The sequence below is a fragment of the Prosopis cineraria genome, unplaced genomic scaffold (assembly GCF_029017545.1).
Source record: "Prosopis cineraria cultivar Desert tree isolate PC_DT_omini unplaced genomic scaffold, ASM2901754v1 PC4, whole genome shotgun sequence".
NCBI classification, from domain to species: domain Eukaryota; kingdom Viridiplantae; phylum Streptophyta; class Magnoliopsida; order Fabales; family Fabaceae; genus Prosopis; species Prosopis cineraria.
In genome coordinates, this window is record NW_026555335.1 from 8,525,229 (window position 1) to 8,597,317 (window position 72,089).

Here is a 72,089-nt window from a genome sequence, read left to right on the forward strand (position 1 = left end):
TCAGTAGTGACATACATGTCGCCACTGAAAGTTTAGAATCAATGGCAACTTTCTAGTGTCGCCACTAATTGTCAGCATTTTTATAATTTTTTTAAAAAATTATGTTGCAAGTTTCTGTATGTCGCCGCTCAAAGTTTAGAATCAGCGGTGACTTTTTAGTATCGCCGCTAATTGTCAGCATTTTTACAATACTTTTAAAAAAATTATGTTGGAAGTTTCAGCGGCTCAGCGGCGACTTTCTAGTGTCACCGTTGATTGTTAACCTTTTTATAATTTTTTTAAAAAAATTATGTTGTAAGTTTCAGCGGCAACATAAAAGTCACACTTTCTAGTGTCGTCCCTCATTGTTAGCTTTCTTATGCTTTAGAAATTAAATTTTATGACAAGTTTAATTTTTGTGTTTTCAAAATTAGAGTAAAGTATTTTCCATAGGAAAAAATATATTTTTGTTTTACCAATTTCATGATGTTCTTTTTATTTAAGTTTCAATTTATTTTCATTTCTATTTATTTAACCAAGTTGCATGTATGTATGTATGTATAGATACAAATACATATCTTGTAATATTACAAGTAGAGAGAGATTTATATTAAGAGATAGAGAAAGGGCTATTTAACTCAATGCCTGCAAAATAGAAAGTCTTCTAATTTTATAAAAATTTAGAAAAATCATGGTTAAATTAGCTCTTTTGATTTGCTTCACTTAATTACCTTTTTTTTTGCTTAAATTATTTCTTGACAAGATTCAACTCTTGTTTTTCTTTTGCTTTTTCTTTTTCTTCTCTTGTCATATTTGTTTTTCACCCGTAATTTCTTGTGTCTTTTTCTATTTCAAAAAGAATTTGAATATTCTGCACAAATATCTCTTTCAAATTTTTCTCTTATTTAATTTATTTTATTTTCTATTTTTGAGATTTTTATTTGTTCTTCAATTCTTTTATAATTTATTTCTTTATTTTTACCTCTTCTACTTTTCCTTCAGGTTCACTATTCCTATTTGGCTATAAACTAAGACTCTTAAGACTTATCTTATTCTTCTTTTTTAACATAGATCCTAATATCTTATCGAACTGTCTCATATTTCTATTTTTACAAGTTTTATTTTCTATTGATATTACTCTTCCTAGGTTTAATAGGAACATCACTGCCTAACTTTCCTATTTTTTCACAAGATTTTTGAATATTATATTTCTTGAATATTCTCTGTTTGTTACTAAACTTACTTGGCAATATCATTTTTTTATAAGTTATATGTGATATTATGTTCATATATCGTTGTTGATTTATTTCAAAAGGGGTGTTATCTATTCCATTTTTTATTTCTTTTTCTATATTTTCTTCCATTTTTATTTTACTAGTTATACCGAAGAACAATAAATTCTACTGTTTTAACATATGGACAAATAATTAATATTATAAAAATAGAGTTAGAAAAATACAAGCCCCTTCTAAGAAAAATAAAAAAAGAAATTATATATAATATTATTATAAAAGATATATGAGACATAAAAAAAATTTCCTAAAAAAACATAAAAAAATATTTAGAAAAGATAATTTTAAAAAAGATAAAATAGAAATAGTTTGTTATAAATGTGAAAGATTTGGCCATTTTTATAATTTTTTTTAAAAAATTACGTTGTAAGTTTCAGCGACGACATACAAGTCGCCGCTGAAAGTTAAGAATCAGCAATGAATTTTTAGTGTCGTCACTGATTGTAAGTATTTTTATAATTTTTTTAAAAAATTATGTTGTAAGTTTCAGCGGCGACATACATGTCACCACTGAAAGTCAAGAATCAGTGGTGACTTTTTAATGTCACCACTGATTGTTAGTATTTTTTAATTTTTTTAAAAAAATTATGTTGTAAGTCACTGCTGAAAGTCGAGAATCAGCGACGACTTTTTAGTGTCGTTGTTGATTGTCTACATTTTTATAATTTTTTTTACTAATGTATAATCATTAGTGTTTTTACTATGTATTCTTAGACATTTTTATATTATAATTATAAAAATGAATATTAAAATAAATAATATAACAACCTCAAGAAGTAAAAAAAATTAAAATAAATAATACAAATTATATTGTATCAATTATATTTATAGTTTACTTTAAAAAAATAAATAATATAATTTGTAATTTTATAAATTAAAAGAATTAAATTGAAGTATTTAAGGAATAATGATATTTTATAATATTTAATATTTAATATATGTGTGTGTTTGTATAGTTTTATAATATGTGTGTGTGTGTGTGTGTATTTAATTATGCAATAATAGACTATAAGTTCATTCCAACTCAGTGACAAAATGGTTGGACACAAAAGGAGGAGGTCACAGGTTCAAACATTGAAGGGGACAACTTTCAAAATGAAAATATAAATTGATGATATGATGACACATGGCGTGTGATGAGAGCAACACATGGAGAGTGACATGGTGCCACATGGCGTGAGGTGAGGGCGACACCTGGAGGATGACATGGCACCACGTGATGTGAGGTGAGGCCTTATGTGCAGGGTGACATGGCACCACGTGGTGTGAGGTGGGGGGCCACATCGACTGTGACGTAGTGCCATATGTGTAAGTGAACCAATTTTAGTGGTGACTTTTTGGTAGCTTTCATGGTGACAAATGTCACCACTGATACTTAACATTCAGCGGTGACAGAAATAGTTGCCGCTGATGTGTGGTTTCTATGGTGACATTTATCGCCACCGATTCTCAACTTTTAATGGCGACTTTTATTATTGCCGCAGATTGAATTAGTGACAAGAGTTCTCACGGCGATATTGTGGTGACTTTTTATTGCCGCTAAAAACTTTTAATGGTGACTTTTTGACTTTCGACAGTGACAAATGTCACCGCAGATTCTCAACTTTCAGCGGTGACTTTTATTGTCTCGGCAAATTGAATCAACGACAAGAGCTCTCACGGTGACATTGTGGCAACTTTTTGTCGCCGCTGAAAACTTGTCGCCGCTGAAAGTCAATTTTTTTATAGTGAGAGTTGATGGGGTCTCAAATTTAGAGATTTAATTTCCATGCATTCAATTTAGCTTTGTTGGCTTGGGCTGGAGTATTTGTTAGCTTTTGATTCATGTTTTAAAAGGTTTATATTTTCCTAAATGTAGTTTCTTTGATGCTAAAAAAGGTGGCAAACCATATTTGAAAGATCGTACGGTGTTGGGAATTGGTTTTCTTGCTTATCACAGAGATGAGCACCTGTGATGAGATTTGTACCATCCAAATTTTGATATGGATGGTTCAGATTTAAAATATTATTATATATTATATTTATTAAGATAAAAATTATAAAATAATTTTAATAAATTTTTTATTTTTAATATAGTTTAAATTTAATTTAGAGGGTTTAATTTAAAATTAAAATTTTTATAATTGATGTATATGGATTATTTAGATATACCCTACACAATCCATATTAATATCATGTTAAATTTGAATTGCGTGGAGTACATCTGAATTGTCAATATATAATAATTATAAATATTTTAGTATTAAATTAGACCCTCCAAATTAAATATAGATCAAATTAAAAATAAAAAATTATTAAATTTATTTTATTATTTTTATAAATTTTTATTTTAATAAATATAAAACAAAAATATATAATAATACTTTAAATTTGGATCTTCAGGTTAAAAATATGGATGGTCTAGATCTCATTATAGGATGAGCACCACTTGTGATGAGCAGGGGAAATCGGGTCCTAGGGTGTTGGAGGGTCGCGTTTTGTTCAGCATTGGTAATGGTGATAATACTAGACTTTGGAAAGACGCGTGGCTTCCTTCTATTCCAGGCATGCATATTTCTTCCCCGTGTCCCTTTGAGGAATGGAAGGATATGAAGGTTAGTGCTGTGATTATTAATAATTGTTGGAATATGAATTTAGTTTCTAATTGGATGTCCCTTGCTGAAATAGAAGCCATTTTACAGACTAGACATGCTTTGTCTGCTAGAGAGGATAAATGGGTTTGGGTTGGGGGTAAGAGCCTTTGCTATGCCAATGAAGATGGGTATAAAGTTGCGAAAGATCTTGATCCTGTTTATATGGCTCCTAAAGCTTCTTCCTCGTTCTCTATTAATCAGGATTTGTGTGGAAGAGTATTTGGAATTTAAAAATCCCTAACAAAGTTAAAGTTTTCTTTTGGAGGTTATTGTTAAACGCCTTACCTAGCTTAGAAAATCTTCAAAAAAAAGGGGGGGTTGCAATATTTCAGACATTTGTTGTATATGTTCTTCTAAAGTGGAATCTCTTGAGCATATTTTATTGTCGTTTGACTAGGTTAAAGTCTTGCGAGTTCTTTATCTCTAAATGTTAATTAATATATATAATGTTTCATCCCTGAACAAGTAGATTGTTGGTTGGTTTTTGGACAAGGGTTTTGACTCGTGGCAAAAAACTCTCATTGATTGTATGCTATGGTATATTTGGAAGGCAAAGTGCTCCTTTCTTTATGAGAAGGTCATGATCGACCCTTGTGTGGTTAGCATGAAAGCTTCTGACATGCTTTTGAACTCTGGAGTGTGAATAATTGGTTCAGTGAGGATAATTGTGCTGCAGGTCAATCTGCTTCTGATTCTATATCAAAATGGATTGCTCTTGTTAGAAATGTATTGAAGATTAATTTTGATTTTGCCTTTGTGAATGATTATAATAGTGCTGCTATTACTTTTTTTGTTAGGACAACAACGGTTGGATTATTGATGGAGCTCATGAAATCTACGAAACTTCCTTTGCTTTGGAGGCAGAATTTTTGGCCTTAAAGAAAGCTATTACTTTTGCTATTAACAATGAGCTTGTGGATGTCTGTTTTGAATTAGATTCAAGAGTAATGGTCAATTGTTTGACCTCAAATTCATCACTTACTGATTGGAATTGCCTCTCTTCTTTTGAGAATATCCTCTTTATGAGGAACTTGGTTCGGAACTGCAGGTTTTCTTTGGCTTCCTAGGAGTACAAATCTAGTGGCTGACTGGGTCGCTAAGGCTGTACCGAACGAATTGTGTCCTTTGGATTGGGTTGTTATACCCCGCAATTCCTCTTTTTAATTTGCTAGACTTTGATCGTGTCTGTATTTGTGAACCTGGTTAATCTTGTTTTTTATCACCTTTTGTTTTGTTTTTTTGGTTGTATTGGAACTCTTGCCTTTTTCTTTTAATAGAATAGAACTATCCTTTTGTTGGCAAAAAAAAATAAAAGATATTAATTAAAGGGGAAATTTTGTAGGGAATCCGAACATTGGATAATGGCAGATATGACAAAACCATATACATAGTAAAAGATGAAATGAACTTTATTCCACCATGGACTTGTACTTCACTCCATAAACTTACAGTAAATACATAGGTCACACCTAATTAATTAAGCTGCAGAAGACCTTAGCGTACAAATATTTGCAGGTCTTCGAGCTACTTGCTACATGATATATCATATAATACAAAGGCTCGCTTACTCACATGAAGCTAGGGTTTAGTATTTCAGTAACATAACTTGGCCCAACGCGAAGTCTGAGGTTTTCCCTTGGATGTGGTCGTGTAGTTGACAACGTTGATTCCACCATAGATACAAGCAGCGTCTCTGCTATTGATACAACCCTCTGTAGCTTCCATTTCATCCCCTCTGATCCGTCCTTGCCTCCTCGGAGCTGCTGCTGGAACCACCGCCGGTCGTCCTCGTCGGCCGCCTTGATTGGAGCACTTGTCTATCAGATAGAATCCTTCTAAACCGATCTCTCTCAGGTCCGCCATGTTGACGCTCGATCGATGAAAACGGAGATCCTTGCTACGTACACGTACACAGAAATATAAAGCCTAATTAAGCTTTTTAGTTTTTCTTTCTCTTGTGTGGTGGCCTTACTTTGCTTGAAAAAGGAACAAGACGAAGGTCCCTTTTATAGCCAACATAAGTGACTTAGCTTACTTTTGCTTATAATTAATTTGATTTCTTTATGGTTTATTCTTTTCTGTTCTTAATTGATAAGCATGATTATAAGGGACGGAATATATTCGTCTTTACCTCCAAAATAGCAGGAATTGGATAGAAATTAACTCGAAGCTCCTTTGTAACAAGTTCTCCAATTAAATGACGTGTCCTTTTGGCCAAAAGAATATTAAATGACTTGCAGTTCGGCGCTTAATTTCTTCGGTCCGCTATAATGTCAGTCCTTCACGTTGGTTACCCTTAATTTGTCCATATAGAGCAGCTAATTAATTTTAGTTAAAAAATAAATTATAATATAACATCTTTAAATATTTTATGAAATCACATGCAACACATTTCTTATTTTTAATATTTTTGTATTCATTCGCTTGATATCATGGGAAACTTGAGATATCATCACCGTCATTCAAACTAATCCGGACCCGCTATGTGACATCATTTTTGAATGACTACCTTACAAGTACTTGAGAATGCATTCAACATTTTCATTTAACGCATCTATATATCTTAGTATTCAAATCCAAAACTTTAAAATAAATTGATTCAACTTCCTCAACCAATGAAACAAAATAGCTATCCGTTATTTTTCTCAACTTCTACTATACACACGCGATGTGAACCTACCTTTAAAGTTATATTCCATCTGCTGAAAAATATAAAATATTTGTTGAGGAGTTGAATGTTCAAAAATGTAAAGTAGTTTTAGTCTTTTAAGATGTAATTATTACGGTTTTTTTTAAAAAGTGGACCTATTGATGAATAACTTTATATTTATTGTAGGGTGTTTAATAAGAAGTAAATATAAAAAGATGAGGTTAGTTTAAAAGTAGGTAACTACTTTATTAAGAGGTGAGTTTAGTTACAGAGGGAGTATTTTTTTTTGTCCATGGAGTTTATTTTTTTTTATACAAACATGTACACACACTTGTATGTATATATCATTGAACTTTTATTTCAATACTCGATTATATGCCAATACTTTATGCCAAGTTTAAGGTCAGCCATATCATCTATTACATTCATAGATGATGATGAAGTTTTTATAGATTTTAAATTTGCCCATAAAAATTACATTTATTTTTAATTTTGAAAAAGAAAACCAAGATTTTATTCTTCATATAAAAATATCAATAATCAAGTAAAATTATTTTTCAAAAAGAACACTCATTGCGTAAAATAGTAATTCCAATCATTAAAAAAATAATTTTGAATAAAAAATGAGTGGGACATTTATGTAAAAGCAAAATTTATAAAAAAGTTCTATAAAATTCAGAAACCATTGCCAATTCTCTTAGGACTTAAGTGTAATTTAAAAATAAGGTGAAAAGATAATAATATCCCTATTAAAAATACATTATAAGTTTAACATTAATTATAAATTATTTGATTAATGTAATATACTAACAAGTTTAACACAGTATTTATAACTACCTCATTAATAATTTATAACTATTAGTTTAACAATTAAATATATAAAATTATAGTTGTAAAAAGTTGAAGTGGTGGTTATAAATTACTTATGTGATAATATCAACCTTGTAACACGTGATTAGTTTAATTATTGTGCACATAAAGTTACAGTTGTAAAACATTAAAGTAATGGTTGCAAATTACCGATGAAGTTTGTGACTAATTAGATATACAAAGGTATAATTATAAAAAGCTTAAATGATAGTTGTACATTATTGATGAAATAGTTATAAGTTACTTGATTGATGTAATATATTTTTAGTAGGGGATATTATTTTTTTTTCAACCTAATTTCAAATCACACCCAGGTCCCAAGAGACCTAGCCATAGTTTTTGAATTTCGTAGAATTTCTTTGTACATAAATTTGCTTCATGAGATTTATATGTAATTTTTAAAAAAAAGATATTCAACATATACTCCTTTTGATCCTATTTATAAGACACTTAACATGTTTCACTAAAATAAAAAAAACTTTAAATTTCATTAATTATGTCATAAAATGTAATAAGTTTTCACTTCTACTTCTAACAAGGACAAACACAAATATTTTTAATTATTTTTCTTAGCATTTAATAAGGATAGAAAGGTAAAAATAAACATATATAAATAGGATCCAAATTAATTTTCTCTCTACTCTATAAATGTGACAAGAGGAGTATACTGTTAACTGTTCTTCTTTTCTCTGGCTAGTTAATTATTGTTTAGCATTCTCTTAGCAATAAAACAGTGTTTATTGTTTAGCATTCTCTATATTATTTGTGTCCGATATGAAACACAACATGGGTTGGAATCCATTAGGTGGTTCGTGCTCCGTGAACTTTAGTGCCGTTAACTCTAACCGAAAAGAAATATATCATGAGTGAGAATATGATTCTTTCCGGCCAAGATTTATCTAGAAAGCCTGGTTCCGTAAAGAATATGATTCGATAAATATGTATTATTTTATCACTTGGTCCTTTTTCCAAGCATCTTAACTTTAGCTTTTGTAAGGCAATCATGAACCTGGATGGCCCACTTTAGAACATTAGCCATGCCTCTATAAATGTATTACGTAAAAGTTTACTTGAACGTGACGATTTCTTGCTGAGCTAAACACAAAGGTGTAATTTCTGGGGCGATAAATTTATTTATAAACCATATGTAAGTCATTTTGAAGCCTGAATATAATTTAATATTGAAGTACAAAGACAATATGACCTTATGATTTTGCTTTTACTTACAATTGCAAATTTCACAATTCACAAGTAAAAATTCGTAATTAGCAAATCAAATTTCACGTTTAAATCTTGATACTTAGTATAACATGAAGTCTACATGTAATTAATTAGACCTACTTAATACTATAATTATGGAGTGAGTTATGAATTTTACGGATTTTTACTTGCAAGTTATGAAGTTGCAATTGTAGATAAAAGCTAAATTAGTCGTCAACAGCTTTATTAATTAAATATAACTTTAAACAAAACTCATAGGCTAAATAATATAAGTCCCAAATGAGCTTTATTATTTTTCTTACATCCCAATAAGACCAATTACAACCATAAGCATGCATAGTTAATTTCATAGAGACTCCATGTTATATTAAGTGTTAAACAAGAAATTTGACTTATAAATTACAAATTTTTACTTGTAAATTGTGAGATTATAAGTAAAAACCAAATTAACTTTTAATATATAGCTTTATTAATTAAATATAACCTTATTAAACAACCAATAGGTTAAATATGTAAATTCCAAGTGAGTTCTATTATTTTGATCCTTACATCCTAATTAGATCAATTATAGTCTTAAGTAGGCATAATTAATTCCATAGAGATTCCATGTTATATCAAGCATCCACATTAAACAACAAATCCAACTGGTGAATTACGAATCTTTACTTATAAATTTTGAAATTACAGTTACAAGTGAAAGACAAATTAACATAGCCGTTATTATACTCCAATCACAAATTATGGCCTTAGCTATAGTTTTTTAATTTTGCATGACTTATTGATAAATAAGTTTATTATACAGGAAATTGTCATATTTTTTTCCCTTGTTTAACTGCACTTCCAGTTAAAAAAAGAACGGATGCAAACTGTTGTTCTTTTTTAAGAAACAGTAAAATATATATGCTGAGCAGTATATGCTTCGTGAGGTCTAGCTAGTGCTTGATATGATCAAGATTCCCATGTTACACTCCAAACTCTACAGTCTTCAATTATTTAGCATTGCACGCTACGGCTTAAATATTCTTGGAAAAATTACAATCAAGGAACAATGGGGATAATTAATTACACTACAGGATTAAATAATTTTGATATTACTCTACGAAACCAAAGGACCTAAATGTAATTGAAATTTATTGTAAAAAGATAAAACTACTCCTAATATATATTGTTGTGATGGAAAAATTGATTATTATTAAAATAAAAATGAGACTTTTTTTTTTAATGAAAACTTATTCACCAAATTATAAATATTTTTCTCTACCAAGTTAATATTTTATAGTTGCTAATAAAGGAATTGATTGTTGTTAGAATGAAAATGAGACTTGCTCGCCAAATCACAATACTTGTTCTACTCCACCACCAAGTTAATTTTTTGAAATTGTTAATAAAAGAATTGACTATTGTTAAAATGAAAATGAGACTCATTTTTCCTCAAATGAAGACTTGTTCATCAAATTACAATATTTGTTCCTCTCCATCACTAAGTTAATTTTTTAAAGTTGTTAATAAAAAAATTGATTATTATTAAAATAAAAATGGGACTTTTTTTTTCGAATGGGAAGTTATTGTTAAAATAGTGTGTGTACATACATATGAGATGTAGTTTTGTTTTTTTACAATAAATTTTAATTCAATTTAGGTTCTTTGATCTTGTAAAATAATATTAAAATCATTTGATCTTGTAGGGTAATTAATTATCTCCAATGATGCTTGATTATAGATTTTTCCAATATTCTTCGATGAAGATGATAGAGAACCTTTTTTTGGGGGCGGGGGGGGGGGAGATTATCGTTCTTATTTGATTCGTTATTTTCAATTGGAATTTACTTAGTCAAGAGGCTCTCCTTTCGGCCAGTCTGGTACAAGGTAATAATATTGGACAATAACAAATGAGATTTTTGTCCCAGGCATTGGGCCCATACGCTTCAATTAATTTCAACACACACACACACATACTCCTCGTATCTCACTTAAAAAATAATATATTTTGTTCTTTGCTAGAAAGAAATGTAAAGGAATCTAGTGCATATGATAAGAAACCAAATAAATATAAATATATGGAATTACATACATGATTTAACTGCACTAACCAAGATACATTAATTTAATCAACCTAGGCCTTTCTTTATTTAACTTGTTGAGAATTACGTGGCTTTTGATAGGGAAGCACACGCTGAGTTAGGGTTAGGGATGAGATCTAGTTTATTTAATAATCCTTATTTAAGTAAATCTTGTAATAGATGGGCCCATTAAGGATGGACGATAGTGTTGCTTTCAATAATATGGGTGCGTTGTTGTTCCGTCCATGATGGCATGGGAAAATATCCTACGTTGGGGGAAAACTTTTACAATAGAATAATCAAAATAATAACCAACCAAAAGTAATAATCAAAATAAACAAATGGAAATATTATATGACATGTGAACCTCAATGTGACCTGATACCCCCCACATTTTCTTTTTTTAATTTCGCTATTGCTTGGGTTGGCGCTAAAGTTTGGTTGATATTTATGAAGAAATTAAATATGGAATCTTTTCATTATTATATATCCTAGGTAGAATTTGTAATTAGTTTTAATTTAATTAATTAAGAAGAGTAGAGATCCGATAAAAAACGAATTTTGATTCATAACACTGGATATTCTCTTTTATTTCTATCCACATTCAAGATGGAAAGCTAGTTTATTTAATTTAGTATTCAATAATTAATAATCTACCCAACTTCCTGTTAATTTTTTTAAAAAGGAGGAAATGCATATTATTAGGAGCATCTTTTGCTGCAGATGCTGTCTATTATTCATTATTTATAACTAAAGCTAGCATTAATTATCATATGCATGAATGCATCAGAATTTACATGTACATCAAATAGAATTTATTTGTTTTTCAAACACTATAATAGTTAATAAGATATTATAAGTCATGTGGTTTAAGTACTGTGGTTTTATATATTTAATTTCTTCGCTTTTATTTTGTTATTGAATTTTACGCTCTGCTCATTTGATTGAAATTATTCGAGGCGCCTTTCTTGTGTGTATAAATAAGTGCGCGCGCGCGTGTATATATATAATATAATATGAAAAATAAATCTTATTGAGAAAATTGAAAAGGGTTATTTTGAGTATGAGTTACTAATCTAGCATGGGCGTCGCGTGTTTAAAAAAAAAATGAAAACTCGACTTCAATTTTTGAGCTACCTGTTATCCAATAAATTTTACAATGAAACTAGCATTAGAATTATTAAATTTTATACTTTAATTCAATAATCTTAAAAATTTTATCATTAAATTATAGGTTTAGAAGTATTTAGGAAGAGTCTAATTTTTTTATGCAATTTTACCCTCAACATTTTAAAATGTCACGCTATATATCCTCTCCTATATATTAATTACAAGGTAACTGTCCGTTACTTTTGTGTTGTGAGGCTCCCATTTATTTCATATAATCTGGCGGACAGTATTCTTTAATTAACAAAAGGGGCATATTGTGAAGTTTTTAAATTTTGAAAGGCAAAATTGCACAAAAAAATTTAAGATTCCAGGTGCTCTCCACTGGCCTTATAATTTAAGGGCAACATTGCCTAATTATGAATCTTAAAAATCGTTTAGTAAGTTTCTTAACACTTGTAATAATAATAATTGTATAATATAATCACAGCATTAATTCTTGGACTTGTGCATGAACGATGTGCTAGCTATATACAGGATGAGAAATAGAATAAAATTCACGAATAAAACTTAATTTTAAAATGAGTAACTCTTTACTAAAGCATTTTAAACAAAGTTTCACACTTATTCATGCATAACTTAGAAGTAATAGTAGTATATAGACTTGTAGCATAACAAGCAAAGACTCTAACACAGGATGCAAGTTACAAGCAGTACCACCTATGGGTGTTCAACCTCATACACCAATAATACGACATGCAGTCCATAAGAAACCATAAGTAAACGAAGCGACACCAAAAAGAAGACGCACGACAGGATGGTTCTTCAGCGTTTGAAAGCTTGGAAGAAGACACCCCAACGGCTCTTAGGCTTTGGCTTTGGCTCTGCCTTGTAAAAGCGCTGCTCAACGTTAATTCCGTGGTACTTGAGAGCTGCTTCTCTGTGATCGATGGTCACTAGAGCTGCCTCTTCCTTGTTCTTGGTGTAGTAATTATAATTACTAGCGTTTTCTTGTCTTCTGTAGCACTTGCATGCATCTATCAGACTGAACCCTTCTCTTCCAATCTTCACAAGATCTGATGCCATCTACACACAACAAGCTCAAGCTAGCTGCTTTTGATGATTTTTGTCTGTGGTTTGATTTTGCAACAATGAGCTCTGTATTTATAGGCAAGGCCGTGAAGTGGTTCTTTGCCTGTCGTCGGACCCACCGGTATATTTATAACAACACACCTATAATGGTTTGCTTTCCATCGATTCTTTCTTAGGCTTTTTTAGTTTATATAGCTAGTAAGCTAGATACCAAATTTATATCACCGTATATTAAAGTATTTCATCTAGAAAGAGCATTTTTATGCTTTATAAACGTAGGCACACATATTTTTTTGGTAATAGTGGTACACGTACTTTAGTTTTTTTAATATAATATTTTAATTTTTGATAAAGTAATACGTATTTATAGAAATAAGCTTTGTTCTTCGGTGGGCCGAGTTTTCGACCCATGCATGCACCCAATACATGGATATTAGCGAGAGTCGTACATTTGTGGTCGAAGCAAAGCATTGAGATGATTTGGGTTCTGTGGGCAATCCAAGTCCACTACTTATTCAATGTGTCTCTTACACAGCAACAATAAATCGAACGACTGCCGGAGATTTGTTATATAATACTTATAAAATATTAAATCTCAAAAATTTTAAGTGACAATATACATATAAGGAGTGGTCTAATTATGATGACTGTTTTAAATTTTTATAAAAAATATTATATTTTTATAATTTTCAAGTATTAATGAAATTTAATAGTTATAATTGAAATACTCTCATTGAGTAAATAAACATAAGCCACTAAACGAATGTAAATCCGGTATATATCCATAATCATCATAATAAGAAGTCATTCTTAATTATAATATTGATTCATCACTTAATTTTTTATATGTACAGGTGGAGAGCGCTTCCCCTTCAAGTCCAAGATTATATAAATTGAGAGAGACAAAGTTGGCACTTAAATTATTTTTTTCCCTAATATGGTGCATTTTTTCTCATGCACGTGCGTGTCTTTTTTCTTTTTTTAATGTTAAGATCCGCAAACATGATTGAGTAAATATAGCATGCCAATATGCTAATTATATACATGCAAAAGCCTTATCACAAAGAAATTAGATAGACCCATTTCAAAGCGATGTAATTTGCCGAAGTTGGAGATTCATCCTTATTACTCAAATTAATTACAACCATAATCTCCTGATATCACCATTCAAATTAAATGGACCAAAAATAGTCAACGGCTGTACATATTTGCAGTCAGGATTTTAATTTATATGCCGAATTTAGTCATAATAATTAATAATCACACACGAGGTTCCCAGATTAGGACGCTGTTTCACGAGAGGTCTTCCTCAACTTCCGTTGCACAAACAAAATTTGATGTTCAGAGATCAGAGAAGAGTTCTATATAAGTCACACCAGAAAACGAGATCCAACAGCAGATCAACGACCAGCTTTGGCCTTTCAGAAACTGCTCAGGCAAGAGAGTGCCAACAATATTCTAAGTTATACTCTTATTGTTGGTATCTCTTCATATTGAATAATACACAAATCTATATTGTAGATTAGATAATAATATAAATGTCTAACGGTGACCATGAAAGGAAGAAGAAGATCGCCGTTATTTCGGTATCTGGGATCCTTCTAGTGGCTATGGTGGCGGCCGTGGGCGTCGGTTTATCTGGCACCGGCGAGGAAGCCTACGATGCGGTCGCGTCCGCGGAGGATGACGGTGGTGAGAAGAAACAGATTTCGGCGAGTCAAAAGGACGTGGAAATGCTTTGCAGCTCAGCCCAATACAAAGAAACCTGCAAGCACAGCCTCGCAAAAGCAAACAACGGCACCACCGACGTTAAAGAACTCATCAAAACGGCGTTCCACGCCGCCGCCAAGGAGTTCAAGAAGTTCATCGACAATTCCACCCTCTTCGACGAGCTGGCCAAGGACAACATGACCAAACAGGTAATATTATATATGTATTGGGTCATTCAGTAATTAACTTAATGAACGAATAATCCTAGAATACTTCAACAGGCTATGGAGATCTGCCACGAGGTGCTGGACTACGCCATAGACGACGTAAAGAACTCGATCAATAGCGTGGAACAGTTCGATATAAGCAAGCTAAGCGACTACGCCTATGACGTTAAGGTGTGGCTCGGAGGCACCATTTCCCACCAACGCACCTGCTTGGACGGCTTCGAGAACACCACCACTCACGCAGCCGAGACCATGGCCAATGTGTTGAACACCTCCCTGGAGCTCAGCATGAACGCTTTGGACATTATTTCTGGCCTCTCCGATGTGGCCGAAGCCTTCGGATTGGCCGGCCTCGGTGGCCAGCAAGATCATGGCACTAACAACACCTCCAGTCGGAAGCTTCTCGAGAGTTTGCCGTCCTGGGTAGGTGATAGCCAACACCGTCATCTCCTCGCCGCGGCAGCTGCCGGTGCTTCCAACGTCAAGCCCAATGCTGTTGTGGCTCAAGATGGATCCGGGCAGTTCAAAACACTAACAGACGCTATTAATTCTGTTCCAAAGAATAATAAGAAACCCTATGTGATTTACGTGAAGGCCGGCATATATAAGGAGATTGTGAAGATTCCCAAGCAATCCAGCTATATCACTATCGTCGGAGATGGTCCCACCCTCACCAGATTCACCGGCGGTCTCAACTTTGCCGACGGCGTCCAGACTTACAACACCGCAACATTCGGTAAGTTTTTGATTTCAAGATACAAGTCATCCATTAAAATTAAGAAACAGAACTGCTAATGAAGAAAATTGTGGGTTGTGAATTTGCAGGCGTGAATGCTCCTTACTTCACGGCCATGCACGTAGGGTTTGAGAACTCCGCCGGAGCAATTAAGCATCAAGCCGTGGCGCTCCGAGTGACAGCAGATAAAGCTGTCTTCTACAACTGCCACATGGACGGATACCAAGACACCCTCTACGCGCAGTCTCACCGCCAGTTCTACCGAGACTGCGTCATCTCCGGCACAATCGACTTCATCTTTGGCGACGCCGACATGGTCTTCCAGAACTGCACGCTGGTCGTGAGGCCACCTTTAAGCAACCAGAACTGCATCGTCTCAGCCAGTGGCCGCAACGTGATCAACAGCCCCAGTGCCATGGTGTTCCAGAGCTGCCGCTTCACTGCCGACACGCTCTACCTCTCCGATCCGGCGAAGAAGCCGGCATACCTAGGACGACCGTGGAGGGCATACGCCAAGGTGGTGATCATGGATTCTGAGATCGACGGAATCTTCGCTCCCGAAGGTTACTTGTCGTGGATGGGAAGCATCTATCACTTGACCAGCATCTTCAATGAGTATAACAACAAGGGTCCCGGCGCCGATACCTCTCATAGAGTGAAATGGCCCGGTGTAAAGGTGATCACTGCTTCACAAGCTGCAAATTTCTATCCTCGCAAGTTCTTTGAATTTCGCAATGCAACAACAGCTGAAGACGATTCCTGGATCTCCGCGTCCGGGATTCCGTATTCCGTTGGCCCCATGGCCGTTCCTAATTGATCATTGATCAATTTAATTAATCACGCTTCACCTTATTGTCAAAGCATATGATTAATATATGTATTCATCTTATATATATGTGTGTAGGAGGTAAGTAGGCGTTGGAGTCATATCCGTTCTGTTCTGATATCCAATTCGATCGACTAGTGGTGCACTAGCTCCTTGGTTAAATTATCTTGAGTTCATTTTGTTGGATGTTTTGTATGGCTTGATTATCTCAAAATGAATTATTTCGGCAACCTGCAAATCATTATCATGGCGAAAAATCCATGCGATGCAACATTTTCTACATTGAGCATCACTTATAATACATGCGCCTACAAAATGTAAGCCAACTTTTTTTATATAAATTAGCAAAATGTTAAATATAAATTAAAACACGTTCTTATTACAAACTCTATGGTTCTTGTTACGTTGAACAAAAGGGGCCATAATTTTTGGCTGAGAGAGAGAGGCTAGAGCAGGGACAAATATAAAGAAGAAAAATATACATGGGAAATTAAATAGATGATAATTTCAGAATTTATAAAAAAAAACTGTACTCATTCCCCCATCATTCAAACTTACTAACATATGAAGAAAAAACATTAAAGAAGTTTTTTTAAGAATTTAACAAAACTTAATAAAATGTAGGGACAAAATATTGGAGAATAAAAAGTTACTTGCAGTTAAAACGAGTCCAAAATTGATGGATTTATCAATAATAGCATGATAATATTGTTATTTCCTATAAATTTGATATTTTATATCAATGTTGATTTAAATATATATATATATATATTAAATAAACTTATGGAACTCAAATGAGGTTTTAGCCTTGGTTATAAATATTGCTATTCAGTTTTCGTGGTTTCTGCAATCCCAATATCCCATTCACCTGAGCTTGTTTTACTAGAAAAAAATTATTGCTATTTTTCTAAGAAAAAAAGTTGCGAGTAAGTATTTGATTTTCCCTTGTTGGGTTTATATTATTAATCCTAATGTCAACAACTAATTTGCCACAATTGAAGATCTAATTTTCTGCCATTAAACAATAACCACAATGTTATAAGTATGCTGCTTAAGCATGGGCATAAATAAACAAGGTAATGAGAAGTCAACATTAATTTCATGTGCGTGTTTGTGCTTCTTAGCAGAAAAGAAAGAAGAAACGTGGATTCCAATTGAGATTGATTCTAAATCTTTGTAAATTTTAATACTATAAGTATATATATGTCTGATATGTTTTGGGTTTCTTTGTTACGTTGTTGATATGGTTTATATCTGAGATTACTTGATGATAGAATTATGCATAATTGTACACACACACACACACACATATATATGATAGAGTTGTTGATGAATGGTTAGTTATTATATATATATAGGGTAACAAATACTTTCTATTTTGGTCAATTTAGCAAATACTTTCTAAAATAAGAAATTGCTGAGGAAGGCTCTTTACGGAACTGGTTTCTGATGTACTCTCGAAAGATACCTCCGGCATTTCAGTTTTCAGGATAGTCCAAGTCTTCATCTGATGGTATATGACATTTGCTATATCGAATGTAGAAAAGGCCAAAAAGGGGGGGAAACGGTTTTCAACTTCCAAGGAATAAAAAACTTGGATGGGCTATTTTAGTTGTTATGATAACCTTCAAGGGGCAAAATATTCTCAGTTAAAAGTTATAGATCAATATTAGAAAATTAAATCCTAGCATGAAGCAAAATCATTGGCAAGGATACCTTGCTCAGATTCTAACCATTTTTAGAGAGAAAAAGAAAGTGGCAAGATTCCACTTGACAGCTACGAAAAAAAGGGAGGGTGAAAAGTAACTTTTCAGCACAGAAATGACTTTTTCGCATATGCTTGTTCAAACCAAAATGTTAGTCCATCCGTTAAAAAATATAAAATATTTTTTGAAGAGTTAAATATTTAAAAATAAAAGATATTTTTAATTTTTTGAGGTGTAATCATTACTTTTTTTTAAAAGTATCCTTATTGATAATAAATTTATATTTATTGTAGGGTATTTAACGGGGATAAATATGAAAAGATAGAATTATTTTAAAAGTAAGTAACTACTTTATTGGAGTGATATTTAATTAAAAATGTCTTATATTTTTTAGGGGAGGAAGTAGCTGTGAATTGCCTTCTATCCTGATGACAATAAGCTATTTGTAGATGAGAGATCATGAGTTTGATTTCACTTATAACCTTTGACCATTAGCGTCTACCCTTCTAATTCCAATAAAAATATTAGCTCAACATCACTTGCTTCAGCCAAAAGAAGACAAGCAGTAAGCTTATATGAAATGATTAAAAAAAAAATCAAGTATATTGGGTATTTTTACTAACAAGTAAATTACACCAACTGCAAGACTTCGACCAAGGGCTGTCCATCAGTCAAATTCCTCGACAAGCACATCCACATAATTATATATTTTAAATGGTTGTGGATATTCAAGTACTCTCCTAATGCACTTGTTCGACACGACTGTTAGTTTGGTGACATTGTCATCCAGATACATCAAAATAAGATCCAACGACCACATTTAATTTGACCAGAAATCTAAAAATACTTTCAAATTTTGACAGTGTTCAAATATTGAAAACAATTTTCATATATATTTGAGTACCCAAGGTGGGAACCGAAGATTCCTTGGTGTACCAAAAGCATAATAACCGCTAAGACAATGGTAGTTCTTTATTATATATAGTGCCAAATATATATATATATATATATATATATAACATAAACTATACTTTTAAACTAAGACTAAATAAACTTGTTAATAATATTACTTATTAATTCACAAGTGAAACTTGTTAACAATACCCTTTACACATTTAATTCTAGTAACTTGTTAAAACTCTAATTTAAATTACTAATTTACTAATATCACTTGTTAACTTATTAGTGAAACTAGTTGTTTATACCTTCTACATATTAATCGCATGGTGACTTGTTACAACCTTAACTTAACTTGTTAATTCACTAATGCTACTTGTTAATCATTAGTGAATATAATAAATAAGTTAGAGTTTTAGCAAGTTACCAAATTGAATATGTAGAAGGTATTTTCAACAAGCCTTTTTTTCCTCTATTAATTTTAATCATGTTCATTATTTCACCTTCGCCTTATGTTGGGCCGCAAATAACATGATTTCATGACCTAATTTAATTAAACCTGCCTGAAAATACACAAGATGAATTTGAAAATAATCAGATATTGATTTCTTGTTCAAATTGCACTATTTGGTCTTGCATTATTCCCTTGCTCCTTTGTTTCTTCCAGTGAATGTGATATAAGTCATTGGCAGGATGAATCAAGCCAGAAGGACTTGAATCACAATTTGAGCAATTTTGACCACGCTGATATATTGAAATTAGTGACAAAATTTTTCATATAAATGTATCTTTTTTATGGAACAATAAGAAGATTTTAAATGACATAAGATAATTTCAACGCTAAATTTAGTCAAAATAATTAATAATCACACACGAGGTTCCCAGATTAGGACATTCACGAGAGGTCTTCCTCACCTTTCGTTGCACAAGCAAATTAAAATTTGATGTTGAGAGAAGCGTTCTACATATAAATCAAACCAGAAAACGTGATCCAACACATCAGATCAACGACCAGCTTTGCCCTTTCAGAAACTGCTCGGCAAGAGAGTGTCAACAGTATTCTAAGTTCTACTTCTACTCTTACTACCGGTGGTATATCTGCATATTCAATAATATACACGTCTATATAGTAGAATAGATATAATAATAAATATGGCCAACGGTGACCATGAAAGGAAGAAGATCGCCGTTATCTGGCTATCTGGGATCCTCCTAGTGGCCATGGTGGCCTCCGTGGGCGCCGGCGACCTGGAAATGCTTTGCGGCTCAGCCCAATACAAAGAAACCTGCAAGCACAGCCTCTCAAAAGCAAACAACGGCTCCGCCGACGTTAAAGAACTCATCAAAACGGCTTTCCAGTCCACCGCCGAGGAGTTCAAGAGGTTCATCGACAACTCCACCCTCTTCCAAGAGCTAGCCAAGGACAACATGACCAAACAGGTATTATCATGTCTCGGATCATTTAATGAATAATTATCCTAGAATAGTCATGAGAGTATAATATATGTTTGTCAAATTCAACAGGCTATGGAGATCTGCCACGAGGTGCTGGACTACGCCATAGACGACGTACAGAACTCGATCAATCGTGTGGATCAATTCGATATAAGCAAGCTCAGAGACTACGCCTATGACGTTAAGGTGTGGCTCGGAGGCACCATTTCCCACCAACGCACCTGCTTGGACGGCTTCGAGAACACCACCACTCACGCCGCCGAGACGATGGCCAAGGTCTTGAACACCTCCCTGGAGCTTAGCATGAACGCTTTGGACATTATCTCTGGCCTCTCCGAGGTGGCCGAAACCTTTGGATTCTTTGGCCTCCTCGGCGGCCAGCAGGATCATGGTAATAACAACACCTCCAGTCGGAAGCTTCTCGAGAGTTCGCCGTCGTGGTTAAGTGATAGCCAACACCGTCATCTCCTCGCCGCGGCCGCTGCCGGTGCTGCCAACGTCAAGCCCGATGCTGTTGTGGCTCAAGATGGAAGTGGGCAGTTCAAAACACTCACCGACGCTATCAAGTCTGTTCCGAAAAATAACATGAAACCCTATGTGATTCACGTGAAGGCCGGCGTATATAAGGAGATTGTGAATATTCCCAAGCAAGCCAGTTATATCACTATCGTCGGAGATGGTCCCACAGTCACCAGATTCACGGGCGCTCTCAGCTATGCCGACGGCGTCCAGACTTACAACACCGCAACATTCGGTATGCTATTAATTTCCTGATCGATCTAAAGATACAAGTCATCCAAATAAAATTAAGAAACAGAACTGTTAATGAACACAAATATGATCTTCTGAATATGCAGGCGTGAATGCTCCTTACTTCACGGCCATGCACGTAGGGTTCGAGAACACGGCCGGAGCAATTAAGCACCAAGCCGTGGCGCTCCGAGTGACGGCAGATAAAGCCGTCTTGTTCAACTGCCACATGGACGGGTACCAAGACACCCTCTACGCGCAGTCTCACCGCCAGTTCTATCGCGACTGCGTCATCTCCGGTACAATTGATTTCATCTTCGGTGACGCTGAGATGGTCTTCCAGAACTGCACACTGGTTGTAAGGCCACCTTTAAGCAACCAGAACAGCATCGTCTCCGCCAGCGGCCGCAACGTGGCCAACAGCCCCAGCGCCATGGTGTTCCAGAGCTGCCGCTTCACCGCGGACCCACTCTACCTCTCGGACCCGGAGAAGAAGCCGGCATACCTAGGGCGACCATGGAGGGCATACGCGAAGGTGGTGACCATGGATTCTGAGATCGACGGAATCTTCGCTCCTGAAGGTTACATGTCGTGGATGGGAAGCATCTATCACTTGACCAGCATCTTCTACGAGTATAACAACAAGGGTCCCGGCGCCAATGCCTCTCACAGAGTGAAATGGCCCGGCGTGAAAGTGATCACTGCTTCGGAAGCTGCAAATTTCTATCCTCGCAAGTTCTTTGAATTCCGCAATGCAACCACAACCGAAGACGATTCCTGGGTCTCCACCTCTGGGGTTCCCTACTCCTTTGGCCCCATGGCCGTTCCCAATTGATTAATTTAATTAATCACGCTTCGCCTAATCATCAAAGCAAATTATTAGTATATATATATATATATATCTAGAGAGGGTAAGTACATCGGCGTCGGAGTCATATCTGTTCTTTTATGTTTTGGTATCCAATTTGACAAGTGGTGCGCTAGCTCTCCTTGGTTAAATTCTTGAGTTCATTTTGTTGATTGTCTGACTTGATTATTTCAAAATGAATTATTTTGGCAACCTATAAATTGTTATCAAGGCCAAAAACCCATGCAACGCAACGTTTCGTTCTTTGGGCATGACCTATATTTACATGCACCTATAAAACATTAAAATGCAAGCCAACTTTTTTCCATATAAATTAACAAAATTTTAAATATAAATTTAAATACGTGCTCATTACAAACTCTGCTGTTCTTATAACCTTGAATAAAATGGGGCTTTTTTTGGGGGGGGGGGCTTTGAGAGCGAATAGGGGAGGGATAAATATAAAGAAGAAAAATATATGTGGCAAATTAAATAGATGATGATTTCGTAATTTACAAAGAAAAAACTGCATTCATCATTTCCCCACCATTTAAACTTACTAAAGTATGAAGAAAAACATTAAAAAAAATAAAAAATTGACAAAAATTAATAAGATGTATGGACAAAATATTGTTATTTCATATCAATATTGATTTAATATAGAAAACAAAAAACAAATAAATTTATGCAACTCAAATGAGGTTTCAGACCTTTTAGCCTTGATTGTGAGTTGTTTGATATAAACATCAGCATTCAGATGTGTAATAAAATTCTTAATAAACATTTCAACTCATTTTTCAAGGCAAATGCAATACACATAAAAAATTTTGTTTTATTTTTCCTTAAAAAAACTAGTTGCGAGTCCACTGTTTTTGGGCTGATGTTTAATCCTAATATCAACAAATGGATGGTCTGAAGAAAACGAATGAAGATTGTTTGGGTCAACAGATAGCCCAATGCTTTTATGTTTTTGGGAAAGCCCAATGGATTTTATTAACAGATGGCCCGATTCATTTCTGAATACTATCAAACAAGCGGGAAAATGGTCATTGGCACTTTTTGAACTCTATCTACTGCTCCCCCCCAGCCGGGGCGCTGCTGCCTGGTGTTGCAGCAAAGCACCATGGATAACAGAAGCTTCAGATTTGTGAATGCAGAATACCCGCTTTTCCATTTCTGGGGAATTCGAAAACCCTGATTATACTTTTTCAGTACTGACAATTTCTCACCGGGAACTTGAAACCCTAGGGTTTCATTCCGGAGGATATGACCAACGACAAGTTGGAACCGGGAAGCAGCAGTGGTGAGTTCCACTCGGTTCACGCAGAGCGTGACCTTGAATCTAATTGGGAAGTTAACCTCTCCAAGAAGCTTGAGGAGTATTTACTGAAAATTTGCTCCGGTGAGATCACGGGGGTGGAAGAGGAGGATCACATTTCCATAAACTTTGCTGAAGGTTTGGCCAATCTCATTCAAATTCCGTTTTCCGCCTTTTCTTTTATATGCTCATCTGAATTGGCTGTTTCTCGGTAATTGTAGCTGCTCTGCTGCTTCAGGGCTCAATACAGGTTTACAGTCGGAAGGTGGAATATCTTTACACATTGGTGTTGCTTTCGAGTTTCTTTCTCAGAAAAGGTTTGATTTTTTAGTTAAAGTTTCGGGTTTTTACTTGCTTGTTACTTAATCTTCAGCTTTAGCTTTACCCGAACTGAAGTCCAATAGAAAAGAAATTTATGTTCTTCAATTTTGGAAATTTGCGATCTTAATATCATGCATTCATGCTAGAAGCAATATTTTGCGCAAGCTTTACTTTGCTGGCCGGTTGCTATTCATGTGTCAATCCATGGTGCATAGACATTATACAGTTGATGCTTTATGTTGAAATCATGGGCAAAGTAAGCTTGACTCCTTCAAATTTCTATAAAAAAGTGGTTTCTGGATATTAAAGACTTAGCAGATAAATCAAAGTGAAAGTGTTTACTGAAATGCCTACTGGCATTTGATTATACAGCAACAAATCTTAGGCGGAATTTTTTCTTTTTGGCTGAAATAACAGTGAAAAGGAGATGCTGAATTTTAATTGGGTTATGTATTCGGTTGGTAACCAGATATTCTTGATATCTATAATTCTATTTCTAAATCATAAATTTGTTAGGCCAAATGTATTTCATAGTTTGAGAAATGAGTCATACTATTCATGATTCCTGAATACCTGGGCTTTTTATAGATTTTATAGTATATATTGATAATAAAGGTGCAATATATATTATATATCTTTTTTTTTTTTTTTTGCAATGAAGTGGGAATATTTCACCCTCATGCGCCATGCATACCAAGATGGGAGCATCAAAATTTTCAAGATAAAAAAGGAAAAACAAGCCACATCTGGTTGGATTTTATAAATGATATTAAGGCTTCAAAATGTCGGGCTAATTTTTCTATCAAACCAGTGTCTTGAAGTTCTGAAGGGTTTTCCTTTTTTTCCCATATATATTTTTTTAATCTTGTTCATTTTACCTTTGGCTTATGTTGGGCTGCAAATAACATGATTTCATGACCTAATATAGACCTGCCTGAAAATACATAAGATGAATTTGCAAATAATCAGATATTGATTTCTTGTTCAAATTGCACTGTTTGGTTGTGCATTCCCTTGCTCCTTTAATTCTTCCAGTGATATGGTCATTGGCAGGATGAATCAAGCCAGATAGAAGGATTTGAATCACAAAGCAAGCAATTTTGAGGACACTGATATTGAAATTAGTGACATGATTTTTCATATAAACGTATCCTTTTGATGGAACCATAAGCAGATTTTAAATGACATGAGATAATATCAATGCCTCTCTAAATAACCAGCATGTTTTTGTTTTTATTTTTGTGAGTGCATGATTGAATAACGGTTTGAACCTGAGGCCTCTTACTAATGGCCTCCAATCCGGCATCCTCACCACTAGACTATACCTTGTGGCTTGAGTGTACTATGTTTAATTTTGTGCAAAATATTTAGTATTTGATCTGACAGTAGTTTTTGGGCAGACTGCAGGATCAATTAGATGGGACAGGGCCATCAGTCCAACCTGAAGAAAGTGGTGCCCCAGCTGCTGCTTGTGAAGAAAATGATCAATTTTGGTGCTTAGATGAGATCCCAGGTAGCCTTTTTAATGTAGAATATTTAGTAATTATCAAACATGAACATGGCACAAAGGAATTTTTTTTTTTTGGGGTATAAAAGGGATTGTTATTATTGCAAAGTTTTTTTTTTTTTTATTGTTGTTACTTCAGATTTTTAGTATTAACCAAGAGGTAGTCAGAATGATATTGCAATTGAACTTGGGATTGCTGGTATATGGTTTGAATTGCTTTTGGGTTTCATGATTTCTGGAGAACAAAGAATTATTGAGGGTTTTCACATTTCTGGCTTCTTCTCCTTTGTCATCTCTTTTTTGGATTCTTTGATGTCTATATCTTCCACATCCTTCATCAATAGCATTAAAAAGTTATCTTCTATATTGATGTTGCCATGTCTTCCTATATAATCTGTATATTATTGTTGTATTGCAGTGGAAGAAAATATTTACTTAGATAGTACACCAGGAAAAGCAGTCAATTTGGATCACTTTGTAAAGCCTCCTGCAAATCTAGTTGTTCTTGAAGGTGACTGCTTAGATGCTACCGGTGATGGTGGGGAATTGGAGTCTTATTTGGTACCATGATTGCTTCCAGTTGTTTACAAAAGGAAGCATTGCTAACTTCATTTTATTCACTGATGATATGATGTGTGTTTGCAGTTGGCCACCACAGACTTGTATTGTGATTTTATTCTCTTGGACACTTCTGATGCTGTTGCACTTAATGAGTATCTCAAGGGAAACAAAGTAGAGACCGAGCACAATGGCACCTACAGAGGGAGCTCAAATCGCAAAATCTTTCATTCTCCCAGAGGATGTTCTACTGGAAGTGCACATAAAAATTCTGCTGCAAAGAGTCAGCATGCTAATCCCAACTGTACTTCTCAACCTAATTGCAGATTTGATGCTGATAACATTCTAATCAATCCCCCTGCTTCTGCTGGTTTTGATAACTGCAACACTGGACTTCATGTGGATGATGGATGTGATGCATATGACTCAAACAATTCAAGCGATGATGATGATCCATGGAAGCCTTTAAATCCTCATGAGCCAGGCAATCTGAGAGTGAAGCCCTTTAGAAAAGGTTTTTCCTCCCCCTTTATCCCCTTATTAACTTGTCTTATTGCATGATTACACCTATTATTGCTATCCCCTTTATGTTTATGCAGTGAAAGCTTACAAAAGCAAAGGAGTCAATTTAAACAGGCGAGTCTCTATGAGTTCCTTGTTTCCACCTGCAAAATTGCATGGACCTATCAAGCCAGAGCTCATGCACATATGGGAGAGTCAACGTTATGCCAACAAAGAACAAAGGGATGCCTCATCACCTCCATTGTATGAAAGGGTACTTTCTCATGGATTCTCTGTTTACCTTCTTCCATCTTATGACAATTTATAATATTCAATGAATGAATTACAGCTAAGGCAATCACTTATTAAGGGTGGGGGTGGAATTGCTGGCACGTTTCTGAACCCTGAAAATTGCAATGATGACAATTCATATGATAGTGACAACCCTGATCTAGAAGTTCCAGAGAATGTCAATGTGAATGAAGATATGCATGCTTGCAGTAAAGAGGTTTGGAGACCAGTAATTTTATTGTCTCGTGCTCCAGATGGAAATTTCCGTATAAGCTTATCCACTTGATTTTTTACAGCATGACGATGGTGATGCTTATGTTGAAGTTGATGAAGCTATAGGGAATGAATATCCAAATTCTCAGGCAAGTCTGGAAGATCTCTGTCGCTCTCACCTGGTAAGCGCCAATTGTTTTTCATTTTTAGTGTCAAGTTTTTATTTCTTTTATCAAAAGAAAAAAACTTGCACCCTATCTTTTGTAGTTCTGTTGAAGAACTGATGTAAAATAATGCAAGGGCATGAGAGTAACAGTAGGGTGAATTCTGCGTTGCTTGTTTTCCTGAAATGGTAAATCTTTTGCTTAGATGATTCCATAACCTTCAATTCACCACACAGGATTCTCTGCTAGCTAGCATAGCTCAGACTGAGAAGCAAACTGAAATGGCAGCTCGGGTTTCTACGTGGAAACAAAGAATTGAGCACAAGTTGGAAGAACAGGTGAATAATCCTTTTTGGTGCCCTGTGTTTAATGTTCACCTTTTGCTTTTTTGTTTGGTGGGGCAGGGGGGCAGGAGGGGTTAATGGCATTCCATAGTTGGACGTCGTACATATCTCTTCAAAGTTTGTTTTGCTTCAAGTTGATTTGAATTAAGTTGCCTGACAGGAATTACATCCGCCATTTGATATCCATGACTACGGGGAGAGGATCCTGGACAAACTTTCATTTGAAGCACAAGAAAACAGTGAATTGTCCTTTTCTGATGTGGTCAAGGGGCAAGAGAAGTATGACGTGGCTAGAAGTTTTTCTGCTTTACTTCAACTGGTACTTTATCCCCCCATTTGACAGACTGCTCTTTGATTGTTACCATATTTTGTGATGTTGGATGCCTCGAGAGTTGTCTAAATTGGAGCCAATCCAATTTTTGAACTTTACACGACATTTCAGGTAAACAATGGAGACGTACATTTAGAAAGAAGTGGAGATAATGGCAAATCTGTGTGTTACACAGGCGTGAATCCTTTCCATGTTAGGCTCCTAAATCATGAGAAAAAGGGTGGTAATGCACAACTACGTTTGATCAAAAAGAGAGCAAAGTCTCCAACCAAAAAGGCATTTACAAAAGGGAAAAAGAACAAAACTTCAAGGGTGAATTCTCCTAACACAGATTCATCTAAAAGAGGGTTGTCACCTCCATCATCAAATTGCAAGTTCTCTGTGAAGCTTGCCAAGTCAAGTGCCATGAGATGCACTCCAGAAGGAAGAGGCGACGAAGGTCTCAATATGTTGAACCAATTAACTTGCATTCTGCAGGGTAACTCACTCGACAATTTGCAGCTTCCACCTCATGGCCAACGTTGATTTTGATTCAAGCCATCCACTGGATGTCACTTAGTAATTAGTAGATCAGCGTATGAAATCATTGCAGTCCAGGGCTTCACTAAATACTAACAGCTCTCGTTCTGCACGATGGCTATATCCCTGTGAATATTAATGTATCTATGTACTGATGCGACCTTGTAACCCCATATGTATCTTTTCAACGAAATGATCATTCTTGCCCAGTAGCTTTATTCATTTTATTCGGAAACTTGTTCCCCTCGTCATTTTAAGGAAGGCATGTGTTAATATAATCAAAACTGAAGTATGATGATTGTCAATGGTAATTGGGTTGAATAGAAGTGATCCAGTGTTCTTCAAACAAAGTCAAGAAGAAAATCACGTTTAAGATAATATCAAATGTTAAGTCTGTTTAAGATAATAGGCAAACAAATGTTCATTGTTGAGAGGATCAAAGTCGAGCTGCATCTCACAGAATGAAAGTAGCATCACTGAGCCACAATGGCTTTAGTAGAAACTAACTCAACTTAAGTAATGCCACATTGTTGAGGACTGCAATTCCCTATAAATTATTAACGACATCAAATCATTCATGGTTGTATTATATGAAAATATTTGAGATGAGGCTTTGCAACGTGTGTGAATGCGTCAAAATGTGTGGTCCATTTGATGAAGTGAAAAGCTGATGCAATGTATAAATGAAAGGGGACAAATAATATGATCGCAAAGTGTGGGCGAGGATCAAATTATTCAAATATTTGTGTGGCGGTGTGGGACCCTATTGTTGGACTGGAGCGTCCTTCACTCAATCCATTCATTCCTTCCCACCCTTCCTCCAATTTATTATCATAATTCACACCCCGTGCCTTTCATCAATTTTTTTTTTTAAATGGACCAATTTCTTTTATATATTATTAGAATCTGAATATGAACTTTGTTTGTATACTATCTCATTCTTATGATTTACACTGATCTGCTGTGGCTGTCATTCATCTATTTTATAAAATGAAGATGTCTGTCCTTGAAGAACACGTTTCGATGACAATGAAGAATTAGAATTCTACATTTATGTCTATTAGAAGTTATCTTTTACTATCTCGCTCACTCAAAATTACCTTTATCAGAAACTATTAAAAAAATTAAGAATTATGTTATGAGAAATCAGATAATCACCTTCCATCATGTATTTAGAGGGAAAAAATAAATATACTGATCTATTTATTTATTAAACATCTCAAAATAATTTATTTTGTTTTATTGCATAGATTTTCGTGATTTTATATTAAAAAAATATCTTAATAATTGAGCATTTGAGCTCGAGTGATTGGACCAAATAATATTTTAAAAATTAGTTTGCTTAAAATACTAAACTATGTTCAATGAATGATTATAATTCACATGTGATATAGCATTATACTATATGTAATAAAATTTCTCATAAATTGCGCTGTTGTCTATTAGAAGTTAGAACCGATTGCAATGCATGATAAGCATGGCTAATTTCATAGTATATATTAATTTAACAAATTATGTTTTCATAAAAAAACTTATTCTAATGTTTCAGCAAAGGGTTAGATTTTTAAAATATAACAAAATAGCGCCTACTTTACTATTCTCTAAAATAAAAAGAGAAAGAGAATAATTTATTCAGGATTCAGTTATGTTTTTTTTTTTTTTTTGGTTCTCGACTTTAAATATTCATTTCACTGATAGAGTGTCTTTTTTGGAAGTGCAATTTGGTCTAGAAATATTTGAAACCTAAACTTATTTTTTGTATAATATTACACTCTAACTTTTGAAAATGATGAAATATTGCATCTATAATTAACAAAAGATAAATTTAACTAGTAGTTGATTAAAAAAATAAAAATAACATAAAGAAACCTCAAAAATTATAAACAAGGATCCAAAAATTACATAAATTTCTTAGCCATTTTTTATTATTTTGGAGGTCTTTTTCTGTCATTTTTAATCAATCAACAATTAAACTTAATTTTTGTAAACAAAGGAGACGATATTGAACCATTTTCAAATTTTTCCCTTTTAAAAGTATCAATATATTTACAAAAATCATATGAGATTTTAAATGAAAAATAAAACTCATGTACTTAACTTTATATTCAAGATTATTGTTTTCAATTAAATTAAGACATGCATATTATTTATAAATTATTTATTTTATAATAAATTTTTGTTATTAATATTATTAATACATTAAAATTTACTTGTTTTGATTTAATTAGATAAAAATACATTAAATATACAAAGTTAAGAACATAAATCTTATCCTTAAATAAATAATATACCTTATCTCAAACTATGAAAAATGCCCTGTAACACTTTAATTTTATTAACGCAATTAAAACGTACTACAAAGTTTTGTGTTATAATTCTATTTAAAATTCAATTACTTAAAAAATGGAGGAAAGAAACCAAAACACATCAACAAATGACGGGTGTATATATTCATATAAGTCGTAAAATTTGAACGGGCCACCGCACTGTAGTTGGCTTGCATCTTCTCATTTAGAAAACAATTTTTTTTTATAATTTCATGTACAAATTTAATAATAAATATATAAAAAATAGGAAAAGAAAAAAGAAAAAGAACTAAAACACTAATTAGCAGACCAAAAAAAAAATTATCAACAAGATTCACATTCGTAACAATCGTGTCTGCATCGTATCAAACACAGAATCGCTCCAGAGTTACACGGCTATCCGAGTCAACTCATTGACTCGTCTCTGTCTGGGTCACAGAGCTGCATCCTGCGGCAGAGTTTTCCGATGATAGGGATGAAGGACTTACTTTCCTCTCTCTGCTCAGTATTCTCTTGAACGATAGTAAACGACCCCCCGGTGACCTAAACGACGTCGTCGACCCTTCAGCCTCTCTCCCGAAGCTTCTACTCATACTCAATGGCACGTCAACTGTCACTCCCACAGACGACGGCTTCCGCCTCAACCCAATCGAAGACGACGAACTACAGAGCCTCCGCCCGCTCCGGTTGTCTTCTTCTCCTTCCTGGTGGCACCCCGAACTCGAACCAACATCGATCACCACTTCCGGTCGGGGCAGGTCCCCAGGTCGGACGGGTTTCAACCAAAGATCTACAGAGCGGACAGGTTGAGTGGGACTGGAACCACATGTCGATGCATTCGACGTGAAAAGTGTGGTTACATTTGGGCAAAACCCGACCCGATTCGTTCTCTTGGAACTCGGACAAGCACACGGCGCATTCGGCGGGGTCGGAGTGGGCGGAATAAACGAAGACAGGAACAGACTGAATGACAGAGGGATCGAGGCCGATGGGCGGGGGGGCGTCGGGGGTGAGGGAGTCGACGTAGAAGACGAGATGGGAACGGCGGCGCTGGCGGTGACGAAGGCGGGCACGGCGGAGGTACCAGCGGGCGTAGAAGTGGAGGGAAATGAGGAGGAGGATGAGGAAGACTAATATGAGAGTGACGGTGAGGAGGATGTTGGAGGTGAGGGCGTAGCCGTTGGCATTAAAGGGATTAGAATTGGAATTGGGATGGTCGCCGGCGGCCATTTTAGAGTTGGATAGGAATGGGGGAAGAAGGAAGGAGGGTGAGGTATATGGGGAGAAGAACTGGGATTTGAACACCATGTTCTGCTTTACTCACACTGCAGGAACGCGGCTTGATTCCCATTCCTTAATTTGGTTTTGCAATCTCAGTGTTGAAGGCAGAATCAGAAGTCAAGAGTCAATACAATCCTAGGAGCCCCACAAGGAAATCAGTAGCAGTTGTAATAATAGGATCTCAAATGCTAAACATCACCTCATTTGTGAAAAAGAAAAGAAATCACCTTCCTCCTAATAGAAAGGATTATGTTGATTGGAGACATAAAATATTTGTACAAAATGATTAGAAATGCTAGAGAAAATAGCAGGATGATGGTATCCAGAGTTAACATATCAAGTTCTAACTCAAAATTCCAATGCTTTAATTCAAGGTCCTTTCGACTTGTTATAAGGGGTATTATACAAGTATATATTAAATCTAACTTTATTGAACGCGAGACCTGTTCACATCAGTCGTTTGTTTAATTCTTAACATAAGATATGTGAATGGTTGTTTATTATTATTATTTTTTAATTGTATGCTTCATCTATGTATCACTCTTCCTATTTTTAATGAGAATAAAATTGGAATTTCCTTTAATTTTAAAAGATATTTGTGAAAACAACTTGTCACGCAGACTGATGTTTGAACATGCTCGGTGCGGCCGCGTGCGTCACGGCAGGAGTGAAAAACTTTGATCAAACCACCAACTGGCTTCGTCAAACCAGTCGAGGATTGTAGGAGGCCGCTTAGCTTTATTTCATTCCCAAATAAACAAATAAATAAGAAAGATTTTGATCAACTTTCTTGCTCGCCTTACCAATTTTCCCTCTTCGCGCTGTCTTCTATTTAAATATTATCAAAAATAATTCCTTTGTTTTAAACAAATAGGATTGTTTGTGTTTGAATCCTACTCCCTTCATGAGACAATTATATTAAATCTCACATAAAAAAATTAATTATTATAAAATTTATTAACAACTGAATTAAACTGTATTGCAACACAATTAGTTGTCAATACAATTTAATTAGTTGTTAATAAACCTTATAATAATTAATTCTTTATATAGAACCTAACTGTCCCTTATATATATATATAATTGTATCACACAGTTAAAAAAATTAATTAATCATAATAATTATATCTGAAAATAAAAAAAATAAAATGCTTAATGTTAATCAACATAAACATGTATTAATTTTTTATTAATATAAATTATAAGAGTAATTTAAGAAATATAATAAATATTTATTAAAATATGTGCTTTTGCTTATATAAAAAACAGCAATAAGTAATAGTTTTTCTTATAAATAGAAACAAAGGAGTACCAACTAATAGATCAAAAAAATACTTAGGTAGATTGGATGCATTATATCATTTGTGAATGCAATCTATCCAACAAAAACATAACATTTCAATTATATTAAATATAAATTAATTTTAATATTAATGATAGTAGAGAAAGAAAAAGTAATAAATTTTTTTTAATCACTAAAAAAAGTATACAAACAGAAAAAGTAATAAATTAAATGTACATTATGTTATAAGAATAAATTCAATTTAAAAAATGTCACACAAGATTCTATTTAAATTATTTTAAGTATTTTAATTGAACAGATCATAATAACATGATGCATCCAATTTATTTAAATATTTTTCAGTACATCATATGTTCTTAGAAAAATAATAAATCCCTATAAAATTTTTGTTGGGGGTTGCTGCTCTGAGTCTGTTAGTTTCATTTAAAATTAAGCTTTATGTCTCATTTAAATTTTGTTATTTAAATCTTGTTTACTTTTTTATTTCCGTTTTATTATAGTTTCTTAATTTCATTTGATTGAATTTTACATTTTTCAATTTTATGTTTTGTCCCTCTTAATTTCTCTTTGTTTTAAATTTGTCAGTTGTTTCTAAAAAATATTCACATATTTTTCCTAGCACCGTCAAATTAAGAAATAAAAATACTTAAGATAATGTTGCGTTACTCATCAACGATTTAATTGAGGTCAAATCATAATAATTTTTTGTGTGCCCGAGGACAAATCATAATAATTAAATCACACCAATAAAAAGTTGGGAACATCACAATCAAAGTACCACTAAACAACATTCATGGAGATACAAGATGAACCTAAATGTAATTAAATTTTATTGTGGTAAGATAAAACTACCTGACATACACATGCTCTTTTTTTTAACAAAAAGTTCTCGTTTAAAAAAAATAATTTTTATTTTTATTTTAACAATAATTAATTCTTTCATTGACAACTTTAAAAATTAATTTGGTATGGAGAAAAAAAAATATTGTGATTTAATAAACAAGTCCTAATTCAAAAAAAAAATAAGTCTCATTTTTATTTTAACAACAATCAATTTTTTTATTAACAATTCCAAAATATTAACTTAGAAGTGTTGGGATTCATTGAACAAGTTTTTATTCAAAAAAAAAAATAAGTCTCATTTTTATTTTAATAATAATCAATTCCCCATCATAGCAAATATATATATATATATATATATATATAAAGCAGGTAATTTTGTCTTTTCACAGTAAACTTTAAGTATATTTAGGTCTCTTGGTCATGTAGAGCAAAATCAAAATTATTTAGTCTTGCAGTGTAATAAATATTGTTCAATGATCCTTAGTTATTATTTTTCCAAAAAAGTTTATATAATAGTAGTTTCTTTTTACTTGATTTTAGGGAGAATGATATTTAAAGCCTTTTCAAGAGAATTTATGGCAATAACGGCTCGTAAGTTTTGAATCATATATTATCATATGAAAATATGTATATATTATTCTTAAAAATTGAATCTTAACTTGTTAAATTTTTAAAGAAACTTTAATAAAAAATACACAAGTCAAAGTTTAGCTTTTAACAACATATATATGTTTTTGCAAGGCAATATTCGATATAAAATTTATGGGCTCTTATTGTAATAAATTTTTTAAAAGAGCCTTAAATTCTCCCTTGATTTTACTTGAAGTACATCGTCACAGTAATCAAACATATCCTAATTGCAATTTGCTTGATAGTTTTTATTGGCAGTAACAATATAAAATTTATTTTAAGTCATATTTAAGAACATTGTTCTTAAAAGTAATTCTGGCATAGTTGTTGGAACTCCTCGAGATTAAATGGAACATTTCTATAAAAATAAATAAGATGAAAGAATATAATAAATAATTAATTAATGAAAAAGAAAAATTGAACTCGAGAATAAAACACAAATGAGGAGAAGAGCTGCCCAAAAACTTAAAAGGCTCAGCACCAATCTCATGCACACACGGATATTTATAGGCATAAGCCCCACAATATCGTTGGTATCAAAGTAAAGGGCATTAACCCACCACCATTTAGAGAAATAAAATATTATTAAAACAAACTCTTGAAGGAACGGTTTTGGATGCTGGAAGATTTGAATCACACGGTAATCAAAAGTGATATATAAATAGACTTGAAGGCAAAGCCTAACGTTCTTGCATTACTCCAACATTTGAATAAAATAAAATGGTATTAAAGTGGGCATTTCTATGCCTAAAAAGGGTAAAGTTAATTTGCCTATTCAAATGTAATAATTTAAGGGAATCCGCTTAGTATTAATTGAAATAATGCTTGATTAATGAAATTAAAGTTACGGTTACTTTCTAGTAGAGAATTCGAATTTAAAAAAAAATTCAAAGGATTTTCCAGTTAAATAAATATTTTTTATTTTGAACAAAAATATTTTCACAAAAAGTGCTAAAACTGCATCTACATCATACTCATGAGACCTCTCTTCATCATGATTTATTTACTATCCCACTTTTCTCTTGAGTGCTTTAAACTTAAAACTTGAAGCCTCTTTCACGTAAACAATATGAAACTCATATTTTGATATACTCACGGAGCAATTACAACAGTTTTTTTTTTTTTTTTTTGGGACGTGATGGAATTGGCCATTGCAATAAGCTTTGACCAGTTCAAATCGAAGAGCCGAGCCAACACGGATGTAATACAGTAGTTATATATCAGTGTGGAAGTGGGTTGGAGTGGGAAATAGTCTTTTCATTACAAGCATGTCAGGTCAAATTGATTTTACCATTAATAATGACAGAGAAAAAAAATTAAAAAAACTCGATTTTAAAAATAAAATTATTAAAAATAATAATATATAATATATTATTTAATTAACTTGATGTAATTTTGTTAGATAAAATATGGATGACATGATATATTGAATTTATGTAAGAATTTTTCATTCATATACTAGTATATTACCAACTATTTTGAAGGAATTTAAATAAAATAAATCTAAATCCTCGTTTGACCAAAATCAAGCACTTTTTATTTGACCCATATCCCCTAAATCATACTTTTAGTTTCAGTAAATTCTTTAACCTTAACCATTAAGAATAGCGGGTACTGGTCACCCTCAACCCCGATACCCATAGGCTGAAATCAATGAAGTTGGCCTCCCTTCATTTTTTATCCTTTTTATTTTCTCTTCACTTTCCATCTCAACCATTAAATTTATTTTTCAATAATTCAAATTTAATGTTTTATAAAATTATTATTAAAATGTAAAATTTTATGAAAAATAAATATAATAATAATTTTATAAAAATTAAATCTAAACTATTAAAAAATAGATTCAATAGTTGAGATGGAAAGTGAAGAGAAAATAAAAAGAAAAAAAATGAAGAGAAGTCGGGTCCGAAACCAATATTGGGGCTGATACATCATGAAGGATGATTTGCTGTCATAATACTCCCTCTAGTTTTGAAGATAGAAGCTAATTGTGAGGTTAGCTTTGATCCTAAATGGATTTATTATTTTTTTTCAAACTACTTGTATTGATACTTCAACAATAATGAACCACAGCAATGCTTTAAATATAGCCATTTTACAAAGAGGTATCTTAGAAAAATCAGGGTACATTTCCTACAATTAACTAATTTGCTATCTTTAATCTATACAAATCAGTTAATTAGCGCCCATATCTAGAATAGTAGAAATATCATCATGAGACATGGACGTTGTGGCCAACCTCGATCCCCGCAGCTAGGGATCCATCATTGCCAATATCATATGAAGTTTCCGACACAGCATGGTCAGGCACAGGCTCTTAAAAAAACAATTACCCAACAATCTTGAGTATATATTTATCCTTTGGGTACATCTAAAAAGAAGACTTCTAACTTAATCTGTAGATAACTGTAGATAACTTATGGAGAAAGATATGCAAATAAGCTGGACTAGAAACAACACTACCACTTCGATTGATTGTACTGACTCAATATCCACAAATGGAACACAAACTGACAAGTAGTTTATTGCCTTACAAACTCCTCATAATGCAAGAGTTAGGCTTTTCTTTTCTTTTTCTTTTTTCTAAAATAAAACCACAAGGGGTAATGAATTACGATGGCCCAAAATCAAGGATCACCAAGCCTTTTTCTTTTCTCAACATTGAAGTGCGCGTCCACTAGGCCTGTAATGCCTGCAGTGACCTTTTGACCTGGCTTCACTGGACCAACCCCAGGGGGAGTGCCTGCACAATCACATAAACTATGTCAACGAAGTTAATGTTTCAAAGATTCGCGGATAACAGTGTGATAAATGGCCTCAAGGGGCATGACACTATTTAAGACACTGTTCTGTTTCATGATAGTATAATGTATCGCACAAAATTATTATGGCAGATGAAGTACCAGTAAGTATCACATCTCCTTCAAAGAGTGTAAAGACGGAGCTTATGTGGCTAATTAGAAATGGTATCTTAAAAATCATGTCCTTGGTTGAGCCTTTCTGCCGTATTTCATCATCTACCTGCAGCAACCATTTCTTGCAATCACTTTAAAGTTACCATTACACATTAAATGGATCAGAATTCATCGATATGAGCAGATAAATTATAACTAGCTCAAACCTTTAACCATAATTCTATATCATGGGGGTCTGGCACCGCAGTCTTGGGCAACTGCACACAGTAAACGTTGAATAAGACAGACAGTAATATACTTTAAGAATTTGGCTTAAGTTACAAGTTTGTAGATGAACTGAGATAGAAATGTCAATAGGCATTTTACTACTACAATTAGTTTGCTTTGATTCCCTAGAAATTCATACAGAACCACAACTTCTTGCATGCAAGTTATTCAACTTCTTTCACGGAAGCCCCCATTACAAGTGAGGTGCTTCTCTTAAATCGCATGTGCAGGTGTGAGCATATTAAATTATGAAAGCCATCAATGGCTGAACCTTGCAATGTCAGATTCGGTTCTCTGAACTTCTCCCATACTTCTAAAGTGAACTACCTCTTGCTATATTCTTGTTTTTCAGCATAAAAGAAGCATTAAAGGTATCCTATTTCTTACAACAGAACTAATTGGTGTGAAAGTATCCTGTCCTTTGGCCAAACTCCATGGAAGACCTGCAGACTAACAAATTCCCAAAAGAAAAAGAAACCGCATAAATAACTAGATAAAAAGAATAATAAATTATCACATTTAAGTAAATCTTATGAGGATAAAGATACAAGAACATGTACACAAATCAAAAGAACATAAATAATTCTTACTCTTCATTTGTTCATGTCCCAAAAATTTTAATATCCCAATTCTTTTAACTCCAAAGTAACATCAGACTTGCATCTAGCAAAGCGAAGATGTATACATTAAAAAAACGGATAGGAAAAACTCCATCGTCCAATGGAATCTTCTTGGCTTAAATACCTGCTTCTTACAACGATTTCCTCCAGCAGCCTCACCATTTCATCAATGAGAAAGAAAGTTACACAGCACCATAGACTAGGAAACTATGTTCGTTGATAAATAATAGGGTAAAATTCATCAATGTTAAGACTGATTTGTAAAGTTGAACTCTAACCAACAACTTATTGTTCGATAAATTCTACAAAAAGTGTCTTACTCCTAATTCAATCAACGTTCTTTCGTATTGCCATTTACCACAAGCTTATATGAAATGGACCAATAATTAATCTCTCTCTCACTCACTCACACGTTTGAACAAGTAGTTCGTGTCCACTCAGTTCATTATCTACGACTTTAATTTACACCCAAAGAAAGGAAGAACCAAAAACGCTTACCTTCGCAACATCTTGGAGGTTCCTGGCAGTCATATCAAGTGCAAGTGCATAACCTGATAGACCAAAATGCAGTTTCACTTCTTTTATAATATCAAACAGATAAAGAACAAGCATATAAGGCTGTATAGAATAACAATCATAATCATATTCCCCTTTTCAACAGAGATATCTTTGATGACATGGAACTCGATCACAGCTGATGTTCTCAAAATTCTCTCGAAAACATCAACAGCGTAAGGTTATAAAATGTAAGTGGCATTTCATGGGAGAAAGAGCATTGCCTCCAACATAATCCATAGCAGAAGACTCGGGCACATCACGAGCCTTCTTCCCGATCACCACTGCCAACTCGACCTCATGATGCAGAGAATCCACGTTGTGTGGGATTTCGATTGTTCCGCCATTCTCCAAGTAGGACGATGTCGGTTTCAGAAACAAGACGGGCTCCTGAAAAACACGAGGACTCAGGTTTCTGACAGAGTAGCCTAAACTATTTAGCTCTAAATGCGAAAAATTACAACAGAAGGACTGGATATTGAGTGAAATTAACATTCTACAGCATGGAGATCGAATATTACAAGTCGAAGGGGCAGCTCCCAGTTCCAGGATTTTCCCAAGGAACCAAACAGAAAATGGAGAGCAAAATACCTTAGGAACGGCGTTGCCGAGTTCCTTAGCGTGAGCAGCATAGTTTCTACCAACAGCGACGATCTTAGTGCCAACTTGCAGCAGCTTCTGGTAAGCTGTCGTTGCCATCGGTCTGAACTGGACCGGCTGCTTCGAAGCTTTTGCCTTCAGCTATTTCGGTTTCGGCCGCTGATCGCCTGCCGCAGTAGACTCGTGGACTCCGGGGTCGGTGTTATGGACCATTACCCGCGACATGTCGTTTTACGGCCCCTTACCCGCGACTTGTGCTGTAAATAATAGGAAAACTCACATCTAGGCCCTTTCTAGAGAATTAATTACGTATAAAAGATTAAGAATAGATTATTATTAAAATAAAAATATAATTTTTTTAAAATAAAACTTATTGTTAGTTTTTATCTGTAATTAATTTCTTTAAAAAAGACCTAAATGCAATTCTCCTTAAATAATAAGCTGATTAAGCTCACATTGCTGCAATTATTTGTAATTTTTTTTGTATATAATAATTGGTTGCCGGCCTTTGTTTGAGTTGGACGTGATATTAATATGGGAAAATAGCAGCGAGGACCACTATACCAAATTAATATCAGTCAAAAATTAATTAACTTTAAAATTATACTCCAGTCATTTGATCTTGACGATATTAATTTATTAGGTTAAATGATGAAATTACCTTTAAAGTAAAAAAAAAAAACCCTCTATTATCACCAATGCCGGACTAGAGGTTGTTGAAGTCCCTACCACCAGCAAGTTCACCGGAGCTTTGGCACTAGCAACATTTTTAAGCAAAAATAATTAGTTTAGGCAGCTAATGAAAGGTTTAATCCCATGATCTCTTTGCCATCTAAAAAGGTTGATGGCCACTTTAATTATACATGGCAAAAAAAAAAAAAATACAACTAGTAAACTAAGCTTTTAACTACTTACATATTATAACATAATAGAGTGTTGTTACTTCCTAAATAACATTTATTATTTTACTAATATTACTTGTTAATCTGACATGAATAATTATAAATTAAGAATTTTAAAACTTCATGCATTTTACTTGTTAAAAGTCCAAATGTATTGTTAATTATGAATAGGTTGTTGTCAAAATCCAAACTAATACTTTTTGATGAAGGACTAATATTTATATAATTAAGCACATCTAATCTGTTTTTCAAACATGTTAAAACCCGAATCATCTGTTGTTAATTTATAATGAGTTGTTGTTAAAACATGAATAAATACTTGTTGATGAAACATTAACAAGTGCAATTATACCTATGCTATATGCTTTTCTTGCTTGTTAAAACCTGAATGGACTATTGTTAATTTGAAATAAATTGTTCTTAAAAGCTGAATGAATATTTACTGACGAAAGAATAGCACATGTAATTATGCCCATTTTATCTATTTTTCTAACTTGTTAAAGCCTGAATGAAAATTTCTTAATTTTAAATGAGCTATTGTCAATATCCAAATGAATGCTTGATGTTGATGATTAAATAACAAGTCATTCTAAATTAACAACAGTTTATTATGGCTTTAATAAGCTAGAAAAATATATATGATGGGCATAATTATACGTGTTAGTCCTTTATCAATAAATATATATTCGAGTTTTAATCACTTATTCTAAACTAACAACATTCCATTCAAACTTTAATAAGTTAGAAAAATGAATGAGATGAATTTAATTGTATAAGTGTTAATCTTTCATCAATAAGTATACATTCAGGTGTTCACAACAGTTCATTCAAAATTATCAAAAATTTATTCAAGTTTTAACTAGTTGGAAATACTAATAGGATTGGTTTAATTGTATGTGTTAGTCATTCATTAATAAGTATCTGTTTTTGCTTTGACAATAATCTATATGTGATTAACAACAATACATTCAAACTTTTAACAAGTAAAATACATAAAGTTTTAAAGATTATAATTTGTAATTGTCCCTATTAAATTAACAAATAACATTAGTAAAATAATAGTGAAGGTTTTTTTTTTGTTACGTTAGGGGCATTTTGATCTTTTAACTTAATAAATTAATATTAATCAAGGACCAAGGGATTGCAGTATAATTTTAAAGTTAATTGATCTTTGATCGATATTAATTTGGCACCGCAATTATTGGCTTCTTTTTTCCCTATTAATATTAGAAGCAAGATACCATGTTGGTGATTAATAGAAAATAAACTTATTAGTCAAGGCTTATAAAGGAATGATAGTTACGGAATGAGTTACTGATTACTCCCTCCTATCCATAATATAAGGCACTTCTTATTGAAAATTGTTCCCTGGCCAATCATTTTTATTATAAACAATGTAATTTATAATGAATTTTTTTATTATCATATTATTTGCATATTCACTATGGTAATTGCATCGGAGGATAAATCATAACGATTATCTTAAATATCCTTGGTCAATCATTTTTATGAAACAAAGATGAAGTAAGACTAGTATAATTTTAATTGATGCCTAAAGATACGAATTAAAATCATAAGCATTCATAAGAGTATATAACGCTGGACTAACTTATCATTAAAAAGCTGTATGGATCAAATCATAAGCATATCTCATATGTAACTATGTCACCAAGCAATTTTAATATAAGATTATCATGGATCCTTACGTGAAGATTGCTAAGCTTTGACTTAATCAAAAGGTACTTTTAACTAGATGATTATAAAGGCTATAATTCAGTTTTGTGGATTTCATGCAGAGGAATGTAAATAGTTGAGATGAAATTTGTCCCTCACGATAGTAGAGAGATGTTACCAAGCCTCTCGATGGGCGAGATTGAAAAATGCATAGCCATCCTGTAATGGAAAAGGGTTTTCATTTTTATAGTCAATCTACTCAGGGATTGAGAAAGTAATGATCACGTAAAGGAGGATGACATTTTCATAGTTCATACTTGACCGAAATATTACATGATAAAAGAGATGCAATATGATTGTATGATAGGCTGTATTAAATTACTGATCCCTATATAATTTGGATAGTTGCAACATCTTGCTAGAGATTATTTACAACTTGGGAACTAATAATGCTATTAGCTTACTGCCAACTTCATATAGACCTACATGGTCGCATACAAGAATGGCCCAATTTGAATTGTAATATCTAGATTTACTGAATCTAATTTGTGCCTAGATTCAATGAATACAACTAATATGATATATTTTATGTGAGAGAGAGAGAGAGATAAAGATAAATATTTATATGTATATATAATCTAAAATTTAAATTTAATATTATATATGTGTATATTATAATATTATATAATATTATATTATATTAGTATTAAATTTATTTCTATAAGATAGGATAAATTTAATAACTAATATGATATAGAAAGATATTATACAAGTTTTAAAATTTGAATTTATGAAATAAAGTCAAGTTGAAAAAAAAAATCTTATAAGATACGATATCTTAAAATTAATTTATAGAAATAAAATAAATTGTTTTATATTGGCTCTTAAATGAATTAAACAAATAATTTAAATTATTCTATTGGATGGATTTAAATTTAAACTAACCTATTTAATCTAATTTTGAAATTGATAAGGATTAATGAAGAAATCAAATCTTCAAAATTAATCCTTATTAAATTCAAATATCTTTTTAAAAATTAGATAACCAACCTCTATATAAGATATAGCATAAGATTTTTTTAGAAAAAAGCTAATGAAAAGTAGAGACTAGAGAGAGTCATTCTCATCCTAAGAGAAAAGAGAAAGATGTTGTATGAGAAAAACAAAGAAATCGTGATTTCTTTAGGCTTAAACAAACATTATTGTTCGAGTAAGAAAGTTGTTTGTATGGATACTGGTAGAGAAAGTTGGTCATGGAGAATCAATTCCTTAAATTCAAATGAAAAGATCCTTAAGATTGTAAACATAAAAGCAAAATTGTATCTACTTTAACTTAAACAATGCCGTCCACTTTGTGAATGGGATTGAAATTTTTAAATTTTAATTCTTTTGCTATACCTCTAATTCCAACACTTCTAACCCCCTTACTAAACCAAAGAGGAGTGGTTAAGTTATTTTGTGTGAAAATATAATAAGCTTTTCAATTTTTTTCTTTTTTAAATAAAAATTTTTACATTTACATTACATTGTCTGTCATAGTTAATGAATTTAAATAAAAATAATATTAAAAAACACAATTAATATCTCACTAAATATCTTAAAATAAAAACAAAAATTTTTTTAGAAAACACTCTGCAATAAAAACTTGAGAGAGTATATCCTTAAAATTATTTAAAAAAATGTAACTTTCTAAATTTTTTCTCAATTAATAAATATTGTTGAGTAAAATTTAAAAAATAAGTATTAATTAATCCAGACTTCGTCCAAAAAAAAAACTTTTAAAGGAGTATTTTAGAAAGAGAAGGCACCCTGATGGCCAGATCAAAGGAATAAATTTTACATATCCATTATAATCCAGAGTTTCAATGGCTTCCAAGTAGCAATATAACAAATGGTTTGCAGTTCAGACAATTAAGATATGATATTTGTCAATGACAAGCGGAGTAAAACTAGGCACAAGAACATGTTGGGGTTCACTCTTTGAAGGCGATGAACGATTCACTGCCATACTAGTCTCTCCAATCTGAGATACACGACGAGACCTGCAAGTTTAAGCAATCTCTTCTTGTTGAAGCCGTGAAAGTGATTTCCTATCACTGCCAAACATTTCTAAGATTATAGGATTGAAACAGTTCTCCCTTGACATTTTCAATAGTATTCGCAATCAAACTACTCACCGCTGGCGAAAATTGGAGGAGTGCCTACCAAAGCCAAGCAAGGAAGGACTTGAACAGCAACCAGTGAAGTGACTAGCATTCTCAGAAATTTCAGTGCTTGACTGCATTTCATCCCAAAAATAATAACAATGAACCAGTCATGAATATGAAGTCATGCCATTTTATGTAGGAAGATATGATGTGCCATTACAGGAGATTTAATCTTCTAACATGTTTCTTCATTGAGCAATATAAAATGGTGATACATAACTGATATGCAGACTTACAGTTTGCTTCTGTAATCCTTGCATAGCAGATATCTCCGGAGGCTTTTCTCCTCTGTTTCTTCTTTCATTTACCAGAAGAATTGCACATCTGCAGGTGAAGTACAGAAGCAACACTCCGAGAGAAAAGATTATCAAAAACTCGATGATGATGGCTGATCCTAAGACTGTAACCACATTTACCATGAGCTTGTAAGTCGTGAAAAATATATACCGTTGTTATCTAACTGAACATATAAAATCTGTTGCTAACTCTTACCAAATGTCTAAAAGCTAGAAAAAATATAAAATAAAATTCTACTACTTACCATGAGCAAGAAATGAACTCATTGGTCGTCTTCTCATCAAGTTTACCATAGCCTCAGCATATAAAGGCATTGACATCCCTTCAGAACAATCAGGATAACATCCATAATTTCCCATATCATTTAATTTCAATGTCAAAACAGCTCCATGCTCACCTCCCTTCACACAAAAATCCAAGAATTTACTGTGACAGTATAAGATCATGGATTTACTTGGTATATTGTACCGAAGATTCACACTCTCAACATTGCTTCAGCTTGATCTTTCATTCCCACACATGATCATAATGAGACATAACTTTTTAATACATGCTTCTCCTTAAGCTTACTGAAAACACTGTTGAGTATACTTTTAAGCATGTGCTGCTGAACTGATACGGTAATTATATATATAAAGAAGTTAGATAGTGACTTAAGAGCAACGGTGGTTGTTAGTGAATGTTGGATAAATATAGATGGATATGGATGTGTGTGTGTGAGTGACTGATCTTAATGAATGATAAAGCAATTATGCGTAGGCAGTAGGACTTTTGTTTAAAAGACAGTGTCATGCTCATGATTAAGGCCAAATGCTAAACTCCAAGGACAGGAAGATTACATACATGATAGAAAAGTTGCTGCATAACTGTGTTGCAGTCGTTGACTGTTCCCTGAAATCTAATTCCATTGGCTCTGACCATAAAATGCTCTGATATAGTAACATATGTCAAAAGAGGCTGCCACTGGTTACTATTTCCAATCTTCAGTTCAGTTGTGTTGATCAAATAAGAAGGAAGAGTTGTTACTAATAAGCCATCATTTACTTCCAAAGAGAAAGTCACCAGAAATTGAGCCTCTCCGCCTGAAATATGATCTATCATCAGCAGAACGCAAGTTAAGCAGATAAATCATTAGATTCTGAAATTTAGATGACCAGGGAAATTGTTAGATGCAAACTCTTGATCTTAAAATTACAACAACAGACATTTATTCCTTGTTATAAAGAAAATTGTCAAACTGAAAACATTAGCTCATTTAAAATGTAGTTATCACTACTTCAAGCAGATATTAAGGATTGAAGATCATAAAAATGTAGAGTAGCATTCTTTTATCTTCCAGTTTCCAGAGAACAATGTTATGTCCAAAATTTGCATAGAATAATTCGATGATTTGATTTCTATGCAAGCCATGTCAACTCGCAAGAATAAACTGATATCTAATCATGTTAAATTTTTACTGATTGATTTCAATTTCACCTGCCTAGAAATGATTATTCATCTGTTTCATGTAATTGGATCTTTTTCGTGCAATCTGTAACTCCTGAAGAAGCAGCAAAATATCAATCCAAGACACATTTTCAACCTACCAGGGAAGGTAAGAAGATCAGGATCTCCAATGAAAAAGTCAAAGTTGTCTGAGTCTTTGTCAAAGATGACTGACTCGCCTTTGTTACCCTTCAATATGATAAAGTAAGGGACCCTAATAAATGGCGGATCATTGATTGGATCCACAAAAATTGGAACATCCAACGCATTCATTCCATACTTATTCTTGGTGGACACTCGAATGACATCCTTACCACAAAAATTCTCATTTCTGAAGGTAAATAATAAAAACACCATGTTAAATATTCTATTATATAATAATTGTAAAACTAAACACCAAAATACAATATTTTAGAATCAAAGGCATATTCCTAGAAGTCCATCTGCATTTATCAAATTGCAGATTTCCTTCACTAGTTACCTTCAACAATGCGCCATCATATCATGTGCAGTCTCTATTAACCAGAATAGTTCCACGGACTATCTTAATGACATCATACTATTGACTATAGTGGGATGAAAGTTACTTCATTTAACAAACTGATAGATTTTGGAATAATGATCATCAACCAAGAGGTCACAGTTGTGAATACAGGTTTTAAAAATCACTAACAGATGAGGTATCAAATTCCAAGAATATCCCAAATTAATGCAGTTTGCCTTCAAACATCATGGGATTTGGGTATCTGTTGCCTTCCTGAGCCCAAAATCTCAACCCTTAATTTCGGAGAATTAGATGAAATTGCTCTAACCATTAGCTGATCAATGAAGGGCTAAGATTTTTGACATTACGAGACAACAGACACCCCAAATACCAATTTGACATATGAAATATGGGAACATAAAAAAAAAAAAAGGCAAATGAATTAACTTTAGAAAAACAAGTAGAAGGATATTACCCTAGATACTGGATTGACTGAAGCGCAAAATTAATTACTTCCACAGAACCTTCCAACACTAAATTGTTGGCTGTTTCATTTCCTGTATTAATAGTAAGTTCACTCCACATAGGTTGCCCAAATTGCATTACCATAGGAGACAGAAGTATACTTCCAGATCGTACGCTCAGGTTGACAGAAATATTTTCCATTAAATCTGAATAAGTTATCTCAAACCCAATGAAACCACTGCAAGGAGCCACAACAACAAAAATTAGGAAGAAGATTAAAAAGTTGAAATCATTAATAACCGTAGTGACTAGGCTGTAATTACCCAAATCTAGGACTAGTCAGATCTTCTGTTGCTTGCAGTTGACTTGGAACAGAAGCAAGCTGAGGTGGGACACTGAGAACAGATATATACACAGAAGCAGTAGCTATGTTTCCGTTTATATCGGATATCGTGTACCAAAAAGAATCGTTTCCATAATAATGTTCATAAGGAGTAAAACGAAATATTCCTCCATTCTGTATAAGTGAACCATGATCTGGCTGGTAAAACACCACAGATTAGAAAAAAAAAATCACTTAAGATTATTAACAAATTAATGTTACATACATTTTGATTTTTGAACATGTTGAAATTATTACTAACTTGAATCATGCACCAATACATTCAATTTGCTCATTTTAAAAATTTGGACTGTAACATCAAAAGTTGATTGAAACATTTTGCTCATCACAAGTGTAACCACGTTACAATTAAATTATTCATCCTCCAAGGGATTGATATTTGATACGGCAAATTATTCATCCTACAAGTAAATTATCATTTGCCTCTCAAAAGGTAATTGATAATCATCTTACTTTTGAGAGATCAACGATGCTTGCATTATCCCCAGCAAAATTATCATTTGCTAAGACATCAACCACAATTGACTCATCCTCCCAAATAGATACTGTGTCATTGTTGGCTTTGGGAAAATATTCACCTGAAATTAATTCAGAAGAATATGCTCAGAATATATTAATCTTGACATCACAAAGAAATTATAAATTTGAAGTTAATTTTTTGAATATACAAATGATTAAGTTTAAAACACATAATTTGTTACCAAACATCTCAAAATAAGTTAAACAATCAGAGATACGTATGAAATATCTAACTGAAAATGTAACTATTCCCCTGATTCAGATGGTAAGGAAAAATGTGGGAAGGACCAACGGGAAGTTCAAACTCTAAGTCTCTTAAGAGACAAAAGAAAGGAGGGAGAATGACAGTTAGACCCAAAATATTAATTTAATCACAGTTATGTCCCGACAAAATTTTTAAACTTACTACTGTACACATTGACACTGAAAGGGCATCGGGAGAAACGCTTGTCATCATAGGAAACACAAATCTCGTAAGTGCCAACATCTTTGGCCATATAATGGCAGCCATATGAACCATCCTTATAATCCACAATGTCCCAAGTTAGAAATACAGAACTATTAGTTGAAGTAATCTCCAATTTCAACCTTGATTGTTGTGACAGGACAGGGTTTGAAAATGAATCCAACAGATTTACTACTATTTCATTTTTTGACAGCTTTGGCACCTTTTGAGGAAACGTCACAACACCTGAAAATAACATGTTTACTTCACCTGGAGCAAACAAAGAACATATACAACCTCAAATGATTGATAGTATAAAAAAATATAAATGTGCCGAATGTCAATAGAATTGCAACATAACTCACCTAAATTTATGTATTTTAATCTAAACATTAAACACCCATCGATCATTTGCCTACATAAAATTCTTGCATATTGGCAAGGCTACATCTCTTATAATTTGTTCTGGTTGGCTCGGAGGTTTACCATGGAAAAAGGCCCCAATTTAAAGCCTACTATGTGTCTCACTAAGCTAGAAAGGGGTTAGATTACAGCAAGTGAACCATGGTGGAGCTAGTTTCATTAGTCTAGATGGTTTTTATCCTTGCATTGAGAAGTTTTTCACATTAATAGTTTTAGTGTCTCTTGTTACGATGGTGCTATTCAATTTTTGCTATGTATTTGTTTAATTTTTTCTTAAAGATTCTTACAAGTGATAATAATTTATTTCTTCTGCATATAAGTCATTGGATTGCGTTGTTCTCATAAAAAATCCTAGAAGTTAGTGTCTTTTTATTCTTCAATGCTCTAATGAGACCATTTAGTTTTCTTCTCTTAGGGTTTTAAAAGAGCAAAAACACATAATTAACTCGATATCATGCAGTTCAGGAATACCTGGTCGCACTTCTTTACTGATCGAATGACCTCCATTTAATAAAATATTTCCACAATATATACAAATCTCATAAGTGCCGCTTTTTGTAGGTATATATTCCACTCGAAAGGCACTGGCCACTACAGAGTTCTCACTCTGATTGGACAAAAATCAAGATAAAATATCATTATAATTTCAATTAACTGTTTAACTACAGTTTTTATCTGTATGTCTTACGTTGTTACTTAGCTCTATTGATGGTGATGGGGCAATTTCAATGTGACTAACACCATCATATCTCACTCTTGAAGTTGTCCTGCTTCCTACCACAAAAATGCACACATCAGTACAACGATTCATAAAATATTAAACATATGTAATTAATATATTAAATGGTTTATAATAGCACATACCGGTGGTGTTTAGCACGGGATATATAGTAGGGGAAATACTGTATGAGTCGTTTCCTCTAAAAATCAGAACTTGAAATAATTCTGCTTCAACAGGGGAAGGATATTGATATATGTCATTTAAATACACAGAAAATTCTGTCAACACTCCTGCCACTGAATCATTTAAACCTGATCCATTCACAACACTTTTCACCCCATCACAGTAACCTATTCAGAAAGGAACATGGTAGAGAAGTTGTATTAGCATATTAAATGAATTGAAACAAATCACTATATCTCAGAGTCTATTATTATATGCGAGAACTAGAAGGCAGATTCTGTTTTTGCTTTGTTTTGTTTTGTTTGGCATAAAAGAGAGAGGCTGGTTTGACAGAAAATTTTATCAGAACCTGAGGGGTAAGGAGCAACAAAATAATGTGATAGACTAAAGGAACAAAAGGAAGCGACAGAGAACTAAAAGGATTATAAAACCAATAAAATTTCTATCAAGAGACTAGGAAAGTAGATTTTACCAACATAAACGGTGTAAGCATATGGCATACTAAAAATGCTTTTGTTATGCTTGCTATCATATATTGTTAGAAAGAAATTCCCGGGTTCCAAATTGCTGAAAGAAAACAATTGAATCCCAGCATCCACTTCTTCAAAATGAAGATCTGGTACAGGTATTGACAGATTTGTTTCCCTTTCAACAACTTCAGCATCAAATTCATAAAGTCCTGGAACCAGATTTCCATACTGATCTTGCTGATGTATAAGAATTTCCATCTTGGAAGCCAATTGCCATGCTTTTGGTTTGAAGTTCCATTTGGCCATACAGTTAGAGATATCTATAGGTCCTGGTATTGTAGAGAGAGGAAAAATAATGATAGTTGAAGAACAGACAGTAAAAATGCAAGCATGTAACAAAGATTCTAACACTATAATCTTCTCCTGTGCCACAAAGACCACATGTTGATAAAGTTTGGTCTTCCAAATACATGACATAAACTAACAAATGGCACGAAAAAAACACAACCTGGGTTCACCTTCAATGGTAATGGAGAACCATTCAATGTTTGATTTCCTCCTTCCACACGCAACGAAAAGTTGCCAGCTTTTGTCACAATAAACTCAAAAACCATATAGTCAAACTCGTTCCAGCCCATGTTGCTGATATTTAGTGCACTAGCAAAGGAACCATTTTCATAAAGCACAGACAAATTAAAGTCAGGTAAATAGGAAACTTCTGTTGATCGAGATATATTGTTCCCAAATGCATCTTTGAGGAGTATCACAATAGTAGCTTTCGCACCAGCTTCAAACTCATTTTTCAGGCCCTTCCATGAAGCAACACATACAGATGGATACATGTTCCCTTCAACAGTGTAATAGCATCTTGCGTTAGACACTTTACATGAAAGAATAAAACACATAATGGTCAACTTCAATATCCATTAACTTTCTCAAAGATATTCTGCATCATTTTACAGCTTGAAAGTTTATTCTTATTCCAATTGTATCCTTCCACAGGTGCTATTGAGGAGCAAGTGTTCTGTGGAGTTGAACCATATGCTAGTTATACTTGGAAGACCGAAACAGGGTTTTACTTAGAACTAATTAAACTATAATATAATTACGACATTAAAATATAATGGAGGAGGCATAAAATTCTCTACACATTCAGTTTCAAATGACGAACTCACAAATGCTGCAAAATCAAAGTGATTCTTACTCTAGCAACACTCATTTATGCATGGATCAACTCACTTAGGGGAAGAAAGTTTCATCAAAACCTGGCTCAACTCGGAAGTGCAATGATGAATCATAAACTTGATAAAGTTCCTCGTCGATGAGCACATTAAATACTCCAACCCTGATAGGAGTAAACATAATGCTCCAATTATTTGGGTCCCCTTCGAAATTTGCCAACACCGTAGATACGTAGGAACTATTCCCCACCTTTCCGTTCACAGTGAGCCTGGGCTTGAAAGCGATTCTATCAATCTTGTCAGCGTTTTCAAGTACGGTGACCTTGATCGCTGCAGCATCACCGGCCCGAAATGCGTCCTTATCATCCCACCAACTGAAAGCAAATTTAGGCGAAGGGGTTCTGTCTGTCACAAATTAAAACAAAAAAATGGGTAACAGAAAAGCCCAAAAAGATTGCTTAATTCTTTGTTAGAAGAGAAGAAAGAACGTGGGTTTTTACTGACATGAAGAAGGAGATATTACGAATAGAGAGAAAGCAGAGAGTGAAAGGGCAATGAGACTGAGGGTGAGGACCGCCATTTTTGTGAGGTTTTCAGGGGCTGGAATTGAGTTGAGTTATGTATGCCCATATGGAAGTTGCAGTTCATGAAATTTTGAATTGTGGCGGTTGATGGCAGTTTAACAGTTACCTCGGCAAGCAGGAAACCGTTCACTGCTAATCGGTATATCGGCAGTTCCACAGTCCACATTACCATTACTACGACTACGATTTATGATTATGATTTACGAATAGCGAAGTCTTTTATGGATGTAATACTCTCCCTAATTTTATTTATAAATTATTTTTATCAACCTTATCAAAATTAATATAATAAAAATATAAATAAAATAAATAAAATTTTAAATATAATTTTTAAGTAAAAAATAAAAAATAAATAAATGACATAATAATTTTTTATTTCTTTTTTTTAAGGATAATTTAAGAATTTTAATAAATTAAATAATTTCATCAATTAATAACTTATAAAGTAAACAAAACCATACTTTTAAAAAGTAACTAATATTTAAAATTAAAAGGGTATTTTTGTAATAATGGTAGTGGTATTCACACGCCACTTCATTTTTTTTTTTTGTTGGGAGAAAGCATAAGGAGGTTGAAATTAAATAGTTCTATTATATATATATATATATATATATATATATGATAGAGGAAAGCGGAGTTCATTATTATTGTCCAAAAAGCATATCGAGCTTACTAATTTTGGTGGAAGATTGTAAATATATATATATATATATATATATAATTGTTTGTAAAAATTTTAGATAAAAATAATGTGTGTATTTCAGAATAAATCAATATAAAATAATAACAAACTTCGCTATTTATAGACCACGGGAATACAAACTAATTTTTCAAACTTTTCACAATATTGAGACCTATATCTATTTTTTTGAAAAATTAATATTTTAGTCCTTCAACTTTTAACTTACTTGTAATTCAGTCCTCAATTATGACTCGCTGCGACTCAATCCTTCAACTATAACTCACTACAATTCAGTCCATTAACTTTTGATTAACCTATAACTCGGTCTTTATTTTTTAATTTTTCTCAAAAAAATTTATCAAATAAGAGGGATAAAAATGCTCATATATTATTTTAAAATACCCTTTCTTATTCATTAATGTGAGATATAAGCTAGCATGAAAAAAAAAATTTAACAAAAGTTAAGAGATTAATTTGTAAGTGATTTAAAAATTGAGAGACTGAGTCATAGACGAGTTATAGTTGAAGGATTAAGTCACAACGAGCCATAATTGAGAAATTAAGTTATAAATAACTTAAAAGTTGAAGGACTAAAAGATTAATTTTTCTTTTTTTTTTAATTTAGTAGAGTTTATTATTTTTATTTTGGACTATCATTAAGCATAGTTAGGCTTTATATTAGACAAATTTTTGCTGCCAAAAAAAAAACAGTTTAATATTATTGAGTAGAGTATATTTTTTGAAGTAAATTTGTGCTTTCATTACACAATATAATATATATATATTGTCCAATTTAAGAGACAACCCTACACAAAATCGACCCTAAACAAATTCAATATTCCTTTTTAGTTTTTCAATCAAGAAATTAGCCGTGCAAATGTGTAGCCTGAATTTTTATATTTCCGAGACGGAATGTAGGATCTGAGGCTTAGACAAACCATTAGGTTTTTTGGGCATATATATACCCACGATGATATTCACGAGAATATTAGGAATAACCTAATTTCCAAAATGAAAACCCCATTTCAAACAGAAAGATTAACGACATATAGTCTCTTCACTGGATATGGAACCTGACAGATCTGTTCAGTGAGCAATTCTTGGAGCCATCACTCGAGCCCTAACATCTATGAACCAGTATGAAATGTGGAACTGGATGGGGTAAGTCCTCCTTTATGTCAACAATATCATCTTACACTTGATCTTAGCCAAAGGGCTGAGAAAGTTATTCAACACTATTATCTCAAGTTCAACAAAAGAAGCTCTGGATTTTCGATTAATTTTTTCCACTCATTGCAAAATCTGGCAACGGTTGCTCCATCCAGCACTCTATGATCTGCACCGATGTTAACCTGAAACAACAATAATATCCCAGTTTGTATGGTCAGATTTCATGAATAGTTATAACAAATTAACAACACTTACACATTCTTAAAATTTGGAATTATATAGATTTATAGAACAAAACTAAGGGGTGGTTTCCTAGGTACTTGTTAATTGTTATCAATTTCTTAAAAAGCGTGTGGCATTAGGATTTTTTCCAAAGGCGTCGATGGCGAAGTACTAGGCCGCAAGAACTAATTTTTTCCTGGTTTTATAGTCCTTTTTTTTGGGGGGGGGGGGGGGGGAGGAGATTTGGGACTATCTTTTATCAATAACTTCTTAATGTTTATGGTAAGGGGAAAAGAGTCGCTAAAATTTCCTGAAGATGATAATCGGGGAAACTTATGTGACACTAATCAAGAACTCTGTTAGTTTTCATCTTTAATTTCAACCTAAAATAAAAGTAGCAACAAGTGTCTAATATGAGTTCATCCGTTACATCGACCTCTCAATAGAAAAGATGCCATGTCCTGCGTCTAGAAACCATTTCTTTCACAGAAAAGTATCAAGGGTGCCGTCTAATAATTGCTATCATGCTCTATAAGAAATTAAAAAGAGTATATATGATATGGTAAGAAAAGACAACCCGATATGTGTTATTTATGGCTTTCTTATGCAAAGCCATTTTCCTTTCTTCCTTAGGTTTATTTATTACAAGCATATACTTTGGTTTGATGAATCCAAGAGTAGGTGTACAGCATGGGTTTGCTTTGCCTAAGCCATACATGCTTCTGTTTCATGTGGAATTCTTATAGAACTCGTCCTTTTTTCCTAAGAAGGCTTGGTTTGGATAGGGAGGAAATGTGAAGAAAATAGGAAGAGAATATTAGGAAGAAAAACTTCCAAAAGTAGTAAAAAAATTTACTATTTTTGGGAGTTTTCCCTCATACTCTTTCCTCTCTAATTTTCTTTCCATCTGATCAAAGGGTAAAAGTTTGTCTGTTCATTTGCATGAGCAAATCAAAGGAAGACTTACAGTCATGAGTGATGCAGGATACACACTCCCATCATCTGCAAATTGCGGAACTTTCTGAATTCGACCAATTGCAATAATGGATACTTCAGGCAGATTGAGAAGTGGGGAGCCAAACTTCCCACCAATTGCCCCGATGTTGCTTAAAGTAATTGTCCCCCCACATATATCCTCAGGATTAAGCTTGTTATCCGATGCCAGTTGTTGCAGTCTTGATAGTTCTTTCGTTATCTAATACACAAATTTAATAAAATAAACAAGAGGCAGAACAATGTGATTTATTGGAATGAAAAGATCATCATTACTTCAACGGTGCTGTAAGCACACAGGGACTCTTGTACTAACAGATGATGCAAGCAAATGTAGTTACAAGCAAAAGAATGGTAATTATACAAGAGCGCAGCTACAGAGAAGCAGAGGTAAATGATAAACCTAATGCAGCCACGTAGATCAGTTTTTATAAACTTGTACTAAGAAATGAAGTAAGAAATATACATTTTCACTAAACTTAACATGTTAACAAAATCATGCACCGCAAAGCACAAGTACTGCTCCTTGAGAACAGCTGCAGAAGCCAGGCAAAAGACATATTGGCTCTTTTTTTTCCCCTTCCCCTTGTACAGAGTCTAAAAAAAAAGCCCCTTACCCCTTCTCCAATGTGAACCAACTTTAGCAACCAAAACAATCACATTAAAGACAGAAAAATCACAAACGTAGTTGAGATATACTCGTTCAAGCACTTGGCTCATGAATTAAGAAGGAAAACAAAAGGCATCAGACTTGCACTTGGATCATGATATAGAATTCAAGTATAAAGCACTTTTAGAGTAGATAACGTACACAAACAACCATTAGAGTGCAAACTAACCTCCAAGATGGAAAGAGATTGAACATTTTTTATGTTTGGTACAACTAAACCGCTTGGAGTAGCCATAGCAATTCCAATGTTGTGCGAACCTATAGCCAAAAAGTCACAGCATCAAATCTGGAATGCCGCTGCCTCAAATTAAATTATCAACTTATCAGTTGCCAGAAAACAAACAAGCAAGATTCATGCAATAATCCAAATATAACAACAGCCAACTAAGCATCAAAGGAGAATAGGTTAGGTCGTAAAGTATATATAAATTTAACAACTTTGACTTTTCTTTGTTTAATTTTGGTAATTAGACTCTTAACGATTCTCATTTACAAAGAAGAAATGCACACAATAAAACTCGGATTATTCCACTGCTATATATAAATCTTAAATTTAAAAGTTCATACTTCAGATAATTTTCCTTGAATGCAAATATTTCACCAAACAACAAAGCATTGCATTTATCCTATATGAATTTAAACACGATCAAGCTTCAAGTTCAGGGAAAAGCAGCGAAAATATAGCAATAATTTACACACAAGTGTCTATGATACAAACCTTTGAGTACGACCTCCACTAACTCTTCATTGAAGCAACTATTCATCAAGGGATACTTTATCAGGGCCATTGAGAGTGATTTAATTAATAAGGGAAGGAAAGTGTGCTTGACATCTGGAGAAGTATTATTATTCTGAAAAGATGTTTTAAGCTCCACCAGAGCATCACAAGTTATCTCGTCTACATAATAGAAATGTGGAACTTTGGAAGCCATAGACATTGTTTTTACCATTGCTCTTTGAAAACCTCTGCAAAAGAAAAGTAGAAACAAAATCTATATTAATCTTTTAAGCAAGTTCTTTGGAATTCATCCAAGTCTTGTCATAAAAAGTAATGCAAATCACATCCTTTCACTCCTACAGCAGAGTTTATCACACTTTTCTCCAACAACATGACAAGCCTTATCCCACTAGGTAGGGTCAGCTACATGGATTAATTTAACATAAATGGTAGTGGTAAGAATTAGCTTCTTACCTAGTTTAATATATTTCACACATGTAGTCAAAAGAAAATTGATTAAAAATTTGAAATTTTTACCTAAGGGGAACAATCCTGTCTTCAAATGTCCATTCAAATTTAGCCGTTGCATCACAGTTGTTCCTTTCCACAGGCTGGGACTGATTTCCACAATCAGCATTCAAGGGAACAGATTGATGTTTAACGATTCCCTTCATGACAGCATATTTAAGCACATCTTCTTTTAAAACTCTACCATCTTTTCCGGTTCCACATACATCATTTATGTCTATACCATGTTCTTTTGCTAGACACCGCACAGCAGGTGTTGATAGAACCCTACCTGGATTACCATTTTCATCATCAGAGCTAGATGACTCTACATTTTCTGGATCTCTAGAAATGATTGCTGGTGATGAAGACTCATTAACCATTAGCTTTAAAAGGGGCTCCCCGACCTGCAATTAACAAAAGCACAATTACATCCGAAGTCTCCAATCACAATACAACGATGATGATGACAAAAAACTTTATCCGACTAAATGAGGTTGGCTATATGAATCGCACAACCATCATACTTTATCAACAATCAACTATTAAAAAATGTCATTCTCCAATCACAATACAAAAGGCTAAATATTTTTTCCAGGTCTGATTAAGTAGATTTTTTTTTTTAAAAATATCAAATAAAGTTTCAAATAATGCAATTCTGTACATATTCCAAACAATGCTGCCCCTGAAATCTTCACGCATTGGAAATGTAATGCTCCATAGGCCCCACAGATAGTTGCAAAAATAGACATGATTTATAAATTATTCCCGTATGTCATGTTCTTATGTAATGAAGAAAGAGGGGGGGAAATGGTCAATTAGCCACTACAAGCATGTAGTCAAATACAAGTATCCCTGTTACCCACTCTTGGTTGATCCTGTGACAAGGAAAGAGAAAGCATAACAGAGAAATGAAAAGGGAATTGCATAACAGGGCATATATTTTCAAACAATCTTCTGAGGATGATATTTTCAAGTATTCCTTCACGAGCCTAGGCAATATAAAAAGCCTCTCTTACATCATGACAAAGATGTTAAATTTTTCTGAGTCACTCAAATACTAATTCACTGTGGTTTTTCTGCCACTTGACAGCATAGATTCTCCATAAAAAATTTTGGATGCTTCCTCTCTTTCCTCCTCTTCACCTACCCTGTTAGATCTCTCACTCTTCCCCAAAAGTTTAACATGTCTGAGATTATAATTCCTGATGAGTTTACTCCTATTTTGAACAATAAATGTTTCATCTGCCTATTTTAAGTTACTCCTTTCAGATCTCTAAATTTTTGTGTTCAAATTCATTCCCAAACCAGTGGACGTATAATGTTAACATGAACCAATATCTATTCAAAATCATTACTTAGTCAATCATATCCTCTGCTTTTAAGGTATAAAGTCCCACCTTGATAATATTACCAGGAACAAAGAGAAGATGAGCAACTTTCCCCCTGTAACGACTCGTAATTTCTATAGTTGCTTTATCGCTTTGAACTTCACAAAGTGGTTGAAATTCTTCAACTTGATCCCCCTGCCAAGATGACATGATAAATTCTTGAGATGACTTGTTTAAAAAAGTGGCAACCTCAAATGGAACATGGAACAAGACTCAGATGTTGACAAATATTTCAACTTATTGAAAGTGACATTCCACCTCCAAAATACGTTGTGTGCATTGGAAAACGGAGAGGAGCTCATTTTCGAAAAGCATAGAACCAAGGACAGAAGTTAAGATAGAATATTGCATATTTGATTTAAAAAAAAAAAAAAAAGCGAGGAAATAAGGAACCATCCAGTCGCTCACCTCTTGCACAAACCATTTGAGAAGTTCACATTCTGCAATACCTTCACCCGTTTGTGCCAATGGCACGTCAACTATCCCGCCCGCAGGAAGGTCTGCCACGGCTTCAGTGGAAAAGCAGCGTGTCTTTGTATAAGAAACATTGAAAGTGGAGAGATTTACTAAACAGTGATGTAGTCAAAAACTAAATGCAGCCACTACTAGTTGGAATTTAGTGACATGATTAACTGAAGCAAGTTCAACAAAAACATAATATCACTAATCGAATAGTGAAATTAGTGCGACCATTTGATCGGGCAGTAATTGACAAAACTAATGAGTAATTAATTCATCAACTTTACTACACATCAGTTTCCACTCAGGTCAAAAGAAACTTCAAGCGACTTACAAAAGAGCAGAATACCCTGTTATGTTGACATTGAAATCTGAAGCAGTATGGCATAAGATACGAATGGATTGGACATATTGAAAATATTCATACAGTGATGCTTTATGAAAATTATAAAACTAAAAAGACTGTATTGTGATTCTTGCTAGATATCTCATATCCTATAGCTTTTTGGACGAAATTCGAAAAATATAGGGGACAACCCATGAGTCCATGACAGTGAGGACTTAAACGACGCCGTATATCAAATGCAAATCCAACTGATAATTGATATAACATGAACATGCACATCAACATCAAGAACTCACATCTATATTATCTGGAGCTCTGGGCCGCCTAAACGACGCAGGAGCGGAGCCAGAAGAGGTCCCAGAAAAGATCTTCCGAAACGGAGCGTTTTGCTCCAACGGAGAAGAGTTAAGGGAGATGTAAGGACAGAAGCAACGCCGGCGGAAGCCCCAAACCGTCCTCTGCCATATCCGACTGCCCAGCATCCTTCTCCGGCTGTCCGTACAGAAGTATCTTGCGGATCAATGAAGAAGAAATCCAATCAAAGGTAAGAATTCCGTTCGTTCTGGATTGTTTGTTATGCATAGAAGGAAATTATTTGTGGAAGAGGGCGGAGAGATTGAAGCAAAAACTAGATGATTGATCTTAGCAAGCGTGTACGAACTAAACAAAACAAGCGGCACTCATGGATGTCAGGAGTCAGGACAGGATGGATAATTTAAAATAGGATGAGGGATCATAAGGTCATTTCGACAGAGAAATCCAAAAGCTTAATGCAAGGAGTTTCAGATACATAAGCTTAAAAAACGTTTATTAAAAAATAAATAAATCACTGGAGGCCAAAATAATAAAACGCCGAAATCCGTGTACTGCACGAGGCTCTCGAGTCTAGAGACTAGAGTCAGGGCCAAGCCAACAAACTAGTTGAATTACTGTAGAAAATAATTCAAGGATATACTTCCTCTCCTAATTGTAATACAGGACGATACATTGTTAATTAATTGACAATTTTCCAAAAAAAAAAGTTAAATAAAATCTCAATTTTTTACAAAAACTTTTATTTTTCTAATCGCATTCTCATTAAATATCATATTTTAAGTGTTTTAATGATAGCAATTAAAATCTTAATACATTTAAAAAAAGAGTAATAAATAAAATAAAAATATAGTTAAAAATAATTGTAAAAAATATCTAATGCTCTATTATCTCCGTGATCCTTATTATAGAATTTATTTTTAAAAAAATTAATCTTAAATATAAGGTATTTGATGGGTACGTATTAATTACATTTTTAAATATTATTTTTATTTAAATTTATTAATTATGAAAGAGAATGTAATATAAATTTTTAAAAAAATATTTTCAGATGGATGAAATTAATTTTTCGTAAAATAAAATTTACTTTTTCTTGACTGATTATAATAATTCGTCTCAAAAGCTAAATAAGGTATTCAGGTGATAAGAGTGAAACTAGGTATAGAGCAGAGGTTAAAAAGTTGAAATTGGGATTTCCATAGTTTATAAGTATTTCTCTGTCATTTTTTCTTTAATAAACTTCATATTTGACATAATTTATAAAAGGTTTGAAGGGCATTTAGTGTTTAAATTTTGATAAGACATTTTTTCAAAAATAAATAATTAGTTGAGATGGAAAATGACATTCATCGGGTGGCTCAATAACCTGTTAAGTCACATTTCCATGCATGCTTGTTTCACGTTCTTGTATAATTATATCATTATATGAATATATTTAAAATTCCAGCTTATTAACTGGCCTAGAATGTTGTGATTGTGAGGAACACTATTGTGATCCCCTCCCTAAATATAAGAGTAAAAATTTTTACATGAATCTAATACACATTATCCATACTTTGTTCAATAAAAACATCATATTGAACAATTGTAAACATGAGTTGATTCTACCGATGATGATAAAAAAAGAAAATATAAAAAATTAAAAAGGTACTGCACTTTAAAAATAAAGTCATTAAAAATAATGATATAATAAAATTTTATTTAATTGAATTGATGTGATTTTATTAAATAAATCATAGATGAAGTGAGCAAGAAAATTGTTTTAATTTTTAGTGTAACACATTAATTATTTTTTATCCAAATTATTCTTATTTATTGTACAATTTTTTCACCGGAATAAAATGCTAGTAGTAAATACTAATAGATGAAATATCTAAGTAAATACTAATAGATGAATTGTATGGCGAGTATTTATTAATTTATGAGAATTTATTACTAGTAGTAAATATTAGAGAAAATGTCATAAACTCTAAGCACAGTAATGACAAATGACTAATTTAACTTACTTTCTTATTTCATGACAATTTATTAACAAGATCCTACGTCATATTTAATTTAAGATCAGATAGTAGTATCATTGACCCCCCCTGCGCCAAAGGATTCAATGTATTCATGACTAATAACTAATAAGGTAGAACACTTTTTTTTTGGGGGGGGGGGGTTGCACATGATATAGTGAAAAATATTAAATTAATTATTAAGGCGGATGTTATAAAAAAAAAAACTACATAAAAATAGGATTATTACCCGATTCTGCTGTAGAGCGCTTCTGAAAAACACTGATTTACGGATATCGTCAAGAAGTTTAATTTAGAGATTTTATTACAGGTGACTAGGTAATTATTTGTGATCATATTTTATAATTGAAAAAATTAATCTTTTAATCCTTCAACTTTTAACTTATTTATAACTCAGTCCCTCAACTATAACTCACTGCGACTCAGTCCCTCAATTATAATTCGCTGCGACTTAATCCCTCAACTTTTGATTCACCTATAATTCGATCCTTATTTTTTAATTTTTTTTTAAAAATTTTTTATCAAATAAGAGGGATAAAAAATGCTTATATATTATTCTAAAATATCCTCATCTTGCTCATTGATGTGAGATATAAGCTAATATGAAAAAAAATTAATAAAAGTTCAGAGACTAATTTGTAAGTGATTCAAAAGTTGATGGATTGAGTTATAGGCAAGTCATAGTTGAGAGACTAAATCACAGCGAATCATAGTTGAAAGACTGAATTATAATTGAATTAAAAATTGAAGAACTAAAAGATTAATTTTTCCTTTAAAATTTTACATGGGCCAAAAGGATGAAAAATATTGGAATGTGAAGTGTGAGTACACCTTGCTTTTTTTTTTTTTTTGAATTGGAGGCCACGAGTAAACTATATTAATTAATAAGATGAGTCATGTCAGCATATAAGATATTACAACAACTAGGCGGCGGGATATCGAAGATACAGTGCACCTTGCTTTTGAGTCAAAAGAAGTCAATCATCTCGAGTAAGATAATATTGAACTGGGAAAAATTAAATAAAAAAGACTAATAAATTTAATACTTTTAAGTTTTATGTAAAAGTGTGATGTGTCAAGCTCATTTATACAGACGTTCTCTTAAAATAACAGGGATAGAAGTTTGAGTAAAAAAACGTGTAAACTTGAGTTAAGATATAGTATCAAACACATTTATATCTGTCATAAATTAAAACGTGGTATTAATTTGACTATTTGAGTAATGCCCGGAGATGGGCAAAATCTGTATATTTTCCGTATCCCTATAAATATTTTAAAGATTTGAGTCAATGTTCATGACCCAAAAAAAGGGGGGGGGGAATCGAAGGATCCAATACGGTATGGGTCTATGTTTATATTCAAAAGAATAAAGTGAATAATATTATATTCTGAGTTGTTTACCACGTTTGTTGCGTTATATTAATGCAACACACTCATACTCTTACCAATTTTATAATGTATATGAGACCCAGCTTAGAACAGGGATTACGATTGCTTATCTGTAAATCAATCATCATTCATTCTTATCCCTAAACTTTTCCCCAAAAAAAAAAAAGAAAAATGTGAAGTTTATACAGATATGGATGACAACTCACGAGATATCTCATTATATATACTGGAGGGGTTATTATATAGTGAAAACCAATTACCTAGGAAACTATAAGCACAATTAGTTAATAAAAATGCCACACAAATGGGTTCATGACATAGACGACAAGGCTTTTAAAAAAAAAAAACACACAAGATCTAAAATACAAGTGCCGTGAATAAAAAATTACTCCCTTTGTCAAAAGATTTAAAATTTTTTTTAAAGAGTTGTATATTCAAAAATATAAAATATTTTTAATCTTTTGAGGTACAATTATTATATTTTTTTCAAAAGTGACCTTATTAATAAATAATTTTATATTTATTGTAGGGTGTTTAACATGAATAAATATAAAAAGATAGAGTTAGTTTCAAAGTAAATAATTATTTTATTAGAAAGTGACATTCAATTAAAAATATCCTGTATTTTTAAACAGAGGGAGTATGTCAATGTATAGTGCAAGCAAATTTTTCTTCCAAAAAAGGTGACCGCATTTTGGCATACAAGTATACTCAAATTATAAACCGTCTAGCTAAAGTATTAAATCATATTTTATTTTCAATATATAATTTTAAGTTTTTTTGGGTAATTCGAGTGGGGCCCTATGAGATTTCCTTTAGTTAATAGAATTAATATATAATTTATATCTTAAATTATAGGTTCAGAAGTAATTTGAACCTTAAACTTCTATTTGATATACCTTGAACCATAAATGATTAAAATTAATGTAATTTCATCCCTACTATTAGATTAAAATAAATGTCCTTTATTTTTTTTAAAAAAGAGGCCTAATGTGCAGTTTTTTTTAAAGCAAAGTAGAAGAGAGCGAGAGGGTAGAATTTGATGAAAACAGCACGCTAGGCTTCATCTAAAAAAAATAACAAACATTTGTTTTGATTTAATGGTGGGAATAAAATTACACAATTTTTGTTGTTTAAGATTATAATGTATTAAATAAAAGTTTAGGATTTAAATCACTTCTAAACTTATAATTCAAGGTTTAAATTACATATTAACTCTAATTAATAAGGCAAAAAAAATTAAAATATTTGTTTGTTTTGAATAAAGCTGGGAATAAGGGCCGGATTTATAGGCCTTATTTAAATAAGGATTCAGACTTTAAAAATTATTTTTTTAAAGGAACCGGGCTTAAAGGCCCAGCCTTAATAAGCCTTGTGAAAAAAAACTTGGGCTCAAGCAGCCTTTCAAACCTGGTTATTTTATATATATACATATACATATACATATTTGATTGATAATGACACGATTTAATTAATATTTATTATAGGTGATCAAGAAGAAGTTGTAAAGGTAATTGACATTGAATTTTTACCTCCATCTTCAACAAATACACTTACATCTGAGGGATCTAATGTTTTATTTGTAGATGATGAGAATAAGGAGAATTTGAGTTTTAATTGATGAATGTGTGTTGTTTAGATGTTTAAATATATTGTTTAATTTTTAAAATATTGTGTGAATTTTAATTTTTTAATTAATTTATAATATTTAATTTTTTTTATCTTTTTGGAATAGGTTTCCCATCCCGGCCTTAAACCTTTTAAATAAGGGCCAAATTTCAAAAAGGAGGCTAAAAATGAATAATCGGGCTCAAGGGCCTAAATCTTTAAAGGCTAAGCCCACCTGTATTTTCAACTATAGTTTTGAACAAATAATAAAATAAAGTAAGCTGACAACTTTTCTTAATCTGCCTAAAAAAAGTCTGAAAACCTTATGTATAAGACATGACGGAGGATACAAATGACAATAAATAGGCATGGTATGTTAAAAATATTAAAATGGGAAAAGATGTCGCAAATAAAGTTACTGTGATAAATAATTTGGAAGGCACAAATACATATTATATTCATAAAATATATCTAATTGATAAGAGCAGAGCGAAAACTTTAAAATAAAGTGATATATATATATATATATCTATATATTGACATCCATATTTTTATGGACAATATAAAATTTATAGAAAGTCACGAATCCCAATTCCCTGTAACTCGCAAGAGTACAATATCGGGAGGTGGCGTAGAAAACAGAACAGAGCAAAAATGAATGATGATTAATAAGAAAGATATGCATTTTGGTCTGCCAAAAAAGGGATAAGCATTTTGGGCTTATAACAAAAAAGTTTGGGCTTCCTAGCATGTGATCCAATAATGCAGGCGAGAGACTAGGGACCCTGAGATCGATTATATATTATCGCCCATCTTGCGTCCAGTCATTTCGTTATTTCCAAGAAGCCTTATATATAGTGGCCCAAATTTTTCGGGAAAAATTGTGCGTAAGGACCAAAAAGTGGAGATATTTAGCAGGAAGGGCCATAACTTAAAAGATCTATAGTCAAAGTTCAAGAATCATGGAACTTCGATAATCTTGAAGCTCAATTTCAGGAATCTGCAATCAGTTTCAAGAGTCGACCCTTATTTGCAAATTTCTCTCCTTTTTGTACAATTTTTCCACTTTAATTCTTTTGTTTGGAATGAATAGAATGGTTTTTGGCCGGTGATGAATCTTGTAGTTTTTTCTTGGTTCTTCTTATCAGTCCCAGCTTACTAATATATTTATCTCTTTTCTCGTAAGCGTGTCACTGCAACAGAGAATCAGTTCCCTTATATGAATACATATCATGCTGTGCCCAACCAAGACAAGATAGAATCGGTGCTCTAAAGTAATAAGCACGTGAACATGACACAAACCTTTGACGATATAAAAAGCCGTTGATTATGTTACGTCTTGATCCATGCGAAATCTTTGTTGCCGTCAAACTTGAACTGTATAGCCCTCCCAAATAACACCATCTATATATACTAATTGCTTATTCTCATGCGTGTTTATATATATATATATATATATAATTAACACTCTCACATACATCCCGGACCTTTCCTTCTTAAAATCATTACTCCACATTCTGCAATTTTGATCCCTTCTTTCTATATATGTGTGTGTGAATTAATTAAACAACATCCGCATTACCATCATGACACTTTTGCAAATGAAAAATCAACATTCATCTTTTGACTCAACAGTCTGTTAATCTTTTTGAAAGGATAGATTTTACCGTTCACTGTGATTTCGCATCTTAATTAGTCGGGACCGTAGGCATGCATATATTCAAAGCTAGCTAGTCTTCATTACATTAAAGAATTAATTTGACTAAGCCTATCTAAGTAATAAGATGGGTGTGTATCAAACTCATGGACCCTCACTTAATATTACTGAACCTAACACCCACTGTTTCTCTTGTGCATGAACAGTAGAGTTTGGCGCTCTTCTTTTTCTTCTTATAGGCGTGTGTGAATTATTCTTGGTTGCGGAAGATATCAAACATTAATTTTATATGTGCGCGCGCGCTGTTAAGATGGTTAGTACAATGAATATGACACGTTTGTCAAAAACTAGCTAGCAAGCTAGAAGTCGCTGGCTACAAAAAGCAAGCAAAATTTAAACTCTAGCTAAGCCAAGTTGAACAACATCCGAGAAAGCATTTGAACGTAAATGTCAACAATGGTGGTATCCATTCATATAGCCTTTCGGTTTCAGTATTTTTATTTGATATGATGATGGAATAGAGCACTCTTTGCACTGAATTGTTTGACCAAAAGAAATTCTTTCTTTCTTTTTTGTTTTTTTAATCAAAAGATGCAACAACTACGTGGCTCCTACAAGAACATGTCTGGGGTTTTGAGCAACTGCAAGAATGACAGACAATTAAAACCTCGAGATTTAATTAATTACTCAAAACACCCAACGAGTAGTTGGCAACCTTAACAAAAAAAACAACACAAATACCAAACAAGCGTATGATGTTTTAGATTGTGCGAGGCAATTTAAATATTTATATCACTAAAAAACGCCAATATATGAATAACATGGTCCAATATAAGATACCTCATTTCATATTAATTAAAATATATAATATTGAGTATCATTTAGATACACAAGCTAGCACAAAATGCTTTCTACATGGGTTAATAAAAAAAGTTTTTTTTTTTTTTTTTTACAGTGGTTGGTGAAAGTCAAGTAACCACACAAATTCAAAATCCTGAAAGTCCAGGTGTAGAAAGCAAAATAATTGATGTATCGTGATGATGATGTATGCTAAATGTGGTCTTAATTAAGAGTGTCAATAATATTGTTGAAGCATCTTAATCCTGAAGCCATTGGAATTCAGTTTCAAGCTCAACAACAAATGAAGTGATGGAAGAACTGTTATATGGTGTTGTTACTTATAGATGGAAGAAGGAGGTAAAGCTGTCGGTTGTTGGAATTTTTGCATACAAAGCGTAAGAATTTGGGACACAAACAGTGAAGATCACTGGGTATAAATATATAAATTCAAACTAGAACTATGAGCAAGATGTGACACTTGGATAATTATGGGTTATATATATCATTCCTAATTCGTTCTCTAGCTACAACCACCACCTCATGATTAATTAGAATGCATGGAAAAAGATCTAATGGGATATTTAGAAAGAAGATATGAAATCTAAAGTCAATAATTGTGAATGAGATGAAAAGTTGGAAATCGTGGACAAGATAATTGGGTTGTGTGGGGAATGATGAGGCTGATGAATCCTGTAGGTAGGGCATTTGGTGCAACTAGCTACATTTCACATGCATGGTTCCATTCAAGTGTGACAATGCCACATATTAACAGCTAGCTTCTAAGATGTCATCGCCTCCTATCAACAGTTTAATAAACAGAAACAGTGTGTGTGTGAAAACGATATAACAATAATAATAATAATAATAATAATAATAATAATAGTGACTACATTTGCGAACATGATACAGAAATAAATCAGGGGAGAATATTTATCCAACAAAGTTACGTGAAAATAACTTTTATGTTAAATTTTCATTCATCTTTGTGCATATTTTTTTTATCTTTTTTATTAACATGCTGCGGCAACCACTGATTTATATATATATATATATATATATGCATGTATATATACAGGACTTAGATATTGCTGCAGTTTTGATCTTAATTAGCCTTGGGATCAACAAGTGAAGTGAAGCTAAAACAGTACGGGAAGGAGACAATTAGATCTCAAAACTCTCATTAGTAACATCCTCAAAAATTTTGTTGGAATTTAATTACAAATATTAATTCAGACAATTACAAAAATGAAAGTTTAAGTTACAAATAAAATGCTAATAAAAATTAATTATAATAATTTGCAACTGATCATGAGATTCTCATATATTTGTAACTATTTAAATAATAATTTTGGAATCTAATTATCATTAATTAAACTGAAATCTCGAATTGTCTTTCTCCCAAATAGCAGTAACTTGAGGAATGTACTTTAAATTTTTGCTTAATTTATTTTTGCATAATTAAGCAAATCAAATTTGAACATAACAAAATCAACAACCCCCCCACACACAGTGAGAGAGAGAGAGAGATAAAATATAGAGCAGTCGTTATGATTTTTTTGGAACTGGTTTCGGTGCTTAGCAAGCTGCTGAGCACAGTGCTCATCATCCACCAAGATCTGGACCATTCATATTTTTAATGTGGACGGTTCAGATTTTTTCAATTTTAATTTTATATTTTATAAAAATAAAATTTATAAATTTTTTTATAAATATATTCATCATTAATTTAGACAGTATTGATTCAATCTGAAATTCTGAGTAATTTAATTTAATATTATAATTTTCATAAACTGAATATCTAAATGTACTCTGGACAAGACAAATTCAATATTAATTTTTTAATAATTTTTATTTTAATAATTTTTTAATATTTTTTTATTTTAATAAATATAAAATAAAAAATAAAAATAAAAACTTTAAATTTAGACCTTACAGATAAAAATTTAATATTAAATTTAGACTATCCAGAATACATTTAGATAGTTAATTTATGAAAATTATAACATTAAATTGAACCATTTAAATTAAATCAGTATTGTTCAAGTTGATGATAAATATATTTATAAAAAAATTATAAATTTTATTTTTATAAAATTAAAATTAAAATTAAAAAAATCTAGACCATCTAAATTTTTTAATCTGGATGGTCCAGATCTTGATGGACGATGAGCACCACTTGCTGAGCACCGAAATCGGTTCCCATTTTTTCCCCTTCAAATTTTGGCAAGTTTTGCGATGTACATGAAGGGCGCGCCTTTGATGAGTCGAGTTTTGACTTTTACAATTACTCTTTTCGTGTTGTTTGGTATTTTCCTCTCAAGGAAATAAATATTAAGAATGGAAACTTTTGACTTTTACTGTCGAAGCTCTTATTATATGTTGCGGAAAAGTAATTAGTTTGAACAACAAGTCAAACAAAGATAAATCCTGGAGATATCTAATCGTAGCATGCTGTTGTTGTAGAGGGGGCAAAAGATGCAGTTGAAATCTGCTAAAATTTTTGTCGACTGTCCATTTAAAGTAGAAACAGAGAGAGGGTTAAAAAAGCAGAGAAAGATTAAAGGTACAGGATGTGCTTCTAGTTCAAAAACAAAAAGAATTTGTACATGTTTGTTCAAAGAAACACGCTGGGGGGAAGAGAAAAGAAATGAAAACTTGTAATGATTCTAGTCGGTGGTAAAATGTTTGACAATAAGAAGCACTTTCTTAGGTGGTAACTGGTAGCATTGAATCTGAATGTTTCCATGATATTATATAGCTTTTAGATTTGTATATATTAGACTCCTTCAAAAGGATAATAGGATAATTAAACCCTCCATTTCTGGTTACATCAACTTTCAAACGACACGCCTAATTTCTTGCCTCCTGGATCCATAGCCTTTAGAATTTTAGTTGAGGTGAGCGGCAAGATTGAAAAAAGTGCACGCGCACATACATACATACATACGACACGAAGTTTACATAAATTTTAGGGTTCAAAAATATACTTAACACATATATCATACTTAGAAAAAATCGAAAACTTGGAGGGTCAAGGCCTCTGCCAGTTCCCTCCCTCTCCCATCAACTATCAACTATATATATATATATATATATATTGTAAATTGTAACGATAGATATAGATATGATGTTTCTAGACATGCAATGGTTATCAAGCACCCCTCCACCTCTCTCCCCACCAGCCACACCTTCCTATGATTGATGGATTTGTGTGAAATCACTTTGAATTGCTTTTAATTGTGGAAGCCAATTAAGTGAATATATAGTAAAGTTAGAAAATTTATATACAGGCATCCTTGTGAAAATAGTTGTGTTATATATATATATATATATATATCAGACACCACTGATTAATAAGAATACTATGTATATTGTAATAATATGTTGAGATGATTTGTACACGCATGTGTGTGTACATAAGTGAGGAACGAGGATGGACCGTTCAAAAACATGAGAGAGACCAATTAGTTAAAAGAAATGGAAATACACTAAATTTTAAATCAAAACTTCGATGTTTAAGTTTATAAGTTATTCTCCTTTATTGTAATTAGTTTGATAACTTTAACTTTATTTCATGTAAGACGTAGCAATACATCAACCCAAGTCCTTACATACTCGAACAACTTAATAATATATGTGTGTGTGTTTGCGATTGACTGTGAAATTGTTGGTTGATGATAAGATATATGTGTGTGTATAGAAGGGAAAATATGTGGAGGTGCAAACGTTTTTGGTACTGAAAAGCACATAAATACTGGCAGTGCCAAGACATTAATAATTTGAAAAGGAAGAAACAAACAACAAACTTGGATCTATCCATAGGATTTACATACTGTGGAATTGCAAGCTGCTGAGTGTAGTAGCTTTAATGGACAAGGTGCGTGCTTAAATAGGAATCGTGGGGATACCTTCTAACAGTTGTGTGATTTTGGACTCGTCCAAAGTCTTGCTATGGCCACGCGCATGTGGGAAAAAGCAAATTTTGCTTCCAATCCAATCTTATATATTATTATTATTAATTCTCTCATCTTTTTCATTTGTCCACCTAGCTAAGTAAATAAACCCTAATGTGCCGTTAGTTTTGAAGGCCCTACTGTTTGTAACTTACTGAAGTGACCTCGTCCTAACAAATTATTAAAAGGCATTAACTGATCAATATATATATATATATATATATATTCTAGATCTCCAAACCCCACACCCTAACTGCTTGATCAATAAATTATTCCTCATTTAATTATGTAATTTCAGTCATCATTAAGGTCTTTTTAGGGTTTGTAGGTAATTAATCCCTAGCCACGTAGCGTAGATGTAGATTTTTGTGTGTGTGTGGGGGACATTATAGGTCTTTACTGCTAGCAACAGGAAAATAATCGATCTCTCAAAATGAGAAGGATAATTGTTAATTAATACAAACACTTGAGATATAGTACTTGCAAGCGATTGAACTAAAGATTTATATGTACTCCCTCTATATCATAATATAAAATATCTTTTAAAATTTTTGCTTAGTTTAAAATATAGAACATTGAACAACTTTTATAATTATTTTTTTAACTATGTCCTTACTTCATTTATTACTCTTTTTGAAAAAAAAAATGATGTATTGAAATTTTATAAATTATCACTATTAGGGCTCTTATATAAATTGGAAAGATTTAAATTTTTTTAAAAAATTAAGGTTTCAACTAATTTTGTTAGAATCATAAATTAATTATCAATGTCATATATTTTAATCTAAAAGAAGTATGTATTAATTAAATTAATTAATTGAAGGAATGTTAAGATATACTTCTCTGGTTTTCTTTATAAGTTATTTTTACCAATCTCATTAATATCAACGCAAAAAAGTATAAGAAATAAAAATGTGTAAAATTTTAAATATGTCTTTATATAATAAATTCAAAAAGTGATATTATATTATTTTTTTCTCTTGTAAAGAATAATTTTAGAAATAACTTTCAAATATTATATAAAAAGCCGCATCATAACTTATAAATGAGATTAAATAAATCTTATAAAATGTGACTTATAAATGAAATCGGAGGAGTACGCATACCAAATCTAAGTATATAGAACAGTGACAAGTAGCTAATTAGGTGTACACGTGTTACTGAAAACTAGAGTCTAAGAGGACTTGAGCTTCAGAGAGCCAATTTCAACAGCAAAAAAAAAAAAAAAAAAAACAGAGTATAGGAGCAATTGTGATCTCTTGCTCA

General features: G+C 32.7%; 6 protein-coding genes and 1 pseudogene across 6 annotated transcripts; 3 read left to right on the top strand and 4 right to left on the bottom strand.

Moving 5' to 3' along the window:
- The first annotated feature begins 14,313 nt into the window (after positions 1-14,313).
- LOC129307693 (pectinesterase/pectinesterase inhibitor-like) lies at positions 14,314-16,641 on the top strand. The gene is made up of 3 exons (XM_054948550.1): positions 14,314-14,823; positions 14,896-15,577; positions 15,667-16,641. Exons 1-3 carry the CDS (start codon positions 14,443-14,445, stop codon positions 16,392-16,394), a joined length of 1,791 nt encoding a protein of 596 aa, XP_054804525.1. The 5' UTR covers positions 14,314-14,442; the 3' UTR covers positions 16,395-16,641.
- Positions 16,642-20,026: 3,385 nt separating this feature from the next.
- LOC129307804 (pectinesterase/pectinesterase inhibitor-like) lies at positions 20,027-22,100 on the top strand. Its single transcript, XM_054948711.1, has 3 exons — positions 20,027-20,446; positions 20,531-21,215; positions 21,319-22,100. The coding sequence occupies exons 1-3, from the start codon at positions 20,159-20,161 to the stop codon at positions 22,044-22,046; spliced, it is 1,701 nt and encodes a 566-aa protein (XP_054804686.1). The 5' UTR covers positions 20,027-20,158; the 3' UTR covers positions 22,047-22,100.
- A 1,037-nt stretch (positions 22,101-23,137) lies between these two features.
- Positions 23,138-28,360, top strand: LOC129309667 (condensin-2 complex subunit H2-like; annotated as a pseudogene).
- A 2,225-nt stretch (positions 28,361-30,585) lies between these two features.
- On the bottom strand, positions 30,586-31,981 carry LOC129310038 (RING-H2 finger protein ATL2-like). The gene has a single exon (XM_054951864.1). The coding sequence runs from the start codon at positions 31,737-31,739 to the stop codon at positions 31,095-31,097; it is 645 nt and encodes a 214-aa protein (XP_054807839.1). The 5' UTR covers positions 31,740-31,981; the 3' UTR covers positions 30,586-31,094.
- Positions 31,982-36,931: 4,950 nt separating this feature from the next.
- Positions 36,932-39,665, bottom strand: LOC129309277 (probable acylpyruvase FAHD1, mitochondrial). Its single transcript, XM_054950781.1, has 7 exons — positions 39,437-39,665; positions 39,070-39,235; positions 38,789-38,841; positions 38,058-38,120; positions 37,610-37,660; positions 37,392-37,509; positions 36,932-37,231 (listed from the first exon to the last, which is right to left on the bottom strand). The coding sequence occupies exons 1-7, from the start codon at positions 39,542-39,544 to the stop codon at positions 37,116-37,118; spliced, it is 675 nt and encodes a 224-aa protein (XP_054806756.1). The 5' UTR covers positions 39,545-39,665; the 3' UTR covers positions 36,932-37,115.
- Positions 39,666-43,882: 4,217 nt separating this feature from the next.
- Positions 43,883-51,568, bottom strand: LOC129308482 (protein GAMETE EXPRESSED 2-like). The gene is made up of 15 exons (XM_054949602.1): positions 51,389-51,568; positions 50,632-50,970; positions 50,126-50,452; positions 49,573-49,820; positions 49,221-49,350; positions 48,288-48,596; positions 47,816-47,940; positions 47,283-47,500; positions 46,970-47,197; positions 46,112-46,341; positions 45,369-45,607; positions 44,770-44,926; positions 44,465-44,628; positions 44,199-44,299; positions 43,883-44,063 (listed from the first exon to the last, which is right to left on the bottom strand). The coding sequence occupies exons 1-15, from the start codon at positions 51,483-51,485 to the stop codon at positions 43,925-43,927; spliced, it is 3,051 nt and encodes a 1,016-aa protein (XP_054805577.1). The 5' UTR covers positions 51,486-51,568; the 3' UTR covers positions 43,883-43,924.
- Positions 51,569-53,573: 2,005 nt separating this feature from the next.
- Positions 53,574-59,784, bottom strand: LOC129309823 (lipoamide acyltransferase component of branched-chain alpha-keto acid dehydrogenase complex, mitochondrial). The gene is made up of 8 exons (XM_054951549.1): positions 59,343-59,784; positions 58,650-58,772; positions 58,251-58,376; positions 56,881-57,257; positions 56,344-56,591; positions 55,795-55,883; positions 54,930-55,157; positions 53,574-53,922 (listed from the first exon to the last, which is right to left on the bottom strand). The coding sequence occupies exons 1-8, from the start codon at positions 59,526-59,528 to the stop codon at positions 53,809-53,811; spliced, it is 1,491 nt and encodes a 496-aa protein (XP_054807524.1). The 5' UTR covers positions 59,529-59,784; the 3' UTR covers positions 53,574-53,808.
- Positions 59,785-72,089: the final 12,305 nt, after the last annotated feature.

Coding starts and splice junctions, on each gene's coding strand:
- LOC129309277 (XM_054950781.1), bottom strand. CDS start 39,544: ATGGCAACGACAGCTTACCAGAAGCTGCTGCAAGTTGGCACTAAGATC. Junction 38,121..38,788: donor ACCTCCAAGATGTTGCGAAG/GTAAGCGTTTTT, acceptor GGAATTTGTTAG/TCTGCAGGTCTTCCATGGAG. Junction 37,661..38,057: donor TCACACCAATTAGTTCTGTT/GTAAGAAATAGG, acceptor TACTGTGTGCAG/TTGCCCAAGACTGCGGTGCC.
- LOC129307693 (XM_054948550.1), top strand. CDS start 14,443: ATGTCTAACGGTGACCATGAAAGGAAGAAGAAGATCGCCGTTATTTCG. Junction 14,824..14,895: donor AGGACAACATGACCAAACAG/GTAATATTATAT, acceptor ATACTTCAACAG/GCTATGGAGATCTGCCACGA. Junction 15,578..15,666: donor TTACAACACCGCAACATTCG/GTAAGTTTTTGA, acceptor GTGAATTTGCAG/GCGTGAATGCTCCTTACTTC.
- LOC129310038 (XM_054951864.1), bottom strand. CDS start 31,739: ATGGTGTTCAAATCCCAGTTCTTCTCCCCATATACCTCACCCTCCTTC.
- LOC129309823 (XM_054951549.1), bottom strand. CDS start 59,528: ATGCTGGGCAGTCGGATATGGCAGAGGACGGTTTGGGGCTTCCGCCGG. Junction 58,773..59,342: donor GAGCTCCAGATAATATAGAT/GTGAGTTCTTGA, acceptor TCTTATACAAAG/ACACGCTGCTTTTCCACTGA. Junction 57,258..58,250: donor TTCCTGGTAATATTATCAAG/GTGGGACTTTAT, acceptor TGTTAATTGCAG/GTCGGGGAGCCCCTTTTAAA.
- LOC129307804 (XM_054948711.1), top strand. CDS start 20,159: ATGGCCAACGGTGACCATGAAAGGAAGAAGATCGCCGTTATCTGGCTA. Junction 20,447..20,530: donor AGGACAACATGACCAAACAG/GTATTATCATGT, acceptor CAAATTCAACAG/GCTATGGAGATCTGCCACGA. Junction 21,216..21,318: donor TTACAACACCGCAACATTCG/GTATGCTATTAA, acceptor CTGAATATGCAG/GCGTGAATGCTCCTTACTTC.
- LOC129308482 (XM_054949602.1), bottom strand. CDS start 51,485: ATGTTTACTCCTATCAGGGTTGGAGTATTTAATGTGCTCATCGACGAG. Junction 50,971..51,388: donor GCACTTCCGAGTTGAGCCAG/GTTTTGATGAAA, acceptor ACACTGTTGAAG/GGAACATGTATCCATCTGTA. Junction 47,198..47,282: donor CTGACTAGTCCTAGATTTGG/GTAATTACAGCC, acceptor GGCTCCTTGCAG/TGGTTTCATTGGGTTTGAGA.